This window comes from Emydura macquarii, unplaced genomic scaffold (genome assembly GCF_026122565.2).
Source record: "Emydura macquarii macquarii isolate MOO-44397 ecotype Brisbane River unplaced genomic scaffold, CSIRO-AGI_Emac_v2 contig_1551, whole genome shotgun sequence".
NCBI classification, from domain to species: Eukaryota; Metazoa; Chordata; order Testudines; family Chelidae; genus Emydura; species Emydura macquarii.
This window is the reverse complement of record NW_027131688.1, coordinates 1,216,135-1,288,223: the sequence shown is the minus strand read 5'-3', so window position 1 is coordinate 1,288,223 and position 72,089 is coordinate 1,216,135. Positions and strand designations below refer to the sequence as shown.

At 48.1% G+C, this 72,089-nt stretch overlaps 1 protein-coding gene across 3 annotated transcripts; it reads right to left on the bottom strand.

Annotated features, from left to right (window-relative positions):
• Window positions 1–21,865: 21,865 nt before the first annotated feature.
• LRFN5 (leucine rich repeat and fibronectin type III domain containing 5) lies at window positions 21,866–34,469 on the bottom strand. 3 transcript variants are annotated; one of them, XM_067555125.1, is made up of 4 exons: window positions 33,082–34,469; window positions 31,591–32,300; window positions 24,820–24,873; window positions 21,866–22,285 (listed from the first exon to the last, which is right to left on the bottom strand). In XM_067555125.1, the coding sequence occupies exons 1-3, from the start codon at window positions 34,467–34,469 to the stop codon at window positions 24,860–24,862; spliced, it is 2,112 nt and encodes a 703-aa protein (XP_067411226.1). In that variant the 3' UTR covers window positions 21,866–22,285; window positions 24,820–24,859. The 3 variants fall into 3 exon arrangements, with proteins under 3 accessions (XP_067411226.1, XP_067411225.1, XP_067411224.1); XM_067555124.1 differs by lacking the exon at window positions 24,820–24,873; XM_067555123.1 differs by lacking the exons at window positions 21,866–22,285; window positions 24,820–24,873 and having other exon boundaries at window positions 30,838–32,300.
• Between the last annotated feature and the right edge of the window lie 37,620 nt (window positions 34,470–72,089).

Sequence of the window (72,089 nt, the reverse complement as noted above, 5' to 3'; positions counted from 1 at the left end):
GCTGGTGCATTTGAGAGCAGCAGCGGAGGACAGAAGGATGTGATCTGAGCTCCCCACCCCTTCCCGATCACGAGGGATCTTCTGCAAAGAGCGAAGGTACATTTAAACTGCACAGTGATTTGTGGCTGTGTTGGGGAGGGATCAGTTCTCTGGCTGGGGTAGCTTTCACAAGAAACCAAGCAGCACTGTGCTGGTTTCAGACAGATTCTGCTACCTTGTCCATCGGAATCCTTCCTGGCGCACAGCGCTGTGGGCACAGCTTGCTCATAGACTGTTCAGCCACCTGCTTATCGCTCCCTGTCTTCCCAGACACCCTGGTTTAAGTCTGGCTACTTCTGCTATGGGCCTGTTCGAATATTCTGCCCGAACTCTGCGTTCAGCAGTAATTTCCTGTATGTCAGCACTGGCCATCTCTAGATGGTGAGTCCAGTTCGTCACCTCTGTAGCAATTAAAGGGCCAAAAACATTATGGAATCATAGGACTGGAAGAGACCTCAGTAGGTCATCTAGTCCAGGCCCCTGCACTCCAGGCAGAAGTAAGTATTATCTAGGCCATCCCTGATGGGTGTTTGTCTGACCTATTCCTAAAAACCTCCAATGACAGAGATTCCACAGCCTCCCTAGGCAATTTATTCCAGTGCTTAACCACCCTGACAGTTAGGAAGTTCTTTCCTAATGTCCAGTCTAAATCTCCCTTGCAGCAGTTTAAGCCCATTGATCTTGTCCTATCCTCAGAGGTGAACAGGAGGTTACAAGTCCTTGTGACAACCAGTGATCTGCTGGACTGAGGCCTAAACTACCAGCTGAAATCTGGGCAGCACTACCTATCTACCCACTGGGGGCGGGGGGCTGATCTGATGTGCATTTTCCTAAATAAAATAGTTCCACTTCAGAATTCCAGGTAACCACCTGGTCCAAGTGAACTCGAAAGAGCCTCCTTTGCAGAGAAGGATTAATAGTTCTGCACCGTCAGCAACCTCCATCCATCACTAAGACGCACATTTGACATTTTTAGTGTCCTAAGTTAACTTGCCAACTTCCTCCCCTGCACCCACTCATGGCCAGATCTGGCTCTGTAGTGACCTCACCACATTTTCCTCCCTGGGGCTACCCAGTAATTCCACAAAGAGGTATGTGTCTGCAACTCCCTTGTCTTTTTTCTGGTCTTCAGCCCAAAACATTACTGCTCCAAGTACAGCTGCTGCTTCTACGTGCTCTACGTTGGTATAGAAACATTCCCAGGCAAGCTGGCAGAGTAGCGGAGTGCCCGCAAACAAGTAGTTGCTATTTCAGCACTAGAAGGAGGGCAGGAAGATCTTAACCCTGCTCAGCAGCTGTTGTGAAGCCGATGTGGAAGTTTTCATTAAGGGCATGAGTGTGAAGCTGAAAGCTCTTGGTTGATCGGTAGTGAGTTCCATCAGGGGTTCAAAACTGCCAGCAGCATAGACTACCAGTGAGAGACAGCCCAGACCAGCCTTGCAGGAAGAAGATAAAGCTGCCAGGCGAATCCAGACTGACTGTGGCTTGGATCTCAGTACAGTTGCCTTTAATTGTCCATAGGTCAGTGGAACTGAGACAGGGAAAATACCGTAAAGGAGGAATCGCCAACTGACAGCCAAATGACTTTGTGGGTTATCTTGTATCATTGAACCAAAGATATTGTGTGACAGCTGCAGAAATGGTCAGTTTTCGTAACTGGAGTGGTGCCTGGGCTCAGAATCGTGGGTGCTGAAACAAGTGATTATGTAATACAGGAGTTCTCAGCCAGGGGTATGCCTACACTGAGGGCATGCAGAGGACTTCCGGGGGAACGTCGACGCATGTAGATATTTGCCAAGTTTTACAACAGGCTACATGGAAAGCACCAGCGAAGTCAGTACACGCTGACATTTCATTCAGACAATGACTTGCTATCCTGCTCTCTATACTATACCAGTGTTTCTCAGCCTGGTGGGTCGTGATTTGTTTTATAAATCTAAGGTAAAGATGAGAGAGTCAGCAATTTGTCAGTAATAGTGTGCTGTGGCACTTCTGTAATTTTATGTCTGAGTTTGTAACCTAACAACTTGGGGTATGCAAGACAAATCAGCCTCCTGAAAAGGGTACAGTAGTCCGGAAAGGTTGAGAGCCCCGTTCCTGCTCTGACAACCTTTGTGCTGTCCAGGAGGAGGAAAGACTTGGGGAAGGAGAATATCAAACTGGAGCAGAGGGAAATGAACCCCTCATCGGGATCCTCCTTCCAGATAATGTCATGGCATCCTCCCGCACTGAGGAAACCTCTTCGGGGGAAGGAACTCCAGCTATTGAGAAGAGAGAGGTAATATGGATGATTTGATCATTAGAAACCTAGATAGCTGGGTTTGTGATGATAGAGAGAAGTGCATGGTGCTTGCCTGCCAGGGGCAAAGGTTGTGGACATCTCAAGACATGTAGATAGACTTATGCCTAGTGCTGGGAGCAGCCGGTGGTCGTGGTACATGTAGGTAGGTACCAATGATATAGGCAAGGATAGGAGGGAGGTCCTGGAGGCCAAATTTAGGCTGCTAGGTAAGAAGTCCAGGACCTCCATGGATGCTTCTGAAATGCTTCCAGTTCCACGCGCAGGGCCAGTTAGACAGGCAGAACTGCAGGGTCTCAATGCACGGATGAGATGACGGTGCGGGGAGGAGGGGTTTAGATTTATTAGGACCTGGGGAAGCATTTGGGAAGGGGGAGCATATACAGGAAGGACGGGCTCCACCCAAATGGAACTCAATTGCTGGCACGTAAAATTAAAAAGGTCACGGAAAAGTTTTTAAATGGAGGGTTGGGGGAAAGCCAACCGTTGTGGAGGAGCATGTGGTTTGGACAGAGACATTCCTTAGGAGACGATCTAATAATGGAGATTGTCTATATGCTAGTAAGGATGAGAAAATGATAACATGTGGGTAGGATCTGATGAAAAACATTCAAATGAGAAAGAATTCCATTCAATTACATCAGGTAACGGTAGACAGCTAAAAAGTGACAATTTTTAAGTACTTCTATACAAATGCTAGAAGTCTAAATACTAAGAGGGGTGAACTTGAGGGCCTCATATTAAATGAGGATATTGATACAAAAGGCATCACAGAAACTTGGTGGAATGAGGATAATCAATGGGACACAGTAATACTAGGGTACACAATATACTGGAAGGACAGAATAGGCCGTACTTGTGGGGGAGCGGCACTATGTGTGAAAAAAGCATAGAGTCAAATGAAGTAAAAATCTTAAATGAACCGAACTGTGCCATAGAATCTCTATGGATAGTAATTCCATGCTAGAATAATAATATAACAGTAGATATATGTTCTTGACCAGGATGGTGATAGTGACTGTGAAATACTCAGAGAAGCTATAAAAATAAAAAACTCAATAATAATAATAATAATAATAATAATTAATGAAGGATTTCAACTGTCCCCATATTGACTGGGTACATGCCATCTCAGGATGGAATGCAGAGATAAAGTTTCTTGACACATTAAATGATTGTTTCTTGGAGCAGCAAGTCCTGGAACCCACAAGAGGAGAGGAAATTCTTGATTGAGTCCCGAGTGAGAGAAAGAATCTGGTCCAAGAGGTGAATATAGCTGAACCGTTTGGTAATAATGACCATAGCAGAATAAAATTTAATATCCCTGTGTGGGAGAAAAAAGCAAAGCAGCCCAACATGGTAGCATTTAATTTCAGAACTACACAAAAATGAGGAAGTTAGTTAAACAGAAATTAAAAGGTACAGTGCCAAAAGTGCAATCCCTGCCATCTGCATGGAAACTTTTTAAAGACACCATAATAGAGGCTCAGTTTAAATGTATGCCCCAAATTAAAAAAGAAAAACATAATAAGAGGACCAAAAAATGCCACCATGACTAAACAGTCAAGTAAAAGAAGCAGTTAGAGGCAAAAAGGCATCGTTTGAGAGGTGGAAGTTAAATCCTATTGAGGAAAATAGAAAGGAAATGAAGTGGCAAATGAAGTGTAAAAATATAATTAGGAAGGCGAAAAAAGACTTTGAAGAACAGCTAGCCAAAGACTCAAAAAGCAACATCACCAAAAAATGTAACTACGCCAGAAGCAGGAAGTCTATTAAACAACCAGGGGGGCCACTGGACGATTGAGGTGCTATAGGAGCACTCCAGGAAGATAAGGCTATTGCGGAGAAGCTACATGAATTCTTTGCATCAGTCTTCACAGCTGAGGACGTGAGGGAGATTCCCAAACCTGAGCCATTCTTTTTAGGTGGCAGATCTGAGGAATGTTACTAAGGGTCCTCAACCCAGTAACTTCTAATCTCTTTGAATCGGTATCAGGACAGAAATCAAGATAGGCCCAGTGCCGTCTGTTTGCTCTCTGGATGGCACACACAAATCAAAACCAAGTGCTCTGAACTTAAAGTTGTACTTTGTTGGTCTCCAGCAATTCCCATTAGAATGCTTTTACCTAAGCTCTCCACTCATTAGTCTTAAGCACCTACAAATACACTAGGTTATTAGAGCACCCCACACTGACAGTTACCCCACAAGTCTGAGGCAGACTTCAGGTGATTCAGTCACAGACTTCTGGATTTCCAGTCCTTCCATCGGTGCCTGGAGATATTGCCAATGTGTCCACGAAGCGATCCCCCTGACTGAGACTTGCTACCTCCCTCAGATACCCCCAAAGTTACAGAGACGTGTCAATCAAAAGTATTACACAGCTGATCAAATGAAAACAACTGTCAAGCAAAAGCAAAGGTTACAAGGAATGTCAACAAAGGATGCAGTTATGTGGCTTTGAGTAGTTAGTCTGGCAGATGTGAACATATTCTGTCCGCTTTTCACCTCGACACGCCAAGCAAAGGGCACAGAGAGTCAGATTCACCCCTACTCCTCCCTTCTGGCTTTTGCCTTAGCTGAACTGGGTCACACAAAAGGAAATCTACTAAATGACTATCCTAGAAATAAGCAAATAATCAATAAGCAAAATAATTGATGGTTCATCTCAATAGTTGGCAGTAGTTTAGGCATCTGGTGATTAGCTAAAATGACCCTCTTCAAGGAACAGTCCCAGACTGAGGTGACATTAGAAGAGGTTTTGGAACAAATTGATAAATTAAACAGTAATAAGTCACCAGGACCAGATGGTATCCACCCAAGAGTTCTGAAGGAATTCAAATGGCTCCAAGTCTAGCTGGCATTCGGTCACAAGCGGAGTGCCCCAGGGGTTGGTCCTGGGGCCGGTTTTGTTCAACATCTTCATTAATGATCCGGAAGATGGGGTAGATTGCACCCTCAGCAAGTTTGCGGATGACACTAAGCTGGGGAGAGTGGTAGATACCCTGGAAGGTAGGGATAGAATCATAGAATATTAGAGTTGGAAGGGACCTCAGGAGGTATCTAGTCCAACCCCCTGCTCAAAGCAGGACTAACCTCAGCTATATCATCCCAGCCAGGGCTTTGTCAAGCCTTTTTGTAGTGGGGGGCCCAAAACTGGACACAATACTCTAAATGCAGCCTTACCAATGCCGAATAGAGGGGAATAATCACTTCCCGCGATCTGCTGGCAATGCTCCTACTAATGCAGCCCAATATGCTATTAGCCTTCTTGACAACCAGGGCACACCGCTGACTCATATCCAGCTTTTTATCCACTGTAACCCCCAGGTCCTTTTCTGCAGAACTGCTGCCTAGCTGGTCGGTCTCCAGTCTATAGCTGTGCATGGGATTCTTCCGTCCTAAGTGGAGGACTCTGCACTTTTCTTTGTTGAACCTCATCAGATTTCTTTTGGTCCAATCCTCCAGTTTGTTTAGGTCCTTCTGTATCACAGACAGGCTGGCTAACCTAGTGAGGAGGGATTTAAACTAGGTTTGACGGGGGACAGAGACCTAAGCCCGAAGGTAAGTGGAGAAGAGGGACACCACAAGGAAGCAGAAGGAGGAGGGTAAAAGGAAGTAGACAAGTTGGAGAGAGTACAGCGGAGGGCAACAAAAATGATTAGGGGGCTGGAGCACAGGACTTATGAGGAGAGGCTAAGGAAACTGGGCTTGTTTAGCCTGCAGAAGAGAAGAATGAGGGGGATTTGATAGCAGCCTTTAACTACCTGAAAGGGGGTTCCAGGGAGGATGGGGCTAGGCTGTTCTCGGTGGTGGCAGATGACAGAACAAGGAACAACGGTCTCAAGTTGCAGTTGGGGAGGTCTAGGTTGGACATTAGGAAAAAGCTTTTCCCCTAGGAGGGTGGTGAAGCACTGGAATGGGTTACCTAGAGAGGTGGTGGAATCTCCATCTTTAGAGGTTTTTAAGCTGAGGCTTGACAAAGCCCTGGTTGGGATGATATAGCTGAGGTTAGTCCTGCTTTGAGCAGGGGGTTGGACTAGATGACCTCCTGAGGTCCCTTCCACCTCTAATATTCTATGATTCTATGATTTAAATGTGAAATTGCACAACTATTAACTGTGGTATGTAACCTATCATTTAAATCAGCTTCTGTATCAGATAGCTAATGTGATGCCAATTTATTAAAAAAGGCTCCAGAGGAGATTGTTGAAATTACAGAAAGGTAAGCCTATCTTCAGTACCAGGCACATTGGTTGGAACTATAGTAAAGAGCAGAATTAACAGACATATAGATGAACATGATTTGCTGGGGAGGAGTCAGCATGGGTTTTTTTAAAGGAAAATCATGCCTCACCAATCCACTAGAATTCTTTAAGGGGGGGGTCAACAAGCATGTGGAGAAAGGTGATCCACTTTATATAGTGTACTCAGATTTTCAGGAATCCTTCGATAAGGACCCCCACCAAAGGCTCTTAGGCAAACTAAGTGGTCAAGGCAGAAGAGGGAAGGTCCTCTCCTGGATCAGCACCTGTTAAAAGACAGGAAACAGAGGGTAGGAATAAAAGGTCAGTTTTCAGAATGGAGAGAGGTAAGTAGTGGTGTCCCCCAGGGGCCTGTGCTGGGACCAGTTCTGTTCAACAGATTCATTAATGATCTGGAAAAAGGGGTAAACAGTGAGGTGGCAAAATTTGCAGAATATGCAAAACTACTCAAGATAATTAAGTCCAAGGCTGACTGTGAAGAGTTACAAAGGGATCTCACAAACTCAGGTGACTAAGCAACAAAATGGCAAATGAAATTCAATGTTGATAAATGAAAAGTAATGCACATTGAAAAACATAATCCCAAATATACATATAAAATGATGGGGTCTAAACTAGCTGTTACCACTCAAAAAAGAGATCCTGGAGTCATTGTGGAAAGTTCTCTGAAAACATCCATTCAATGTGCAGCAGCCGCCAAAAAACTACCAGAATGTTGGGAATCATTAGGAAAGGGATAGATAATAAGGCAGAAAATATCATATTGCCTCTTTATAAATCCCTGGTACGCCCACATCTTGAATACTGTATGCAGAGCTGGTCACCCCATCTCAAAAAAAGATATATTGGAATTGGAAAAAGTACAGAAAAGGGCAACAAAAATGATGAGGGGCCTGGAACAGTTTCCTTACGAGGAGACACTAATAAGACTGGCACTTTTCAGCTTGGAAAAGAGACGACTGATGGGGAATATGACCGAGGTCTATAATGTCATGATTGGCGTTGAGACAGGAAATAAGGAAATACCATTTACTCCTTCTCATAACACAAGAATTAGGGGTCACCCAATGAAATTAGTAGGCAGCAGGTTTAAAATGAACAAAAGGAAGTATTCACACAATGCACAGTCAACCTATGGAACTCTTTGCCAGAGGAGGTTGTGAAGGCCAAGACTATATCAGGGTTCAAAAAAGAACTAGATAAGTTCCTGGAGGATAAATCCATCAATGGCTGTAAGTCAGGATGTGCAGGGATGCAAAACCACATTCTGAAATGTCCCTAACCTCTGTTTGCCATGCACCTGGCACTGGCCATTGTCGGAAGACAGGATACTGAGCTAGATGGACCATTGGTCTGACTCAGTATGGCCGTGCTTATGTTCTTATGAACCAGCTATGTAGTAAAAACAACGAGAGTCCCGTAACACTTTAAAGACTAACAAATTTAATTTCTGCAGGCATAAGCTTTCGTGGGCTGTAACCCACTTCGTCAGACGTAAGGAATAGAAATCAAATAGCAGGTATATACATACATATCCAAGATTAAGGACCAAGGGACCTCAAGAATTCACCAAATCCAGCCCCCTGCACTGTGGCAGAACCAAGTAAACCCAGACCATCCCGGACAATGTTTGTTCAGCTTGTTTTTAAATGCTTCCAATGATGGGGACTACAGAGCAATTCCAGAGCTTAACTACCCTGAGAGTTAGAAAGATTTTTTCTTAATATCTAATCTAAATCTCCTTGCTACAGATTAAGGCCATGACTTCTTGTCCTGCCTTCAGTGGACATGGAGAACAATTGATCACCGTCCTCTTTATAACAGCCCTTCACATATTGGAAAGTTGTTATCTGGTTGCCCCTCAATTGCCTTGTCTCAAGATTAAACATGCCCGTTTTTTTAAACTTTTACTCATAGGCCAGGGTTTCTAAACCTTTTATCAATTTTCTTGCTCTCCTATTTAATTTTCCACATCTCTCCTAAATTGTGGTGCCCAGAATTGGACACAATATTTCAGCTAAGGCCTCCTGAGTGTCGATTACCTCTCACAGCTTACATAAACCCTCCTGTTACTACACCCTGGAATCATATTAGCCTTCTTCGCAGCCGCATCACATCGACAACTCATTTTCAGTCTGTGGTCCACTATAACCTCCAGAGTTTTTTCAGCAGTACTTCCACCTAGAGAGTTATTCCCCATTTTGTAGTTATGCATTTGATTTTTCCTTCCTAAATGAAGTATTTTGTAATTGTCTTTACTGAATTTTATCGTCTTGAATTCTAACCAGTTCTCCAATTTGTCAATTTTAAACCTATCCTCCAAAGTTTAAACCTATCCCTCCAGGCTTGGTATCATCTGCAAATTATATAAGCATACTCTCCATGTCAGTATCCAAGTCATTAATGAAAATAATGATTTGTCTCTTGCCAAGAGCTCAGGGAGGGAGCCAAAGGAGCCCAGGGTGCTCTGTTAGGAAAGAAATGCTGTGCCCACCTTGGGAACGTGATGCCAGACACAGCTCGGGGAGAAGCTTGGGACTGGGCAGGAAAAGACTGAATTTTATAATAATAAACTGCCCCCAGGAAGGGCTGGTGCTGCCGGACACGTGGCCCGCAGCGAGGGAGGTGAGCTGATTTACTTCCCCTCGTGTGTTACAGAACTTCTTCATCTGAGCCCAGGGATTCACACAGACGGTGAATTGTGAAGTGTGAGAAACCACAGCTGGGTTTGCTCTAGGAAGCTTCTCACTACTAAAAGTGGAAATTATAACAGGATTCACTTTCCTTCTTTTTTTTTCTTAAAAATCCAGTTCCAGTCTTTGCCATAAGACAGTTCACACATAATTAACAGTTTCGCATTTCTGTTTGCTGAATGGCTCCCTCCCTGCGATCTCCTGAGCAGCCGCTCCCAGGCCTCTCTGCCAGGAGCCTTTCGCAGGCTCACAGAGTCCAAGTGCATCTCCTGGCCCAACCCTTCCACCTGCACGAGGGCTTCCTGCAGGGGCCTCCTGTTCTCCTGCAGCCCTGCCTATAGCTTCTCTATTCCCCCTCAGGGCTCTCCCTGACGTACCTAGGCCTGGACTGGGTTAGTCACAGGCTGCCCTGTGCCTTGGTGCACCTGCCCCGCCTGGGGAGGTGAGCTAGTTTCCCCACAGGTGAAGCTGAAAGCAATCTCCCTTTAAAGGGCCAGCCACTCTCTGATACTCAGCTGCCTTAAAGACTTAATTCCACGGGAGGGAGTTTGTCCCAGTGGTGAAAGTAAGGACTGGGAACAAGCTTTCTGGATTCCCTTCCTGACCCAGCTGCTGACTTGCTTTTCGTCCTTGAGAAAACCCCTTCACTTCTGTGTGCCTCAGTTTTCTCATAAAGCAGGGCAGGCTTAAACCCTGTAAATGCCATGACGCCCTTGTTTCAAAGGCTGTCAGTAAATGCAAGCAATGCATTAATTAATAATTATTATTGTTATTGAAACAATACCTTGCAATGGTCCCACATTCATCTTTTTCCTGAATTTTCTTTTCATGGGAAGTGTTGAAACATTGGTTTTTCGGTCTGATTCAGAACAACAGCAGCCACAACATTGAAATGTCAGAATTTCTGGCAGAATGGAAATGTCATTGTCCGCCCGGCTCCAGTTATTAGCATGAGATCTCTAGGTCACAGGTGAAGGCTGCAGTGTCCAACTTGGCCTAGGGGGACTGTACTGCCCTTGGACTGACAGGAGCTGGGATCAATTCTTGGCTCTGAGACAGGACCCTGGCGCTTGCCGGGGCGAGTCATTTACTGGGTGCAATGGGAACAGCTCTGCCCTGCTTCACCTGGGTCTGTCGTCTCTGACTATGTGCATGTCCCGGCACAATAATGCCCTGATCTCCATTGTGACCGCCAGGCACTGCCGTGGCGTAGGTAACAAGCAGATCCCACTGACGGGTAGACAGATGCTTCTGAAAGCTACTCTCCGGCTTCAAGGCACCCAGACGAATAACACGTTGTTGCGGCATCTTTGCTGACCCCATTGGAAGGACACACTGACATTGCTCGTGCATTGGAGGAGAAAGATGAATATAATCCCCTCCCACTCACACACCTGTCCTTCGAGGAGCTCTGGACCAGCACCATGGACTGTAGGGGAGCTCTGAGTGCTTTTTCATAGGTTCCAAGGCCACAAGGGATATTTGTGATCATCTAGTCTGGTCCTGGTATTCCAAAGGCCATAGGACTGCCCTGAATGAATTGCTGTTTGAACGATAGCTGAGCATTTAGAAAAACATCCAACCTCGATGTAAACATTGTCAGAGATGGAGAGTCCAACACAACCCTTGGTAAGTTGTTTCCATGATTCATTACCCTCCCTGTTAAAAAATTACACCTTATTTACAGGCTAAATCTGTCAAGCTTCAACTTCCAGCTGTTGGATCATGTTATACTTTTGCTTATACAAGTTGCTTTATATATTATACATACATTTTATATACACTGTGTACATTTTGCTTTATACGTGTTATACTTTAGACTGCTAGACTGCTGGCAGCCGGTCACAAGCGGAGTGCCCCCGGGGTCGGTCCTGGGGCCGGTTTTGTTCAACATCTTCATTAATGATCTGGAGGATGGGGTAGATTGCACCCTCAGCAAGTTTGCAGATGACACTAAGCTGCGGGGAGTGGTAGATACCCTGGAAGGTAGGGATAGGATACAGAAGGACCTAAACAAACTGGAGGATTAGGCCAAAAGAAATCTGATGAGGTTCAACAAAGACAAATGCAGAGTCCTGCACTTAGGATGGAAGAATCATAGAATCATAGAATATTAGAGGTGGAAGGGACCTCAGGAGGTCATCTAGTCCAACCCCCTGCTCAAAGCAGGACTAACCTCAGCTATATCATCCCAACCAGGGCTTTGTCAAGCCTCAGCTTAAAAACTTCTAAGGATAGAGACTCCACCACCTCCCTAGGTAACCCATTGTAGTGCTTCACCACCCTCCTAGTAAAAAACGTTTTCCTAATGTCCAACCTAGACCTCCCGCCCTGCAACTTGAGACCATTGCTCCTTGTTCTGTCATCTGCCATCACTGATAACAGCCTCCCTGGAACCCCCTTTCAGGTAGTTGAACTCTGCTATCAAATCCCCCCTCATTCTTCTCTTTTGCAGACTAAACAAGCCCAGTTCCCTCAGCCTCTCCTCATAAGTCCTGTGCTCCAGCCCCCTCATCATTTTTGTTGCCCTCCGCTGGACTCTCTCCAACTTGTCTACATCCTTTTTGTAGTGGGGGGCCCAAAACTGGACACAATACTCCAAATGCGGCCTCACCAATGCCGAATAGAGGGGAATAATCACTTCCCGCGACCTGCTGGCAATGCTCCTACTAATGCAGCCCAATATGCTATTAGCCTTCTTGGCAATAAGGGCACACTGCTGACTCATATCCAGCTTCTTATCCACTGTTACCCCCAGGTCCTTTTCTGCAGAACTGCTGCCTAGCTCGTTGGTCCCCAGTCTATAGCTGTGCATGGGATTCTTCCGTCCTAAGTGCAGGACTCTGCACTTGTCCTTGTTGAACCCCATCAGATTTCTTTTGGCCCAATCCTCCAGTTTGTTTAGGTCCTTCTGTATCCTATCCCTACCTTCCAGGGTATCTACCACTCCCCGCAGCTTAGTGTCATCCACAAACTTGCTGAGGGTGCAATCTACCCCATCCTCCAGATCATTAATGAAGAATGAAGTTTTTCCTAGGAGGGTGGTGAAGCACTGGAATGGGTTACCTAGGGAGGTGGTGGAATCTCCATCCTTAGAGGTTTTTAAGCTGCGGCTTGACAAAGCCCTGGCTGGGATGATATAGCTGAGGTTAGTCCTGCTTTGAGCAGGGGGTTGGACTAGATACCTGCTGAGGTCCCTTCCAACTCTAATATTCTATGATCCGTTCTCATTTCCCCCCAAGGAGTCATGGCTTGTGATCATGTCACTCGTTAACCCTCTCTTGGTTAAGCTCAATACAAGCTTTTCTAATCCTTTCGTCCTTCCTGTGGGTCTCCTCTGAACCCTCTCTAATTTATCGACATCCTTCTTGAACTGTGGGCACCAGACCTGGGCACAGGATTCCAGCAGTGGTCGCCCCAGTGCCAAAGAAAGAGGTAAAATAACCTGTCTGCTCCTACGTGAGCTCTTTATACAGCCTAGGGCCGTGTCTAAGGACAGCCAAACGTGTCTGCTTTCTGTAGGGTGACCCCACTCTCTGGAGACTGCATGCTGAGGACGTTCTGAGCTGTATCTATTAACTCCAATATGTAGGTGATGAGGCAAGTCAAATGGAAGACCCAGTGGCTTGGGGCAGCCCCCCTGTCCAAGCACAGAGCACGACCTGCCTTTCACGTGTGTCTGTCTGTCTGTCTGTCTGTCGAGCGGCCCTCTCTGGCTCCATCCTCGGAGAGGGTCCCAACGCCAGCACTTATAGGAGCACCCTCGGAATCAGAGAATCAGCTACTGGCCCAATCTGCAGCTGGTTGCTCTGCGAGGAAACACATCTCATGCTGGCTGAAATCCGGCTGTGCTCTGCTAGCCAGTGAGGCTCCAGCCGCAGCTGTGCATGACGCTGGCAGGCCTTCTCGGGCAATAAAAACAGCAGGTGCCCAATCCCTATGGCAGTCCAGCAGACAAGACCAGGATTCACACAGGACGGGCTGTTGTCGACCAGTCGTAATTCAATCGCTTCACGTGCCGCTTAGTGCAGTGAGATGCAGCTTGGGCTGAAGTCAGTCCCATACGAACATTGACTCCATTAAGGGACTGAACTAAAGGGGCAGACTGGAGCCAGGACACGGACTGTGGAGTCTGGCGCTGGTTTTCAGCCCTTGTGCCTATGCAGCACAGGGGCAGAGAACAGAGCAGACATAGCAATGGCAAGGGGTTAGTTAAAGAAAGAGAGGCAACGCCAGTGCTGACTGTCCAAGGGGTCGGCTGCAGGAGAATTCTTACAGCTTTGCTGTATTTGTGTTTCTGTTTTAATAGCTGCAAAAAGTCTTGTTTGTTTTGTAAAGACAGAGCTGAAAGGCAAAGGATATAAAACACTGTCTGAGGTTGGCACGGTCACCCCCCGGCACTTACAGACTGAAAGCCTGTCCATCAACTCTCCCAGCTGCACCCCTGTCCCCAAGAAACTTCCCGAGCCCCTGGAGTTATTGGTTAATCAAACACCTAATGAAAAGTAGCTCCCGTTTTCCCTGGTGATGTGAGGAGCAGTTCATCACTGTCACCGCGGAGCTGACACGCTCGTCCCATTATTCAATTGTTATCAGCCAGGGTTGCTGGTTTTTTAAAGGGTGGCAGCAGCACATGCCTGAAAACAGCCACGTTACTAAGACCTAGGATGTCAGGCTAGGCAACAAGCCAGGGGAAAGCCTACTGAACCATGGGGCTCTCTATAATGGTACTATCATGCAAATGCCATCGGCTGCTGCATGGGCGTGAAGGGACCCCATGGCACTGAAATAACAACTTAGCCCCTTTCTGGGGTGCTGCCATGAGCCAGAACCCCGGCTGTGCAGGGAGCAGCCTGTGGCAAGCGCAGTGTGAATGAGGCAGCCCACATGAGCCAGACAGACAGAGAGATGTCAATGCAGCGGTAGGCACCTGGGCCCTGATCCATGAAGATATTTACACTCCTAACAGTCATGGATGACAATGGAATTTAGCAACCTCAGTACCTTTGTGGATCTGGGCCCTGGAGCCTAGATCTCAGTCATGGGTGCACCACACAGACAGACAGACAGACAGACTGACAGGTGGCTATGTTGCTTCCCACTCTGCTGTAGATTTGCTGGGGTCATTGGACCAGCTGCTACATCTCAATCCAGAGGGAGCTGCACGCTGAGGATAGGGGAAGTGGTCCCTTGTATACAGGGGGCCGTATGCAGCCATGGTGGTGCAGGGGAGTGCGAAAGGCACCCTGTGATGTCATTCTGGCCCAGACTTTGGCCCTCAGATAAGGGCGGATGGTGGGTTCCTGGGCACCTTCCCTTAGGGGGAGATGCAGAGACCCCAGCGTTCAGCACTCAGGAGCGCCAGCAGCAGAGGCTGACGAACACCCTGGGCACACGAGCCAGGACCTTCCAAGCCGGCGTCCCCCCGTCTGGGTGCTGCTTTGGCCGCCTGTGGCCCCAGCTTTAGCTGTCCAGGGGCCGTAGTGCCTGCATTGCACTGCAGCCTCCCTCTGACGGACTCTCCATCCTGGGGCTGGGAAGAGCGGTCTGCCCTGTCCGCGGGCAGACGCGATTCTGGAGAGCAGCCTGTGCGGACAGCGAGACGAACACCATGTTTCGCAAGGAGACGCTGCTCCCCCGCAGCTGCCGTGGGCCGTGGGCCAAGGGGAGGCCGTGTGCTGCCAGGGAGGAGCCAGGGCACCTGGGCACAACCCCCGCCCCCCTAGCCACAGGCAGGGGGTTCAGTCCCACCTGCAGAACACGCACATCACGCTGCAACGCTCTTGCCTGGAAATGCACCGAGTGTTCAAAGAGCCGGCAAGGGGCAGCCTGGCCCTCCTCCCTCTGAACCGCGTGCGCTGGTTGAATTTACAGCCCTGCCTCTGGCTGAAATTGGGCCCATTCTGAGGCAGCCAAACACCTCCTGGACCCCGCGGCAGTCAGGGTAGTGGTAGCGGTAGCTCCTTCCCAGGCCCTGAAATCAGCCCATCCCTCCCTGCAGTCCGGGGGTGGAATTGTAAGCAGAGGCTCCTACAAGCCGGCTCGGCACCTGGCTGTTTGCAGGTCCAGAAGCCTGTAGCAGACTGTGATCCGAGCGGCGTAGATCCAGGCAGAAGAAGTGTGAGGGAGCTGGAAGCGGTGAGACGGGGACGCGCATTCCAAGAGATGGCTGCATGGAAAGAGATTTTAAAATGTAAACAAAATCCCACCACCCTGCAAGCAGAGCTGGCGGTCATGTGGCTGTGACACAAATCGACCTGAAGACGAGACTCTGTCCTGACCATGCTCAACGATGCACTTGCAGTCTGTCTCTCAGGGCACATGGCCGGCCTGGCCGGAGAGCAGAACTCGGTGTAGTGTGATGTGCTTGGACCTGTATGGTTTATGGTGGGTGGGTTTAGTCCTAGGGAAGTAAAAGCTCCATTTTGATTCATTCAGGGAAGGAAAACATCCCCCGGTATTCTTGTGACGAGTCCTCTGGCTAATCCTTTGGCTTTCTCAAGAGAACTGTCAGAGGCAACGCCCACAAGCGCTGGCGGGGAGACGCAAGAGAACACATGGTCAAACCTTCCTTCAAGTGCAAGGGTGCAAATCAGGCTGCTGAGTCAGCAGTTACCAGCTGGGCCAGGTTTTGCACATACCTCTGACCTTATGGACAAGTCTTGCAGAATGCGATAAAAGTGACAACCCCGTTATGAAATCCTAGAGGATAGTTTAAAAACCGATAGAAAAGATCTAACCTTGATTGCAGCCTTTAGATTGTCAGAAGAATTTCTATGGAGCCCTATTACATTTCGAACAACCTCTATTGTTCTACATGACCCTATGACATGATACAGGACTTACCCATTAGGGTGCGTATGCCAAACCTACAGCTGTTTCCAAGCTCAGTCATTCTCATGTGCCAATCTCAGTATTTGGGCATGCAAATCTGTGATAATGAAAGTGCAAACACACCCAGAAAAATAAAGACTTGCTGAGAAATTGGCCTTTGGAGCTAAGGTCAATGTGTTCCGCCAGGAGAGTTTGAGACAAACTTCAAAGGAACTTGAACACTCTTAAAATCAGCCTCGTTTTGTTTTCTTTAAATAGGTTTAATATCAATTTGCAGCAGTGCCTGACAAATCCACTGTTCAGCCAGAGCTGGACGCAGCAGCAGCTGCAGCTGCAGCACTTCTCGCTTTCTGACACGCTGCACGAAGACACCCTCGCGTGTCTGACTCCTGGGATGTTAGGAGAGGGATTCCCAGCCTGAGCAGATGGAAGCCCAGCGCCATTACTGTGCAAAAATACATTCATCAGTGGCTCATGAATAATGGAATAAGGCAAAAGTTGTCACTTAAATCAGTTTGGATCTGTCAGGGTAGGCAGCCGGCGCTGCAGATTTCTCCTGCCAGGATTCTTCTTCTTCTTCTGGATGCCTCTGATGCAGCAGCTGTTGTTACCACCGTCCATCTTTGCAGCCATGACAGAGTTGTAAAACTTCCGCTTTCCTGTGGATACCACCGCGTGGGACAATATTTCCAGTGTAAGTGGCTTTCTTTCCTCCTCTCTCTGATTTGCCTGCCATCGTGCTGAAGGTCTGAGAGCTGGAAGTGTGTTGCTCTGTGATCGGCGAGCTATGTGTCCGTAAAGGAAGGTTAGCTGGGTCTCAGAGGCAGCAGCGTCTGCCACGGAGCGTGTCGGCAGGATGTGGAAAGCGGAAGGGCCTTCAGCTAGGAAGGCAGCTACGGTACAGAAGGGAGGCCTGTTGACGAAGCAGTCCCGGACAGTCTGAGGGCAGTGCAAACAAGGTCCAGTGCAGAAGCAGGGGGTGCTGCTGCCCTTATAAAATACCACAAAACCCCAAAGCCAGTGCCAGGCGTGGGGGACGTAGGCCACCACACGAGACGCCTGCAGCTGTCTCTAAGCACCGTGGCAGGCGGTTCTCCTGCCAGAAAGGTTCTGCACAAGCAGGTGACTGTCGCTGGATCAGCGGCTTTGCTCATAGGACAGAGCTGGAGGCCTCGCTGTCAAAGTCTGACCTCTAGTAACTCACCAGCGGCCAGAAAGACGAAGCCGAGATGGGGGCTGGCTGGGGAGCCCGGCTGAAACCTTTCCTGAAGGCACCACGGTCGAGAAATGTTCCCAGGTGGAAGTTTACGTGTAAACGACCCCGCCCAGTGTTCATTACAGCTCGTTTTAGAGCACTAGGCAGGGCACCCAACTGCCCCGCCCCAGAGCGAAGCGCACAGGCCTGCTCCGTGCCCCCCTTGGCAGAGCTGAGCTCAGGCTTGCTGGAGGGACGTGGCCCTGGGTGGAGTTCAGCGGGTTTGTGGGCAGCGCCGTAAAAAGACTCGTCGCACACGTTCTTAGAAGGGTTTTCACACCCTTTCCCCCAGACACACACACGCACACTGCCAGCCCCCCCGCCTTCCCCCAGACACACACACACACACTACTGCCCCCCCGCCTTCCCCCAGACACACACACACACACGCACACTACTGCCTCCCCGCCTTCCCCAGACACACACACACATGCACACTATTCCCCCCCGCCGTCCCTCAGACACACACACACACACACTACTGCCCCCCCACCTTCCCTCAGACACACACACACACACACTACTGCCTCCCCGCCTTCCCTCAGACACACACACACACCGTCAGACACACACACACACACTACTGCCCCCCCGCCTTCCCCCAGACACACACACACACACACACTACTGCGCCCCCGCCTTCCCCAGACACACACACACACACACACACTACTGCCTCCCCGCCTTCCCCAGACACACACACACACACACACACACACACACACACACAAACTACTGCCCCCTGCCTTCCCTCAGACACACACACACACACACACACACACACACACACACTACTGCCCCCCCGCCTTCCCTCAGAGATACACACGCACACAGCCTCCCCACCTTCCCCCAGACACACACACACACTACTGCCCCCCCGCCTTCCGTCAGACACACACATGCACACTACTGCCCCCCCCCGCCTTCCCCCAGACACACACACTGCCTCCCCTCGGGCACATACACGCAGATGTGCATGCATATACATGGACCCCCCCCCACCCACACATGAGCGCATGCATGCACACATGCAGGCATACACACCTATACATGCATATATATGCATGCACACACACACACACATGTACACGTACACATAAACAGGCATGGCCGTTCATAGATGGGTACGCACACATACACACGCGCACACACACACACACACACACACACACACAGCTCATGACAAAGCAGGACGACAGACGCTGGAGCAGCCTATGGCACTGGTGCCGCTAGCGGGATCCCTCGGCCGCAGGGCGTGCGCGCGGTCTCACCCCAGCGTTGGCGCGCCCCTTCCCCGGGCTGTGCGGCTGCCAGCTGAGCCTTTGCCCTCAGCCAAGCCTGCTCCGCCCTCAGAGCCGCTTTGGTTTCGGTTATTCTCGCCTCCGTCGCCCCTCGTCCCATTTCGGGTACCACCTTGTCCAGTGCCCAGCCCCCCCTCGACCCCCAGCTCCTCCCCCCCGCTTCACCTGCTTGCACGCTCACCCCAGCCCGGTGCCAGCCCACACGCGCCTCGTCCCCTTGCAGCGCAGGGTCCCCGGGGGCTCAGGCTGGCCTCGGCTGCTGGGCGCCGCCCCTGGCTGCGCCTGAGCGGCTGGAGATCCCTGCAGTGCAGCGAGCCCAACGCACGACCAATCACGGGGCACCCGGCGCGAGGCAGCGAGTGTGTGGCATGCGGGGCTGCCCCGGTCTGTCACAGAGCGTCCTGCACCGAGCACGCGCTGGTGAGGAGCACTGGTGTGCCCTCTGTCCGGTCGACAGCGCTAGCCCCTTCCTCTCAATGGCCGCAGCTCCTTCCTCTGACCTGTCGCCAACGACCTGCGCGTGTCTTTGCTGGGGGCGGCGCTCAGTCACTTACTCGCCCCGCTGAGCGACCTCGGCCTGGCTGGCACAACAGCCACGTCCACAGGCCGACGCTGCCTTCACCGTGCAACGCAGCCAGGAACCCAGCCACGTGTGGCCATAGCTACACGCACAAAGGGGAGCCCTGCCCTGCCCTGCTCCTCACTGACTCTGCGGCAAAGCGTCCAAGGCTGTGAGATCAGATCTACCGCAAGCTGCTGAATGTTTGCGGCTTGACTCACTGACCAGGGACAGGCGGGGCCCGTCCAGCACGGGTGGTCGACTCAGTCTAGGGAAGGCTTATGCAGCTCCCATTAAATCCAGGGAGCTGTCATTGCTTTTACAGGTCTGAATTTGGTTCTTTGCTTCTCCAAAGGGATGTCATTTTCAAGGGTTGCCACTAAATGTGCCCTGGAATTATTAAAATCCAGACCAGTGAAGTTGTTATTTGCTGATATGAGGGGACGGCCCTGACGTGCCAAACGTGCAGAAGTGCTCTGAGCCCGTTCTGAGCAGCAGTAACTTCCTGTCACCAAGACACCAGCAGAACGGCTCATGGCCATTTGCCATCAGCGCGTGTCCCCCAGAAAAGGGCTTCACTGTTCTCCTTTCATGACGTTTCTCCTGGTTCATGACTCCAGCAAACCCTGCTGCTACAGAAGGTGGATTTTTAACTAATACTGAGCTGACGGGTGGGACTTACCATGACAATTAATTAAACGGCCGTAAAGAGGAATCGGCCGGTGGAAAGACGTGCTGCTATGGGCAGGAAAGCGTGACACTGGAGCTATGGAACAAGGCAGTAACATGATATTCATGTGAACTGACACCCCAAGAGCTGTGCTGGCCTGTGCCCGGAGGTCTTGGCGCTAGTGTTTCGGTGGAGTCGAGCTTTCAGCATCTGCATGCTCTTGACTGTTAGCAGGGAATTTCACAGGGAGGCGATCCATAGCTGAGTCTTTTTCTAGAAAGTGTGGGGGTTTTGGCTGGTGGATTCACATCTTATTTAGCACTGCATTTGTCTTGCAGGCTTGCCTGGCATGCATCGCGTTGGAGAAAGGTCAAGTGCCCCGCTGCTCTTGCAGCAGTGCTGGGAGGTCTCCAGGAAGAGATGCCGTGGTGTGCGGGCCCCAGTTTCTACTTTATACAACCTAAAAACTTTTCCTGACAAAACTAAGGTAATCTTTTCTTCAGATGGCAGAGGCAAGCACACCCAGGCAGTGCGGAGGGAAGCCCAGGGACACTTTCTGGTTGTTCCCAAGGAATGGTAAATACCATGTTAAAATCCATGTAAACCGGCAGGTGGTCCAGGTCACTGAGTGCAAGCATGTTAGAGTTAGTTCCTAACCCAAACTGCCATTACATTTTGCTTTGCTAAATTCCTCTTGACATGTCCATTGAATATGGCACTTTTCTCCCCTTCCTGTCCGGAAGGCCAGCCCTTCCCACTGCTAGCTCTTTGGGGCAGGGCCTGTTATCGATGGTGTGTTTGTACGACAGCCTGCACAATGGGACCCGGAGCTGGGCGAGCCGCTCGTCATCAGCGCACTACAACTCAAACTCATGCTGGTTACCATGGGCTGTTGACTGGGCGCGCTCAAGAGCTGTCTGCTTTTCCGTTACTTGTGTGGGAACTGCCATTACCTAGGCTGTGCAGGCCGTTTGCGAGAAAGGCAGCTCCATACTGAAACCACGATTAGAAAAGCAAACTCCTACTCAAATGGCTCAGTGCATTTGTGTAGCAGCAGCCTGATCTACGGGCCTGGCACATACGGAGTGCAGGAGTTCCTGCGTTCGCGTCCCCACCCCCGCGGACTAGCTGTGTCTGCACGTGGGTTTCTCGATCTGTCTGCATGACAGGGCTAAGATGATGCCAGGGCATTGGAAAGGGTCATTAGTGAAGCATTTGTCTGGCGTTTTCAATGTCTTACGTAAACAGCGTGAGGTCGTGTCTCTGTCAGCGGTGCGGCCGTTTGGCTCAGAGGTAACCCACAGGCCCGACGATGCCAAGTGCAGAGGTTATCCCTGGTGCCCAGGCCACACTGCGATGTGGTGCAGGGCCTGATGATTATTTGGTACATGCTTAGTTGCCTCCTGCCTGTAGTACTGACAGGATGCAAACAGTGCTGTGGATCATTTGCGAAGGAGGCGGGGCGCAGCCGTTGCTGGGAGAACACATGACACCCAGTGCCAGTCAGGGCACCAGACAGCAAAACACACGTGCTCTATGCAGTGTCTTCATGAGCCAAGGAGACAAGTGGCTCCTGGCACAGATGGCGCAGCACTGCGCAGAGCGGGAGGAAAGGATCCCCTTGCTACTGAGCGATTCTACGGGAATGGGTACAGCATCAGTGGCGGACAGATGCTGTAGGGAGAATTCCACGGGAGCTAAGGGAACTCCTCCTAATGCCTCTTTAATGGCAAACGCTGGATACTCTTCTTCTCGCTGCCTTAAACCGTACTGTCGTGTTGCACAAACAACTGCCACACTCCAGCCCCAGAGAGGGAAGCGTATTATTGGGGGTGAGTAGATTAGTGTTGTGAAGTGTGTAGGGATCCTTTGGGAGGGATGGCCTCAAAGCCGTGATGTTCAATTAGCATTTACCAAGCCCTGCCTTTAGAAATGAATCAGCATGCAAACTCTGCCATAGTAAAATGTTTATTTGTTAAGGTGATATAAGTTACTGAGTGTTTTACAGTCTGTGAATTCACCACTGGCAACATTAAACATGAATTAACATGGAAGCTCTTGCCACCATATTTTTATTATTATTTATTTAAAAAATCTTGAAGGCCAGAAAAGATATTTATAACGCATGTAGATGGTGCAGGAAGAGGAATCCATGAGCTGGGAACGAATGTTTATCCAATGTAGCCAGCCTCTGGGGCTTCTTGGTTTAGGCTGTAGATGTCAAGGAAGAGTTTCTGCTGGGGTGAGAATTGGTTCAACAGATTAATCTTCAGTGAGTTGGACTCAGATTGATCTTTGTTGCGTGAAAACATCAATGGAAACCCTTTCTGGAGGTGGCAGAGGGCAGGTGTCCTTCAGATCAATTCTTGCTTCTGTGAAAAGAAACAAACAAAGACAATAAGGAAAGAAAGGGTCTGACTCAGCCAATCATTTAATCACTGTCCTACAGATGCCGGGCCAAAGAAACAGTGGAGAAAAGCTTTTCTGACAGATATAGTCGAAATATCATAGCATAACCAGCCCCACAAACCCTGTGCCCTTGAAAGATAGCTGAAAGGGACGCCCGGGTGTGGAAGCTCATTTCTGAAAAGTCAGATAGAAATGAAACGGCTTGCCTTTAGCCAGGCCTCCACTGTTCCATGACTGGCAGGACGGTGAGGGGTTAAAAAGTAGCCCTCATGCACTATTATGGGCTGGAGGTTTGCAAACACAAACGCCAACACACGGCAAGCAGAGCTGGTTGAATAATGAAGAAAAAAACATGAATGGGATAATGTGTCCCCCCAAATTGCAAAGTTCATTGAATAAATTATTTAACTGAGCCCTTGGATTCAACCAGCTCGAACTGAAAGTCAGTAGCGCCAGAAAGCTGGAGCACGCTGTTGTGCAAACTGACTAGGAGACAACCCCTCGGTCTGGACCCGCTCTTCTTTTGTTTACGATTCTGGGGCTGTTACTTGTCTCATCCAAGTCAATGACACAACAGTCACTCGCGTCTGTGGTGGCCATTTCAAGTTTCAGGTGGTTTTACAAATTTGTACAGCGCCCCCGTCCCCACTGGCCCAACAACAGAACTTCCAATGGCCCCTCCCTGTGTGGGCATCAGGGGAATTAAAACAATCACTTTACAAGCGTGTGCACAGTTAACGCTTACCCAGCACAGCACATGCCTGGCCTTGGCGCTACGCTGAGAGCTGTTTGACATGCCCTGCAGCACACTTGGAAGCTATGCTCTAGCTAACTCATCGAAAGCCCCATTGTATGTGGGCGGGAGGAAGGAATTTTTAGACCACTAGAGAATCACGTCCATGTAACCAAGCCCACTGCATGTGCAGCAGTTAAATAGGGCCTGGGCTGTACGTTTTAAAACTGCTTCCTAGTTTGCTGAGGTGTTCAGAGGCCTTCAGCCTGCCCAGGGAGTCGGCTTCCTAGAGTGAATTATTGCCAGCCCCACTGGCCCTTCTGACGGGCAGAGTCTCAACAGACTGAAGTTACGTTGTGCTGCCCGGGGAACCTGATGGGATACAGTGAACGAATGCCACCGGGCCCGCCTTCCTGATTGCTGCTGGTCCCTCTTGGGCTGGGATTTCCTCTTGTAGGACGGGCTGTGAGGGCCCTATCCAACCTCCTAGGATGCTGAGAACTTGGTGGGATTCCAGGGTGATGCCCATGGAGCCGCTCCAGCTCTGCAGCACCTCCCCCAGCCCCATCCCTTGCCCTCACAGTGGCGATCCAATGGTGCAACGCTGACAAGGGTCTTTCATTTCGTGCTGGCTGGGAACCTGGCCAGGGGAGCAGGGGTGGGAATGTGCAGCCCCTCTGGCCCACCCTCAGTCAGCCTGCTTCCCTGGTGTGCGCCCCTGGGCTGCCAGGTCTGGGGGGACGTTTGCTGAGCCTTCTTCCATGTGGGGAAAGGGGATCTAGGGAGACGGAGTGGGCAAAAGGCGTGGAAGAGGCAGGTGTATCACGTGGCAGGTGACGTTTCCAGGGAGGCATCGTCATTACAGCTACTGTTCAGTTGTGTTGCTGGGGCGCTCAGTGGTGCCAAAGAAGGACAGGGCCCCATTGTGCCAGGCCCCAGCTACACATGGAAGGGAAAGCGGGCCCTGCGACCTCCCCCAAAGAGTTCACTCTCTAGGGCAAGTGACTGTGGCACAGGGGATAACGGGGAGAGTTATACATGCAGGGAAAACACCCTTCCTTCTCCTGTTCTCAGCAACAGGGGGATGCATTTCACCCTTAGCTGCTCTGGGGACTGGCTGTATGCCTGAGCGAGGACGGCTTGATTCAGTGCACCGGAGGGCATGCGAGTGGAAACACAGAACTGAACTGGTGTTTTTACAGGAAGCTGTAGTCTGAAAGCAGAGTGAGTGCCGCAGCCAGCTAGTTGAATTGTCTGGGTCCTAAGCGCTGGCTTTGTCAGAAAACAGCCTGTCCCTAAAGTGCAAAAGGAAAATGGAGAGTTCTTAAAAAACTCCTTATGCAACCTGGCCTGGCTCGCTGCAATACAGAAGGGAGGCGTTCTCTTCATTCCAGACGCACAGGCAATGCGCGTCACTGCACAATAGCTCTGTATTCAGGGCTTGGGTGGTGGTGGATTCTCCAGAAATTGTCAGGGCTCCTCTCTGTCGATTACACCTTCTCCTTTTCCATGACACCATCCTGCGCACCTGACTCTTGTGACTTGGCCAGCTGCAGCACAGCCTCCTGTCAGTAAGGTGAGCAGGATTTGGACTGTGCGAGTATCGCTCAGATGTATTTATTTCCTGACACACACATCCCCATTGAATAGGTCCTCCTGTAACGTAAATGCCCTGCATGCCCCATGTCCGCACTACGAGCAGGAGCATACCCACACTGCAACCGTACGAGGGAGAATATACAGCCGGTACAAATTGTTACTTACAGTGTTGATTTACTCTGACAGTCGAAAGCTAATGGCTAATTTATCTTCCCACCCCTGTACAGAAAAAAGAAAGAACAATGGTATCACTCTTAGATGGTGTCCCGGGCTGATAGGCTTCAGAAAACAAAGCGATGATAGAACGCTGCGAGCACTGGACGTTGTAATTTGTTGCACTCACATGATCTAAAGTGGCACTTACATTGTGAAAGGCTAGCATAAGGATGATAAGAACGCTACAGGAAGGGCTATAGAAGTCATCAATATTTTGTCACTTCAAAGCAGGGCAACGTCAGGCCCGCTGCAGGAAAAACTACTTACCCATGTCATATACCAGCACTGGTTTGGAACTGCAGGCAAGGGCCAGGACACAGGAAGTGCACTGCAGCAGAATGCAGACATGAAATGTAATGCATTGTTTCTTACTGTAATGAACACTCTTCTTACAGGCCCGTCTTAGGGTCTATCTGGCACCAGGGGCCAGTGCCCCCGTGTCCTGGAGACAATTTCCTAAAAAGTCTGTTGATACACAACAAAGCCCAACATAGCTAAGAAAAGCCAACACATTCATTTATTGGAGTACAGGAAAATAGAGGCTGACATAACAGGAAGCTAGTAAAAGAGGTGGCATATGGGGCTGCCTCACTCATTGACAGCTTCGGTAGCAAACTCTGCAGTACAGACAGCGAGAGCTCTGTGGCACTTTAAAGACTAACACGTTTAGTGTTTAAAGTGCCACAGGGACTCTCCTTGTTTTTGCTGTGTACAGACTAACACGGCTACCCCGCTAAAGCTCGTCAGTGTAAATGGTGCTGCTTCCGTCACAGCTAGCCGTATCCTGAAAGGCCTGTAGGCACCTGTTTGCAAATGGGCAGCATTGTCTAGACGGGTGTCGTTAATAAGACACTGCCAACTGGTTGGTTGGTTGGTTTTTTAACCAAAAACCTGTCCTGCCTTAAATTTAGCTGCAAATAGTTACATCTGTTGCTGAATTGCCTGAGGCAGAGGGGTTCAACTAATGTATTTCATGGTCAGCATGGACAGAGTGCAGGAGGAGATTTTGCAACTGAGCCAGTAAATTTTGATACAGGTTTAGTGAGGCTGAAAACTGTGACAATTCTGCTGAGCAGCAACTTCTAGAGTTGATGTTCTCTTTTACTAAATACTAGGCAATGAGAAATAATAATAATGACAAACAATAATAATAGAGTATGAACAGGCGCTGTGTATGAACTCCCCCTCTGCTGCTTGTTGCATTAATTAATTAGAAAAAGACCCACAACTTCTCCCTCCTCTGCATGGTATGTATCGCTGCTACTGTCATCAGTGTTACTGCCGGTGACACAGAAAGGGAATTCAAGGACACAATTCTCATTGCCTTTGCAACACCAGGAACATAGTAAAATGCAGCACCATGTGTGCTACATGCAAAAGCAAGCGTCAGCACAGTGTTATGGGTCAGATACTCAGCAGGCAGAAATGGGAGTAGCTCCACTGACATGCCGATTTACACCATCGGAAGATCTGATTTGTAACATGGCTTCAGTCTTCTGAAAGGTTATTGCCTAAATAACGGACAGGAAAGTAGTCGTCGGTTCTTTTTAACATTCTTTGAGCAATAAGACCAAGTATTCATTGGCAGCAAAGCTCAGCCTTCGTATAACATTGCAAAGACAGAGCACCAGTCTTGGGCGCTCAATGTTCCAACTCTGCCCAGCTGTTTTAGCAACTTGTGACTGCTCTTCTGCTCTGGAAAGACACGTCATGCACCAATCAAAAGACAAGATCCCGATTTCGATGTCAAACCTCACAAACAAATTGCTGATGAGCGGAGCGCTCTGTGAACAGTGCAGCTTGGTGCTCCATTTTCGAACAGCTCTGCTCAGTTTAGAGGGGGTCTGAGGCTCCTTCCTGCCAGCGGTTCACAGTGAGGTATAACGCAGCATCGCAGGATTGCTTTGAATTCACATATCAGCAAAGCTTCTCCCGTTTGGCACACTATATTCATTAGAAACACTATCATGTCATGCATGGGCATTGTTCCGTTTCCGGGGAAAATGCTTTGATCTAGACTTAGCTAATTTTTAAGAGTAGACGTTAATTAAAGAGGTTTGCAATCACACCTATCAGCGACAAAGAATGTGGTGTGAGTGCTCGTCTACTAGGCACATTGGAAAGATGGATTTCTACCTAAAAGTGTGGGTGGCGCTCAGGATGCACCCAGACACTGCAACAGAAGTGGGTCAAATGGTTTCCAAACTGCTCACCTGGGTCTTGTGGACAGACTTGTCCACACTAGGAAGCAAAACAACCAAGGAGCAGAATCTTCCCTGTGCTGAATGAGGCTGGCTGATTTAGGAACAGAACTTGAGAATGGGCTGCCCAGACGAACCCTCGAGGGGCTGAATCCTTTCCAGCACACCTGAAAACCAGGAGCATCAACCCCCTTCTTCCCCAGCTGCACAATTCGCCATGTGCACCATGCGTCACTGTGGGCCCGTCTCACTTTTCCGCATTCACTGAAAGGTGAGGCAGAAAGCCAGAATTTGGGCTACTGGCCAGTCTGGAGCTGAATGGAAGCGCGGCATTCGGAAAGCTGGGACTCCATCTCTTCCCAGAGGGGTGAGGTTGGGCCGTGCTGTTCTGACCCTTAGTTGCTCTTTTGTCTTGGTGCAGGAGGGAAAAGGAGCATTTTTCAAGCAACCATAACCACAATGGCACAAGTACGGCTACCCCTGCACCTGGGACGGGAATGTCCCATATTCAGCACAGAGCAGGGAACATGCGCAAAGCCCAGACAGAAAGCACAGCCAGCACAGACAGCAGCTACCACAGCAAACACACTCTGCAGCCAGCACCCGGCTTTTCCACCCAGCCTAGTATTTATAGCAAACCCCGTGCGTTTTCTTTCAGTGGAACCGTGAGTTTCAAAAGGGTGGGAGAGAGAAAACCCGTGCCAACAATGTTTAGAACCCCACCATCTCCCCCCACGGGCGATGATAAGAGAAGATCCTATCTCCCTGCGAAGAGCTTAGACCAGTAATCCATGTCGCATTGCCCCAGCGGAAGAGGGGCTGGATTCTACAGGCCACATGCACGGCATGCCACTTTGTGCTCAGTGGATGACTTTCCGCACTATCACTCGGCCCAGTGCGGCCACCTTATGAGCGAGGGGCCACTAAGTTCCGCATATTCTCCGTGGACTTAGTGGTATCTAGTTCTTATGGTGGCCGCCCTGCGAAGGGGGTGGCTCTCACCTGCCCTTGCTCACCATGTCTCTTCTCTTCTGAAGGGTGGGAACATTTCCAATATTTCACACTGAATACATGTGAGAAAGTTTTGTTCTCCCGAGTAATGAATGCCTCTCTCCCAGCTTACGCCATCCCCAACCAATTGGCAGAGCTGGCTTTGCAGAACAGGAAGAATCCAGCATCTCCTCTGTCCTAGGGCGTTCCACACTCAGGAGGAGTCAAGCCCATAGAAAGTCTGACTAAAATGAAATGTCCTGTTGCACATTCATTATCGTGGCATGGCATGCATTTTATGCCCAATGTATATACACTGTGTATTTTTCTGATGAAGGGAGAAAGATCCATGTGACTAATCTTCTCTGATATCCGATCTAAGTATTCCTGTAATATCATCACAGAGTTAAATCAAACGGTGCCATATGGTCCCCTTAAATAAATGCACTGTGGATGGAGTCTGTAGCTTTAGCATTTACCAAACTGACTCTAGTGTAAAAAAGAAAAACTCAAGAAGCTATTAATATTTGAGCACTTGCACCACACATTAGACACACATTAGTTCCAATTTCAGACAACATACAGAGCATTGTAGTTTGTTACTATTAACCTGCACATGATTTAAACTAACAGTTCAGCAGAAAACCCCGTAAAGCTACCTTCTTACTTAAGCATAGGTTCAATACTCTGGCTCCATAGTTTTTTCTTTCCTCAGGACAGACCACATGGTTCTTTCTCTTACCCATGTCTGACAACACCTTTGCTTTAAGACTACTGGAATTAGAATAAATGGGTGGGGATCCTTTCCGACACATTATTTTAGCAGCTATAGGTGTGTGCCCCCACCAAAAAGGGACATGCAATGCATGGCGTGCAGGGAAACCCAGAGGTATTTATTTTGCCCATCAGGATTGAATATTGTCATTTGGGGCTTAGATCTTCATGTGGATCTCTGTGGTTGCCTGGGGAAAAATGGGCTTTTAAATTTTTTTTTCTCCTTCCAGCACAGGTTGAAAAATGACTCCCCTATTGCAGGGGTCAACTAACACTTTCTAGTACACGCTGACGGGTCCCTTTCTGAGCCCAACCTTGCAGTGCCTTCACAGATGCAATGCCCAGTGGTGGAAACAGGAACACCGCAGCCTGAAGAGAAACTGAACTGATGCAGAACAGGGCTGTCTTGTAACAAACCACTGGGATTTAGTTGGGTTCAAGCACCAAACTACTGGATATAAAATAACATTTTTGACCAGAGAGCAAAATCTCTCATTCAATTACTGTAATCCTCAAAAATCTAATACAACTAAGGAAAAAGGCCTGCGAACATAACAACAGTTTCGGTATGATTATAGCAAAAGTGAAGCTAAAACTATTGATTTGCATTCAGTAGCATATTACAAATGTCACACCTTTGACCTGGCTCTGATTTAGCCATGGAGACCAAATGAGTTGAGGTAACATGAAGTCTATAACATTGGGGGAGGGTTAGACACAAGCGCCCAATAGAAACACTTGTTTTCCTCGCAAAAGTGAATGGTCCAATGTTATGTATCTACTTCTTCACATGCACCTATTTCTGAAACAGACTGGAATGGCTGCATCAGCAGATCTAGCCCAACTCTCAATTCCTGCATGGTTCTTCTCTGCTTGTTTCTAATTGTATCACTTACATGACAAGGTGAGTTTATGGCTGGGATTGCCTTGCCTTCCCCTCATCTTGCCCAGGCAGTGGAGACATCTCCAAACAGCACGAGAACGTACAGAAATGACAATGAGAAGAAGCACCAGGGCTGGGAAAGGATTGCATTATTATTATGTGCCCATCTAGTCCTGCTCTGCAACTTCAGAGATTTATCTTATCTTAGCATGAAACAGAAAACGCTGTCCTTTCAGCCACCGCTAATATTCATGCTGGGCACTCAGAGCTACGCTGTGACACCCGGCCTATGCTGGCGACTGTGTCACGGCAGAGCTACTAGTACATGCACAAGAAGCAGTAGGTTTGTCAAGATGCACGGTAAGGCCTGCCCATAACCCCCGATTAGGAAGGACTCCAGCCCCCGTGCCCAGCGCCACTCATTGCAGGTGGCTAAACTGAGAGCTGGTGCTCCATGGCTCCGCAGCGTTGGGCTGAGGCACTATGTCAAGGCTGCCCTCAGGACAGGCCCTTCCTAAAGTGGGGATGAAGCGTGGGCCGGTTCCCTGCTAGCAAGGGTGGCTGCAAGTTTCCGAGCCCACTGCTCCTGCCCTTGCACTCAGAACTCCCCCCCCACGCCCCACACTCACACACACTGCAATGACTGGGCGTCTTTCCTGATCGGAGATGGGCCCTGGGCCCTGGATTATTATTTTTCTTCATCTATTCTGAAGTTAACAAACCAGGCCTCACACTCTCCCATCTCATGAGACCCAGCTGTGCTCCTAGTAGAGACCCTCATGCTCTGACCCGTTGCTGCTCCCGCCACAACATACATCAAAGCCTGAATGCAGAGATGCACGCGTTTGGGATTCGGTCCTCTGTGGGGCCAGGCATAGTCACTGGATGCGGTGGGGCGACACCCATCTCCATCAGCTGAAGAGTCTTCATTCCTGCACCCTAACGCACAGCTGTTACTCGCACCAGAATGCGAAGTGCATTGGCGTCTCTCTCTCCTTTCCCCTCTCCTCCCAGCGCTAGCTGGAAGCTGGCTGGATAATGCCAATGTCAATGAACCCCTAAGGCACCCAGACCAAAAACGCTGCTGAAAAGGGTACTTCCTGTAACGCTGGCTGGGTATACGTATTGAATATTTTATTTTACACAACATAACAACACAGAGTTGTCGTTTCTGTACAGCATTTGCCTAAAAACAAAGGCAACACCATTGTCACTGGAAAGAAACATACAGTCTGATCATTAAAAAAAAGCATTTTACTGATTGATCCGTGAATTGTCTTAGCTTGGAGGAAATAGCATTTCCTTTAGAAAAGGCTTTTTCTGTGAAACTCTTTTGATTTCTGCTACTGCAGAACCAGGAAGCCAGTCCTAGAGTAGGGGAAGGCACTGGTGCTGTTTCATGCTTTAATCATTTTACCTTTGAATGTTGCCGTCTGTTGTTATATTAAATAAAATAAAATAAACATAAAAAACCTGTGTGCCCTGGGCAGCTCATACACAACCCTGCATGGACAAGCCAGAACTCAGAGAGACAGGAGTGGAATTCCAAATCCCCATGGCCCAGCAGAGCGCTCTGAGACAATGTTTGCCGTTTTGTTTTGTTTCTCATTACCATAAAATAGAATACATTTTAAAAAGCAGGTCACACAGTGCTTTCCAATATCCACTCAGAACTCGAGAAAGTTGCTTTTCCGCTATCCACATCAGAATTGTCTGACTGAATTAGCATCCCATTCATAGACATGCTCCTTTTAGACCATAATCCACCTGTGTTCTGGGAGTTAACATAACAATGATATTCCATTAATTCTCCATTCAGGGAGTACCTGCGCTTTGCTCTGGATGTGTCAGCTGGCAAAGTGAGAAACTTACTTGGCTTCGCTTGTGCTCTTTTGTACGTGGGGGGCCCTTTGACAGAGGCGGGGGGCCGGCTAGCACACTGCAGTGCAGTAGAGTTATTTCTGTTAGTGTTCTGGGATTCGATATTTTTGACAGCTTCACTCTGTGGCTCGTTGCTTGGCTTTGGCCCAGGCTTTCTCTTCTGCTTCTGGGAGGCAGACGTGCTGGAAGTCCACGTGTGAGGCAGAGCGGAGGTAGCGGTAGTGGAGTCCTGGCTCGAGCAAGAGTCCGACTGAGCCACGTTGTCGTTGGGACCTCTGGAGCACTGGACGCTCTCCTCGTGCCCGACAGCCTGTTTGGACATAGACTGGGGCATCGCACCACTGCAGCCTTGTATCTGAGCCCCATTGGTCTGCGAATAAACGTTGCTGACCTTGGTCACCTTGTGCTGCCCGTTGCTGTTGCACACCTTGTAGCGGATCATTAGGATGATGATGAAAACGAGCACGGAGGCCACGATAATCCCACCAATGATGATAATCATGGTGCCGCCCAAGAACTGGGACTGCATGAAATGGCACCGGATGTAATCCTGCTCCGTAGCGAACTGTATGCACCCAACGACCCTTGTGGCCGTGAGAGACGTGATGCCATCATCGTAGATTGCCAAGACACACAGGTCATAGACGGTCCCAGCGGCCAGGTTGTTGACCAGGAAGGTTTTGCTCGTGGGAGGTATCATTCTGGGTGGCGACAGAACTGGTGTTAGTAAACAAGACTCTCACAATCATCGCCCATCCCCATGCTCCCCAGTCACCAGCCACAGTGCTCTAAGACCTTTAGCTCTGACTCGCTGCGCCTGTGCACTCGAAAGTCACACAGATCCAATTAAAATGGCTTCGAGCCAGTGGTAGATGCAGCCCTGCTAATGCAGCGTCCATTGCCAAGCCCACTAATTGCATGGCTTGGCAGTGCAGAGCTCCCGAGAAGAGCCACTGCTAAATAAAAAAAAATCATTTATGACAAATTGGGTTTGAAAGGTGTGACTGTTACAGTCGCTGACTGCAAAATAAATCCACTTAGCACATCAAACACCTCTGCAGAAACTGTTCCGGGCCAAGTGGCAGAACCACCCAGGACTGCACTAAAGGGGGCTTAGCAGAAATACATCTCTGGATATCCTTCACCCATGTTTTCAAACACGGAGGGTGTTAAGATCCATTTAACTCATCTAATTTTACAACCCTTCTGCTAATCAGATTACCTCAGGGGATAAAGGTCAGCTTCGATCTTCCAAAAATAACACCATTCAGACTAATTTTACTATTTGTTAGTTGAAAATTGCATTAGTCTTTTGCAAGCCCTGCACCATATGCTTCTGAGGGCAGTATTCTGATCAGACTAAGTGGTATTGTAACCACACCTCAGTAATGGAGTACAATGAACCAGTGCATTAATAAATCAATAGGAAACAACGTGATGGAGAGCTAAGTGCAGATACATATACGGTTGGATCTATCTTACCTGTAAACAAGTGAGTCATCATAAGTCCCATTGTACTGGATTTGGAACATACGTATTCCAGGTATATTTCTTTGAAAATTAAATTTGAGTAGCGCAGTGGAGGATGTTGCTTCTGCGACTACAACTTTCTTATCTTGGCTGATTTTAGTGTCCCCGTTATTACTACTCGCGTTTGACCCTGACTTGGTGGACGTTGAGATGTCCGAGGAGCCAGGGTCAGGCTCATGAATGTGGTTTGTACTGTTTAGCAAATGAGGAAGTTTGATTATGTGGAGATCCACCGTTTGAGTGGCTTCTCCTGCAGGGTTTGATGCTATGCAGGTGAAGGAACCTGTGTCTTTCACAGTTGTTATAAGGATGTCCAGGGTTCCATTGTCGTACACCAGGGACCTGGTTGCATTTGAAATAAGTTTGTTTTCTGGTGAAATCCAATGAATGGCTGGCTCCGGATCCCCCCGGGCCTTACATCGCAGAGTTGCCCGTTGACCCTCCAGCACTCTCAGTTCATGGGTATGTCTAGTAATCAGAGGAGGCTCACACAGGAACTCTTCCTCTGGGATTGACCAAAAATACCGACCAGATAACAGTGAAGGAGAAGCACAAGTCTCTAGGTCGTCTTCTCTGGAAAGACGCCTCAGCCACAAGAGTTCACAATTGCAATGCAAAGGGTTTCCACCAAAGCTTAATGCAAAAGTAGAGGGGCTGATGATTCCTGAGGTTGCTAATACCTGAGCTCGTTGAAAGAGAGGATCAGGCGGCAGCTTCTGCAATTTATTTGATGTGACATCTAACCTGGTCATCTTGTGGAGGTGGGAGAAAGTCCCCTTAGGAATGTGGTCAATCATATTGTGGTCTAAACTGAGTGTGTGCAAGCTAATCATCTTCTCCACGGCATCCCAAGGGATAGTTTCTAGATTGTTATAGGACAAATCCAGTTCTTCAAGAGCTAAAACATCATCAAATGCTGTGGAAGAAATTAAAGTCAGCTGATTGTTGTTAAGTATCAAATGGTGCAGGTTGGAAAGCCCACTGAACATGTCATTGGTGATCTTAGTCAATCTGTTGCTGTTCAAATGCAAAGCTCGCAAATTGCGCAAATCAGCAAATGCATGGGGTGTAATAAAACTTATTGTATTCCTGGATAGCGTCAGGTCCACAAGGCTGGTCATATTGGCAAAATCTTTCCTTTTGATATTTGTAACAAAATTGTCTGCCAGTCGCAGTTCCACAGTCCTTCTGTCAATGTTTGGTGGAACAAATAAAAGCCCTTTCTTGGCACAAAGGGTTGCAAGGTTTGGAGACAAAATCTGACAAACACAGCGCTTTGGGCAGATCTGGGCTCTCACTGCTACGCCAATGAACAGCAGATACAGAAGCAGTTTTTCCATTGTAGATCAGGTTTCAGAGCCTGCAAGAGAGTGCAAAGTACATGGTTAATATCCCCAAGCTGAATGAACATAATGTGGAACACAACGCCGACACCAGAGCTGCAAAGAGAGGAAGGATGTTCTTGTGGTTAAGGCACTGGATTGTGATTCAAGAGATCTGGATGCTGTTCTTGTCTATCTAGATTGTGAGCTCTGAGGGGCAGTGGCTGTCTCTCATTACGTCTGTACACTGACACGCACAGCCAGGGCCTAGTCTCAGCTGGCACCTCTAGGTGCTACCATGGTACAAATGAAAACACCAACATTAGGCTGGAAAAAAATGCAATGACTGCATTATAATAGTGATGGGAGTTCAGAAACCAGGGATTTACTTTCTAATGGTGACATGAGAAAGTAAATTATCGTCCGTTCTCACCCAGCAGCTCAAGGCAGAGTTCTTCAATGGTTTATGTGCTATTGTTAGTTCTCATGGAAATAGCAGTTTGACAATACAGGCACAGAATTGTATGTATTATGAGCCGCTCATGCATGAATGCAACTCCTTCCTGGACCTGCTCCACCCATTTATTCCACTTCTTGGTCTCTCATAAGTCGATACTGTCAACCCCGTCATTTCTGAGGTGGCTTTGTGATACTGCTAAGTAATCATTGGGGCTCAGAAGGCATCTTCCATCTTTCAGCTGTGCATCCAGTCTCCCTAAAAATGACACGCCGAGGGGAAGCACATAGGTCTACCCAACACCCAGGTCCTTAATAGTATTTGCAGAGTTTGTTGTCTACCATTCATAAAGTGTACATCATTCTCTTGGTGGAGGGCTAGATAAACAGGGAACCCCTCCCCCGCCGAAAATTCTGCCAGTACAATTACAGTCTTAGTCTTATCTTGCAAGTGGCCGGAGATGCAAAGAGGAAGATAACAATGATGCCTGCACCAGTGAGATGAATTCACTAGTAGTGACCTGCCTGAAAACTCCAACAGCCTTGTGCTGCCAATTTCTAAACCTAGAGCACTTGAAAAAAAGCCAGAGCTACAGAGCAGCAGCCTCAGACTGGTGAACAAACAGCAGCAAATCTCGGTGTATGCATCTCCTCCTAGCAGCAAGTGACAGGGAAGAAGCATGAGTGGATTACGAGTGGATTACACGAGTGGATTACGGTCCTTCGAAGACATAGACACACATTTGGGGCTGTAATCCTGCAAAGTGCTAAACTGGTGATGTCAGTGGGAGCTCCTGGAGCTCACGCTCTTCTGGAACTGGGCGCTGACACAACCACACACACCAGAATTACACAACCACATTGCCAGCCCCATAAATACACTAACATAAGGCCAGCATATTTTAAATGGCCATAAGCAAAAATAGACAAGATAGGTGAGGTCATATCTTTTCTTGGACCAACTTCTGTTGGCGAGAGAGACAGTCACCCAGCTTGTCTCTAATATCCTGGGACTGACATGGCTACAGTGACACTGCAAACACAAACACACAAGTCTTTTCACAGCTGTCCCAGTCTCTAAGCTTGTGAGAGCTTTTAGGCAAGCACTGGAAACTTAGAACTGGGAATAACAATCAGTGCTGAGATCTTCCAGTCTGTTCATGAACTAGGAAACAAAATGAAATGAGTTTAAAAGATACAAAGAAAATCCCTGACAGTATGAAGCCCCTAAACGTTGTTCTTCAGAAGCACTGAGCACTTACAGCCCTGCTGAAGGTAAGCAAGCTGGCGCTGTTAGAAACTCGGAATCAGACGCTGAGTCCCTGAGACAAGATGATGTCTCTTGGCAAATTAAAGTTTAAAAACTTAGCATGGCATTGAGGGTGAGGCTGATAATTATTAGTGTTGATAACTATCTCAGACACATGATGAACTCCAGCAAATAAACTCCAGTTAGTTTATTTCCAACAAACAGTTCATACACCGAGTTATCTGTTTATGATTTTGAATTAGAGGATTCTTACTCAACACAAACCATTGCTACATCGTTTGTTAGCAAGGCAGTATTTGCACTTCTATGTAGGTGCAGAGGTTTTCCCCTCTAGCAAATTCCTTTTAGGCAGGTTGTATTTTTAAACGGAGAAGAGTGTATCACCTGGGGACTAGAAAATGGTGAATCAATCTCTCAGCCAATGGCTTTCCCATAATATACGCTCAAGAGAATCAGTATTTATCTGACAACTGGAAAAGGATATAAAAACAAATTTATTTTTTACAACCAGCAGAGAGGGTAATTTTTTTCTCTATAGAATCCAATGTTACACCAATTTATAGTGGGCTCCTTCAGAGACAACTGGCCATTCTTGGACTATAAATGCACCAATTAAATTAGTTCCCTTTCCTGTTAGCCTGAAATTCACAGGAAGCAGGTTGTTCCTGTCAGAAATTGTAAAATTTTAGAATAAAACCTTTTGTAGCTCTACGGAGAATCATTTTTGCATTAATTTTGACAGTAAGCAAACTTCAAGGGTGGTGTTTAAATACATTCTGAGGATTAAGTTTCAGGCCTTTTATGTCAGTATTATATGTTGGAAAGACTGTACTACTGTAAATGGAATCAACAAACAGTTCAAATTCCCATCCTGAACAGGTACCAAATGAACACCACAAAAATAACCTTTAGATAACAACTTACAAGTTTAATTCATGCGGATCCTTGTTTGCACCTGTTTAGTACATTTCATGTTTCCTTTGCAGCATGGTTTATTGTCCATAAATCTTGTTCAGAGTTTTCCGCTGACCTTGCTATGTGCAGGCCAATAGACATTAGAGCTTCCAATTAACGTGCATCCTACTGTATAACTGCATATATACAACAGTTAAACCAGTTGGTCTCTGTGCTGCTTCTGGGCTAATGGCTGTAGCCCAGGGCCGGTTTTTGTTTAGGGCTTCTATCACCTTATTCGGCCAGGTAAACTAAAGTAAACTCAAGTGATCCTCTGCACCCAGCATGGCTTTCTTGGTTGTGTTTCTTTGTGCTAAATGTCACTGGGATAAGATTTGCTGATAACTCCAAAATCTGGGTGGGTAGCAAGTTCATGGGATGGCAAAACCAAACAACAAAGAGCTTGGAGCAAGGAATCAGCCAGATAAGAACGGGGAAGGAGGTCCAGCCGACGTAAAGTCCATCACACAGGGAGAGGAATAGAAAGCAAAAATCCAGCAGGGGAGATAGAGCTGACCAGCTGCAAGCACTGGGTTAAAGCCTTTTTGTTTTCATTCTTTTTTCCTAAATATTCCACTAATTGTTCACGTCTGAGCACTCCGTTATTGATCTAATATAGTGATACCTAGAATGTGCTGGGCATGCACAAATACCTGGGCACACTGAGGAGACACCCAGCAAGGGCACAGACACACCCAGTTCACACTGCAGAGACACACCCAGGGCACACCATCCATGCTCCAAATACCCAGCACTAAAGTAGATCTCAAGAGGAGGAGAAATGTACTGGTGTTGGTGGCTGCCATTTCTGGTCTCAGCACAATGTGGTGATCATAGAATCACAGAATATTAGAGTTGGAAGGGACCTCAGGAGGTATCTAGTCCAACCCCCTGCTCAAAGCAGGACTAACCTCAACTAAGTCATCCCAGGAAGGGCTTTGTCAAACCGCAGCTTAAAAACCTCTAAAGATGGAGATTCCACCACCTCCCTAGGTAATCTATTCCAGTGCTTCACCACCCTCCTAGTGAAAAACTTTTTCCTAATATCCAACCTAGACCTCCCGCCCTGCAACTTGAGACCGTTGCTCCTTGTTCTGTCATCTGCCACTACCGAGAACAGCCCCATCCTCCCTGGAACCCCCTTTCAGGTAGTTAAAGGCTGCTATCAATTCCCCCCTCATTCTTCTCTTCTGCAGACTAAACAAGCCTAGTTCCCTCAGCCTCTCCTCATAAGTCCTGTGCTCCAGCCCCCTAATAATTTTTGTTGCCCTCTGCTGGACTCTCTCCAAAGTGTCCTCATCCTTTCTGTAGTGGGGGGCCCAAAACTGGACACAATACTCCAAATGTGGCCTCACCAATGCCGAATAGAGGGGAATACTCACTTCCCGCGTCCTGCTGGCAATGCCCCTCCTAATGCAGCCCAATATGCTATTAGTCTTCTTGACAACCAGGGCACACTGCTGACTCATAGCCAACTTCTTATCCACTGTTACCCCCAGGTCCTTTTCTGCAGAACTGCTGCCCAGCTCGTCGGTCCCCAGTCTATAGCTGTGCATGGGATTCTTCCTTCCTAAGTGGAGGACTCTGCACTTGTCCTTGTTGAACCTCATCAGATTTCTTTTGGCACAATCCTCCAATTTGTGTAGGTCACTCTGTATCCTATCCCTGCCTTCCAGCGTATCTACCACTTCCCCCAGCTTAGTGTCATCTGCAAACTTGCTGAGGGTGCAATCTACCCCATCCTCCAGATCATTAATGAGGATGTTGAACAGAACCGGCCCCAGGACCGACCCCTGGGGCACTCCGCTTGTGACCGGCTGCCAGCTAGACATGGAGCCATTGATCACTACTCATTGAGCCCTATTCCTTCAGCACTGAGGGGTGCTCACCTCCTCCCCATTCTGTGCCGCCCAGTGCAGCAGTCTGGGATGGAGGGTTGCACTGACAGGAAGCAGCAGAGGGTGGCGAATGGGAGAGAATTGTCTCTGGATGGAGTTATGGCCCCCGGCACAGCTCGAAGCACATATGCAGTGCAGTGAGGGGCTCCTCACTAAACACCCAATGTCTGGAGCTACCACCAGCGCTGGTCACACATCCCCTGACAGGATTGCTCTTTGAAAATGCTGATGTGACAGCTGATATGTACATGTTATTGATTAAGATGTGAAGTGGCATAGGGCCGGGAACCAGTCCTTGTGGGATCTCATTGGTAGCACACCTGCTTTATAACGATTCCTCACCTACAATTGCATATTGAAACCTATCAGTTAGGTTTATATAGCTCTATCTTTTTGAGCAAAATGTCATGAGGAACCAAGTTAAATGCCTTGCAGAAGTCTAAGTGATTTACATCAGCACTATTACCTTTGTCAACCAAAGTTGTAATCTCATAAAAAAAAAAACAAGTTACTTTACCAGGATCTATTTTCCATAACTCCTTTTTTGATTTGCATAATTACAATATCCTTCTTCAGTTCACTATTAAATGAGTCCTGTATCAGCTGCTCTCTTATCTTGTCCACGATCAATGTCAGGCTTGACAGGCAGGCCTATAATTATCAGAGTCATCACATTTACCCCTTTTAAATATTAGCACAACATTAGCTTCCTTCCAGTCTTCTGGAACTTCCCCAGTGCTCCAACACTTATTGAAAATCAACATTAACAGTCTAGCAAGCTCATCAGCCAGCTCTTTTAAAACTCTTGGATGCAAGGTATCTGGGCCTGATGATTTAAAAATGTCTGACTTTAGTAGATGCTGTTTAACATGCTCCTGAGATACTAGTGGAATGGAAAGAATGTTATCATCCCCATATGATGAAACTGCATCATCTTTTTTCCCCTCAAAATACAGAACAGAAATATTTATTGCACACATTTGCGTTTCCTGCATTATTATTGATAATCCTACCATTTCTGTCTTGTAACGTTCCAGTACCAACATCAGGATTCCTTTTGTTTCTAATACATTTTTTTTTAATTTCTTCTTATTGGCCTTAACTCTGCTGGCCATAGATTTCTTCTTGTGTCCCTTTGCTTCCCTCATCAATTTTCTACAATTCCTAACTTCTGATTTACATTCATTATCATCAGCTTTCCCTTTCTGCCATTTGTCATATATTATTAATATATATATATATATAGCTACCTCCACTTCCCCTCTAAACCCAGTTTTTAACCAGCACAGCTTCTTCCTCGATTGTGGCTTTTTGAGTATCTAGTAAGGTCTTCTTAAATGATTCCTAATTATCATTCACATTTTTCTGATTAAATTCTTCGTCCCTGCTGATGCGGATCATAATTGTTTTCAGCTTTGTGAAATTGCCCTATTAAAGCATAAGGTATATGTATCACTGGTCTGGACTTTATTCTTTTTGCACATTATAAATGTGACCAAGTCATGATAATTTGTACCTAAGTTGCCATGAATATTCAGTTCTGTGATTAGTTCCTCTTTACCTGTTAAGACAAGGTCTAATATAGAATTCCCCCATGTCGGGCGCAACACTTTTGGAGTTAGGAAATTGTCATCTGTAATGTTCAGAAATCCCAAGGATGTTTTAGTCCTGGCAGCATGACATCTGCAGCATATGTCATTGAATTGAAGTCCCTCATGGTCACACAGGAGTTTTCCCCTACACATTGCAGAGAGGTACATAAGGCGGCGGTCATCCTGTTCCCTACTGTGATTATGTGGTCTGCAGTGCACACCAACTAATACCCTGTCTTGTGTTTTACCTGTTAGGACCGTGATCCGTAAGTATTCAAGATCATTTCGTCCGACTTACTAGTGACTCCGAAAGTGGGACTGCCATGGTCCAGGCTCTGGCCCGAGTGCCTAGTCAGAGGGCGCCGCTGCAGGCACAACAGGCAAAGGCCTCCTCGCACCGCCTATGAACATGGCATGAGGACAGGAGTCACCTGAATGAACGGCTTTGAGGTCCCACTGCCACATGCCAGGCTGCCCGTCATGGCGCTGTGAGTCCAGTCGCTGACCCCACGAATGGAGAGCGGACCGGGACCATCCTAGGGCCTGGGCACTCGTAGGACCCTGGGAGGTGTTGAGGGAACCCAGATACCAGCCTGGATTATAGACCGGTCTGCAAACTAGGGCTGATGCCTGTACATGTCCAGCACCCATGCCTCGCCTGAGTAGGGAAGGGACCGGGGCTCAGTGTGGCCGGTGCACATACTCCTCACCAAGTCAGTCACGTGAGCCTCAAGGAGGAGACGAGCTGCATGCAGAGACCAGAGAGCTGCCCGTGTCAGCTGGGGCTGGGACAGGCGAGATGCAGCCACCGCTGGGAACAAGCGAGGGGAGGCGACGGTGGCTCAGGTCCGCATGCTCGGGAGCAAAGGGTTGACAGGCAGCCGTGGAGCTGCTCAGATGAGTTCGGCGGAAGGAGAGAAAGAGGCCGGGTGTTTCATAGATCTATGGAGTTCATGGCCAGAGCGGACCATGAGGTCGTCTAGTCTGACCTCCTGTATATCACAGACCCTTACATCTCGCCCAGTCACCCCTGTACAGAGTCCAGCAGCTCGTGTTTGGCTAAAGCATTGCTGAGGTGACAGAATGGATCCCATCTGCAGCAGGGGTGGGAAGTTTAGGGTCCCAGGAACCTTGCAAACCCCAATGGCACCCAAGGGTGTTTAAACAGCAGTGGGGGGGGGGGGCGTTGTGGTTAGCTTTATTGTAAAGCTCTCCTGCTCTGCTCTGCTCTGCTCTGCTCTGGCAGGCTGCTGCTGGCAGATCTCCTGCATCGCCCTGTTTTCTTCCATCTCTATCTTTTCTCTTCCCTCCCCTTTCTCTGCTGTCTCTCCTCTGCCTCCTGCTGCCCTAGCCAGAGAGGCTCTGCCATTGCTCACGGAACAAAATCCTGCAATGGCGTTTCACTCACTCTGATGCAGAAGCAACGTAGGTGTTTCCTAACTCCCCGTGGACACTACAAAGCTTATTGTATTAAAAGCCAAGCTGCATCAGAGCAGGGCCCAGGCTGCGGAGAGAGACTCTCCTCATGTCTCCAGATTGCAGCCAGCCCGATGTGATGTGACCATTTCCTCTTTAACCTTCTCTGAACCTGGGAGCTACTTTGTGCTTCTGAATTCACAGCGCGCTCATGGGAGGAGCGGAGAAGGAACACCAGGGCAGGCCAGTGGCGAATGCCGGACTCTGCCTCCCGCCAGATATATGGGAGCATGTCGCCCCCCCGCCCCTGCCTGGTCTGCTGTGCGGAGACCCATGCTGGCAGACCTGCTGATCTCACTCAGCTTTTACACTCTCGCTTGGGATTCGCTGGCGCGGAGCAGGCTGGGGAGGTAGAATGTTCTCGGTACCCTTTGTAACTCGCTTCGCTCCAGGGCGCACACAGGGTCCATCGTGCGCCCGGGCTGGCTAAACACCTGCGAGGAATCATTTAAAAACCCCTGGTGCGGAAGACAAGTCTGCGGGGTGAGACTTTCAAACGTGCTCAGCACAGGTCTGAATCTGTTCCGTTATAGCACCGATTTGCATGGGAGCAGAGCTAACAGACTCAGAGATATTAAGGCAGGCAGGGAACGCTGTGATCATCAACTCTGCCCTACCACATATCACAGGCCAGAGACTGGTGTCATCTGGTGACTCCTGCACCAAGCCCAGAGCGCCTGGTAAAGCTGTGGCATCTCTTTTAAAAATCATCCATGATTGACTGCAAGACTCCAAGTGGTGGCGAATCCAGCACAACCCTTGGGAAGCTGCTCCAGTGGCTAATTACCCTGACTGTTAAAACGTGGGCCTTGTGTCTCGCTTCATCTTCCAGGCCCTGGACCTTGGTGTGCCTTTGTTTGCTAGACTGAAGGACGCAGTGGGTCTGTCTGCACTGCAAATAGACACCAATGGCGGGCCCGGGACAGCTGCCTCGGGAAGCAGTCTGATCTCTGGGTTCCTCCACTTTGCAGGGTCCTCGAGCCCAGGCTCCAGGCCGAGCCGAATGTCAGACCACAGTTAAACAAGTCCTTTGCCTGAGCCCCGCGAGCCCAAATCAGCCGGCACAGCGCCGCTGCAGTGTAGACAGACCCAGTGTGGCAGACCCGGCATATGTCTGCATCGAGTTGTGCGCTCCATCTCCTTGTGTGAACACCATTTCTTTCCAGGGGCTCCCTGCCGAGCTGTGACTGTCATCTTGGAATGGGACCGTCCTGTCGAAATGCTGCTCCTCTGTGGATCAGAGCACACACTTTGTAGTAGGGGCTTGACACATCGTGGAACACCTGCCGGAGAAGCTAGCACAGGTCACGCACGGGCCATCATCTCCGACTCTCTCAGCGACTGTCCATCCACAAGAACGATGAGATTTCTACCCAGGAGCCTGGATGTGGCAGGGCAGGAGTTCCTCGGCCTGGATACATTCCCAACGTGGTCAGAGCCTATATCTAAGGAGGAATGCTCTCTGTGAGGGGGAGCCATTCACCCCACAGCCAGGCAAACCAGGCTAAGGAAGCGTTGCCTAGGGCCTGGGTGCTGACCAGGATTCACAGGACGGGTGAGATCAGACGCAGTGGGATTGTGTTCAGGGCTGTGTGTGGTTTTCCAAAGATCGGTAACTCTCTAGAGATTTCAAGAGTCAAGTGCCTGCAGTTAAGAAATCCCTTTGCTAAGCTTATGTTCCTTGCTCGCCCGTCACATTGTCCCTGTGAATCGAGAAACTCAGAGACCTCGCAGCCAGGTGAGGGAGTGTGTATATGTAACGGGGGGATTAGGAGACGTGGGACTGGTTTTGGGGTCTAGCCAGCCAGCCTGTGGGTCCCACTGCCCAAGGGCAGCAGGACCAGGGGCTGGACTTGGAAGTGTGCCTGAGAGACCCAGAGCTGGGGACAATGCCCAGTCACTAACCAGACCCCAGGGGCTTCGAGGCACCAAGGATGCAGTGGTTGGGACCACTCCTAACAGAGCGGGCGTCTGTGCAGCAAGGGCTGTGCCACCCTCGACTACCAGAAATCTCCTCCCCCCATAGGTACTTACAGCCTTACTGCCCCGACTCTTCTCTTGGATTAACTAAACAGACTGAGCTTCTTCATTGTCGCTCTGCAAGGCAGGTTTTCCAGCCCTCAGCTCATTCTTGTAGCTCTTCTCTGGACACGGTCCAGTTGGCTGCAGCCTTTCTGACGGCTGCGCATCAGAGCTGGACAGAGCTCGCTGGTGCGAAGCTCTTTCGACGATCCCACAAGTACAGAGCAAATACTTCCTTGCAGAGCTCTGACAGGGCTGGCCGTCTAGGAAGCAGGAAGGGCGCTGTGCCTGGGGCTGCCCCCAGCTGACATCACCTTTATTTGGGGGAACTCCCAGCATGGCAGAAGGTGGGGGAGGTGCACACTGCCCCCTCTCCTAAATACCCGTCCAGTGGTTTTTTGTAACAGAGATGGGATGTCAGGAGCTCTGCTGCTGGCAAACCAACATGCAGCGGCACTGTCTTCTGCCCTGCACAGGTGTGCAGAGAGTGCATCAACTGCATGGTCCTGGCTCTCCCTGAGTCCAAGGACTGCCGCTGTGCAGTGATAGCCGGACCAGACTCCTCCTGTGGGCACCACGAGCCAGGCGTAGAGCGCAGCACGCTGGCTGGGCATGCAGCACGAAAAGCAGGGCAGTAACGCACCCCCTTCCCTACCAAGGAGGAATTGTGGCTCTGCTCCTCGCATGGGCCAGCTCTGCACTGCCCCGTCCTCCAGGCGCTGCAGAGCAGCAGGATCGACCCCCATTGATCTCCCCAGGAGTGACCATTGGGAACCCCTGTGAAAGGCATTTGTTTGCAAGGACTGAAGACAAACAGCACCTGTGCTATAGCCCCTCCCTGAGCCAGCGACTCCCACGCTGAAAGCAGCAGCCCGGCTCTGTAGCTGGGGCTATGACAGACTCACGTCTTCTCCGAGAGGGAGGCGCATAACATGCACCAACCAGTGGCCTGCACTTCACTGGTCTGTCACAGCAGCAGAGTCTGAAGCCAGGCTGTCTGGGCTCCGACACTGGAGTCTGGCTGCAGCCTGGGACGTCTGCTGCGAAGCTGGGGGTGCCTGTGGCCGTGTCACTGCTGCTCTGCGCTCAGCGAACTACTGCCTCTGTGGTACTGCCCTGGAGGAGTCACAGGGAGGGTTTTAAAAAAATACCACATACATTGTAATATAAATGCAAGCCAGGCTTGAAACGATACCCTGTCCTGACACAAGTCCAGGCCTGTGCTTTGCAATCCGTAGGCCTGGCAAAGATTTACTGACGTGTGCTGATGAATAATACAAAATACTGTAATGAACAGAAACATCAAAGCTATTTATAACTAGAGAGCGTTTGCTCTGTTCAGCTGAAACGTATCGCTCTGCTGGGCAGCCATCACAGCCAGCAGCCGGTGACTGGCTTGCTCTGGTCCTGGGGTCAGGCCTTGGCTGCAGGAATGGAAGCAGAACCCTGCCGCGTGCTGGAAGCAAGCCGAGGATCGTCTAATCGGCGTTTCCTAGTAGTGATGAAGAAGGGGGGCATTTAGAACTGTCTGAAGTAACCGCTCAGGTGACAATGGGGGAGTGAAAACGCGATCACGATTCAGAGCCAAACCTTCTCTACCAAAAACTGAACATGCCTGGCCCAGCGCCCCAGCTGAGGCAGCTGTAAACTCTGATACACACGCTCCTCTTCGCTTCATCTCGGCTTCACTTCCGATCCTCCTCTTCCCCCTTGTTGTCACACATAACTCACAGATACAGCATCGCTGCAAGAGCACAGGAACCGTTTCAGAAAACAGCTCCTCGGGCCAAGCAAATCAGAGCGTTCCTGTTGCTATCCACTTTGTAAAAAATACGTTTAAAAAAACCCAACCTTTCTTGTGCCCTAAGTAAAGGAGACACATTGCTTTCATTTACAGTCACACTGGCAGCTGTGTAAAAGGGCTGTCTCTCCAATGCCTGAACTGACAGGTGTAATTCCAATAAAGAGGCCATGCAAATTAAATTGATTTTATTCAAATCAGCTTCAATGTGACATCAGATACGTAAGCCATTCACTCTGTCTATTAACAGCTGAACTTCGGCCATGTTTACACCGCTTTGTACAACAGCCCTCCTCGGGAGAAGCGTGATAAAATGAAACAACAGGCACAGGTTTGCCGTTTAATTAGCTGCATGTAAGCGTTTCAATTAGCCAAGCAATGACAGTGAGGGATGTGCTGTCTTCTGCCAAGTTTGCAGAACATATATAAGGGGTTTTATAAGATTGCTGAAGTTGCAAAATCCAGCACTCAGAAATCAGGAAATGCCAGAATTACAGTGGTCTGCTCAACCTTAATTCAGCCCCCTTGTGCGCATGCATTATGATTCAGTCCATAATTACTCGGACTCTTTTTTCCACAGGACACTGCCTTCGATAGTGCACAAAATGGACAGTGTTCACCAAATGGGTAGTAATATAATGGTTCAATATATTTTAATCCTCCATTGTCAGTGTGGGGGCCCAGGCCTTATTTACTGTACCTCAGCCAAAGCCTGGACACAGTGCGGCCAGTAATCTCTAGTGTCGCCATAAAACAACATGTGTGCTGGAGCGCCATGGCCAGTCAGTGGGGGCAGAATTTACGGGAAGCCTTGTGACTCTGTCACGACCAAAGGAAGGGCTATGCTGCACCGTCCTATCATCCAGACTTTGAGAGCCAGCTCCAGGAGGGCTGAGCACCATGCAGTATTCTGCATGAGTTTGCCTGACTCAAGGTGGATTGGAAATCCTTTGGTTCCCAGGCCAGAGGGGACCATTGTGACCATCTGGTCTGCCCTCCTGCATGACACAGGCCAGAGACCTGCCCCAAATCATTCCAACAGCATAGAGTCATAGACATGTCGGCTGGAAGGGACCTCGAGAAAACATCAAGTCCAGCCCCTGCGCTGAGGCAGGACCAACTAAATCTAGACCATCCCTGACAGGTGTTTTCCCAGCTTGTTTTTAAACCCTTCCAGTGATAGAGACTCCACGACCTCCCTTGGAAGCCTAGTCCTGAGCCTAATTATCCTTCAAGTTTTTCCTAATATCTACCCTTGCTGCAGACCAAGTCCATTATTATATTGTTGCAACTTCAGTGTACCTGGAAGAATTGGTCACTGTCCTCTTTACAAACAACCCTGCATATATTTCAAGGCTGTTATCCTTTTTCAAGACTAAACATGCCCAGGGTTTTTCACCTTTCCTCAAAAGTCAGTTTTCTCAACCTTTGATCATTTTTGTTGCTCTCCTCTGGAATCTCTCTAATTTAGCCACAATTTTCCTAAAGTGAGGTGCCCTCCCCTGGACACAGTACTCCATCTGAGGCCTCACCAAAGCAGAGTAAGGTGCAACAATCACCTCCCTGGTCTCACATCCCAGAATGATATGAGTATTTTTTGCAACTGCACCATGTCGTTGATTTATATTCCATTTGTGATCCACTAGAACCTCCAGATCCTTTTCAGTTGTACCACCCACCTAGACCATTATAACCTATGTTGCAGTTTTGCATTTGATTATTCCTTCCTAAGCACAGTACTTTGGACTTGTCTTTATTGAATTTCATCTTGATTTAGACCAAATCTCTATTTTTTAAGGTTGTTTTGAATTCTAATCCTGTCCTCCAAAGGACTTGCCACAAATTTTATAAGCATACTTTCCACTTCATTATCTAAGCCATTATTGAAAACTGAAGAATAGTATTGGACCACAGACTGACTGACCACTCTGGGACCCTGTGAGATGTCTTCCCAGTTGACAGTGAACCATTACTAACTCTGTGTGTACCGGCTTTCAATCAGTTGTGCACCCCCTTATAATAATTTCATCTACACCACATTTCCGTTGCTTACTCATGAGAATGTCATGTGGGACTGTATCAAAAGCCTTACTAAAATTAAGATATCTCCCTTTACTGCTTCCCTCCTAGGCACTAGGCCAATAACCCTGTCAAAGAAGGAAATTATGTTGGTTCGGCATTTGTTCTCGACAAATCCATGCTGGCTATTCCGTACATCCCTCTTATACTGTAGGTGCTTACAAATCAATTGTTTAATAATTTATTCCAGTAGCCTTCCAGGTATTGAATTTAGGCTGACTGGTCTTTAATCCCCTTTGTTCCCCTTTTTACAGATGTTGCTCTACTCCAGTCCTCTGGGACCTGACCCATCTGCCATGTGTTCTTGAAAATAATTGCTAACGATTCCGATATTGCTTCATCTACTTCCTTAAGTACCCTAGGATGAATTTCAGCAGGTCCTGCTGAATTGAGTACATATAATTTATCTAAATATTTTTAACCCGTTATTTTACTATTTGAGGTTGTGTTCCTTTCCCTTTCTTGTTAATATTAATTGTGTTGAGTATCTGGTCTTCATTACACTTTGTAGTAAAGACTGAAGCAAATAATAGGCATTAAACACCTCAGCTTTCCTGATGTCATCTGTTATTAGCTCTCCTTCCCCACTAAGTAGAGGACCTACACTTTCCTTCATCTTTCTCATGCTCGTATTGTAATCAAGAACCTCTTGTTACTGCCTTTATGTCCCTTGTTCGGTGTAAATCATTTTGTGCCTTAGCCTTTCTCAGCTTGTCCCTACATGCCTGTGCTATTGTTTTGTACTCCTCTTTAGAATTCATCCATATTGTCACTTTGTACAGGATTCCTGTTTGATTGTCAGGTCATTAAAGAGCTCCTCATGAAGCCATATGACCTCTTACTAGTATTCCTTGCTTTCCTTCACATTGGAATAGTGCTATTGTGCCTTTAATATCTTTTAGAAAAATATCAAATCTTGATTTAATACTTTTATGTGATGAAGAATCCAGCCTGACTCTTGGTAAATTCTTCTAATGGCTAATTACCCCCATTTCAAAAATTGCATTATTTCCAGTCTGAGTTTTTCTAGCTTCAACTTCTAGCCATTGGATAGTGCAATAGTTTCTCTGCTAAATTGAAGGGCCCATCATCAAATATTTGTTTCACATGTAGGTACCTATAGACTGTAATCAAGTCACCTCTTAAATTTCTCTTTGTTAAGCTAAATAGATGGGATTCCTTGAACTATCATTACAAGCCATGTTTTCCTCATCCTTTAATCATTCTTGTGGTGCTTTTCTAAACCTGTTTCAATTTATTAACATCCTTGAACTGTGAACATCAGAACTGGACACAGTATTCCAGAAGTGGTCACACCAGTGCCAAATAGAGAGGTAAAAAAAGCTCTTTACTCCTATTCAAGATTCCCCTGTTTATGCTACAAGGATCGCATAAACCCTTTCGGCTCCACTGTCACACAAGGAGCTATAAGAACATTAGAATGGCCATACTGGGTCAGACCAATGGTTCATGAAGCCCAATATACTGTCTTCTGATAATGGCCTATACCAGGTGGTTCAGAGCGAATGCACAGAACAGGGCAATTTATAGAATCATAGAATATTAGAGTTGGAAGGGACCTCAGGAGGTCATCTAGTCCAACCCCTGCTCAAAGCAGGACTAACCTCAGCTATATCATCCCAGCCAGGGCTTTGTCAAGCCTCAGCTTAAAAACCTCTAAAGATGGAGATTCCACCACCTCCCTAGGTAACCCATTCCAGTGTTTCATCACCCTCCTAGGGAAAATTTTTTTCCTAATGTCCAACCTAGACCTCCCCCACTGCAACTTGAGACCGTTGCTCCTTGTTCTGTCCTCTGCCACCACCGAGAACAGCCTAGCCCCATCCTCCCTGGAACCCCCTTTCAGGTAGTTAAAGGCTGCTATCAAATCCCCCCTCATTCTTCTCTTCCGCAGACCAAACAAGCCTAGTTTCCTTAGCCTCTCCTCACAAGTCCTGTGCTCCAGCCCCCCAATCATTTTTGTTGCCCTCCGCTGTACTCTCTCCAACTTGTCTACATCCTTTTTGTAGTGGGGGGCCCAAAACTGGACATAATACTCCAAATGCGGCCTTACCAATGCCGAATAGAGGCATTGAGTGATGCATCCCCTGGCATCCAAGCTTTCAGCAGTCAGGGGCTTAGGGTCTCCCAGATCCTGAGGTTGCATCTTTGACCATCTTGGCTAATAGCCATAGATGGACCTATCCGCCATGAACTTCTGTGATTCTTTTTTGAACCCAGTTATACTTTTGGCCTTCACAACACCACCTGGCAACGAGTTTCAAAGCTTGATTGAGCATTGTGTGAAGAAGTAGTGCCTTATGTTTGTTTTAAACCTGCTGCCTATTAATTTCATTGGGTGACCCCTGGTTCTTGTGTTATGTGAAGGGCTAAATAACACGTCCAGACCATTCATGATTTTATAGACCTCTATCATATCCTGTGTTAGTTATCTCTTTTCTAAAATGAAGAGGCTCAGTCTTTTTACTATCCTGTCCTACTGAAGCTGTTCCATATCTCTAATCATTTTTGTTGATCTTCTCTGCATTTATACCTTTTTGTGGATGGGGTAACCAGGACTGCATGCACTATTCAAGGGGTGGGTGTACCATGGAATTACATGATGGCATTATGATTGTTACTTCCCTATCATCTATGCCTTTCCGAATGGTTCCTAAAATTCTTTTAGCTTTTTTGACTGCCGCTGCACATTGAGTAGATTATTTTCAGAGAAATATCCATGATGACTCCATCTTTTTTTTGAGAAGTAACAACTACTTTATGTCCCATCATTTTATATGTAGAGTTGGGATTATATTTTCCAATGTGCATTACTTTGCACTTATAAACATTGATTTTCATCTGCCATTTTGTTGCCCAGTCACTGAGTTTTGCAGGATCCCTTTGAAAGTCTTCGCAGTCAGCTTTGGATTTAGGTGTCTTGAGAAATTTTGCACAGTCGGAAAACTTTGCCACCTTAATCTTTATCTCCTTTTCCGGATCATTTATGAACACCAGATCCTTGGGGGACCCCATTATTTACCTCTCTACACTGTGAAAACTGACCACTTTGCCAGTCTTTTGTTTCCTATATTTTAATCAGCTACTGATCCCGCAGACGACCTTCCCTCTGATCCCATGACTGCTTACTTTGCTTAAGCGTCTTTGGTGCGGGATCCTGTGAAAGGCTTTCTGAAAGTCCGAGTACATTATATCCACTGGATCACCTTTGTCCAAATGTTTTTTGACACACTGAAAGAATTCTAATAGATTGGTAAGGCGTTATTTCCTTTTGCAAAAGCTTTGTTGACTCTTCCCCAACATATTGTGTTTATAGAATCATCATAGAGTCATAGAAGATGAGGTTGGAAGGGACCTCAGGAAGTCATCTAGTCCAACCTCCTGCTCAAAGCAGGACCAACCCCAACTCAATCATCCCAGCCAGGGCTTTGTCAAGCCTCAGCTTAAAAACCTGTAAGGATGGAGATTCCACCACCTCCCTAGGTAACCCATTCCAGTGCTTCATCACCCTCCTAATAAAAAACTTTTTCCTAATGTCCAACCTACACTGCCTCCACTGCAACTTGAGACCATTGCTCCTTGTTCTGTCATCTGCCACCACTGAGAACAGCCTAGCTCCATCCTCCCTGGAACCCCCTTTCAGGTAGTTAAAGGTTGCTACCAAATCCCCCCTCATTCTTCTCTTCTGCAGACTAAACAAGCCTAGTTCCCTCAGCCTCTAATCATAAGTCTTGTGCTCCAGCCTCCTCCTCATTTTTATTTCCTTTTTCTGGACTCTCTCCTAATTGCCCATATCCTTTTTGTAGCGTGGGGCCCAAAACTGGACACAGTACTCCAAACATGGCCTCAACAGCGCCGAATACAGGGGAATAATCACTTCCATTCATCTGCTGGAATGCTCTTACTAATGCAGCCCAATATGCCATTAGCCTTCTTGGCAACCAGGGCACACTGCTGACTCATATCCAGCTTTTTGTCCACTGTAACCTCTAGTTCCTTTTCTGCTAAACTGCTACCTCACCAGTTGGTCCCCAGTCTGTAGCATGCATGTGATTTTTCCATCCTAAGTGCAGGACTCTGCACGTCTTCTTGTTGAATCTCATCAGTTTTCTTTTGGCCCAATCCTCTAATTTGTCTAGGTCACTCCCTGCCCTTCAGGGTATCTACCACTCCCCCTATCTTAGTGTCATCTGCAAATTTGCTGATCCACACGATCCTCCACCCCATCCTCCACGTCATTAATGAAGATGTTGAACAAAACCAGCCCCAGCACCTACTCCTGGGGCACTCCGCTTGTTACCGGCTGTCAACTTGACATCGAACCACATTGATCACTACCTGTTGAGCCCGATGGTCTAGCCATCTTTCTAGCCACCTTATAGTCCATTTATCCAACCCATACTTCTGTAAAATCAGCTTACACTGTCAAGAATGCTGTGGGAGACCATATCAAAAGCTTTGCTAAAGTCAAGGTATATCACATCCACCGCTTTCCTCACATCCACAGGCCAGTCATCTCATCATAGAAGGCAATCAGGTTGGTCAGATATGACTTGCCCTTGCTGAATCCATGTTGACTGTTCCTGATCATTTTCCTCTTTTCCAAGTGCTTCAAAATGGATTTCTTGAGGACCTGCTCCATGATTTTTCCAGAGATCGAGGTGAGGCTGATCAATCTATGGTTCCCCAGATCCTCCTTCCATTTTTTTATCTTCCTTTTTGATCATCTATGGGTCTGATAATTCTGTTCTTTACTATAGTTTCAATCAATTTGCCTGGTACTGAAATTATGGCCTGTAATTGCCAGGATCACGTACGGAGCCTTTGTTAAAAGTTAGCATTACATTAGCTATCCTCCAGTCATCTGGTACAGGGGCTGATTTAAGCAATAGGTAACATACCACATTTAGTCTTCTGCAATTTCATATTTGAGTTCCTTCAGAACTCTTGGTGAATACCCTCTCTACCTGGTGACATATTACTTTTAATTTATTTCTTCCAAAACCTCTTCTATCAACACCTCAATCTGGGACAATTCCCCAGGTTTGTCACCTAAAAAGAATGGCTCGGGTGTGGGAATCTCCCTCACATCCTCTGCAGTGAAGACCCATGCAAGGAATTCATTGAACTTCTCCTCAATGTCCTTGTCTTCCTTGAGTGCTCTGTTAGCACCTCAATCGTCAGTGGCCCCACTGATTTTTTGCCACGCTTCCTACTTCTGATATACTTAAACATTTTTTCGCTGTTAGTTTTTGTGTCTTTTGCTAGCTGCTCTTTAAATTCTTTTTTTGCCTGCCTAATTATACTTTTATACTTGACTTTCCAGAGTTTATGTTCCTTTTTTTCCCCTCATATTCAGCTGATTATCCACCATGACCCCCAAATCTTTCTGAGTCATTGCTTCCCAGAGGAGAGTCTCTCATCCTGTAAGTATGGCCTACGTTCTTTTTACTATATATACATATTTACATCTGCCCATATTAAAAGGTATGTCGTTTGCTGTGCCACACTTACCAAACAATCCAGATTGCTTTGTAACAGTGACCTGTCCTCTTTATTATTTACCAATCCCTCCGTTTTTGTGTCTACTGCCATTTTATCAGTGACAATGTAATGTTTTCTTTCAGGTCATTGATGAAAACGATAAACAGTATAAGACAAAGAACCTATCCTTGCAGGAACCCTCTATAAACACATTTGCTCCCTGATGATTCCTCATTTACAGTTACATTTTGAGACTGATCAGTTAGCCAGTTTTCAATCCATTTAATGTGTGCCATTATAATTTTATTCATTCTTCTTTTTAAATCAAAATGCCATGCAGTACAAAGTCTAATCCTTTACAGATGTCTAAGTCTGTTATATCAACACTATTACCTTTATCATCTAAACCTGCAATCTCATCAGAAAGAGATATCAAGTTAGTTTAACCGGATCCATTTTTCCTAAACCCATATTGATTGGTATTGTTTATATTACCCTCCTTTCATTTTTTATTAATTGAGTTCTGGATCAGCCTCTCCATAATCTTGGTTGGGGTAGATGTCAGGCTGACAGGCCTATAACTACTTGAGACATCCCATTTGCCCTTTTTAAATAGTGGCACAACATTAGCTTTCCTCCGGTCTTCTGGAACTACCCCAATAGTCCCCAGCCTTCTCTTTTAAAACTCTTGGATGCAAGTTATCTGGGCCTGCTGATGGAAAAAAAGGCATCAGGATACATCACTATAGGAAGCAGCTCCAAGTCTGATGAAGGAACTCTCTACTCTGCGAGACAACATTTATCATTCAAGTATAACATGTCACAATATCCAGATTCTTAAGTGATGAACAGGTCAGCATACTCTTTCCTCTTAGTGTTTATTGAAGGTGCTTGCTTCACCAGTGGGAAATGGAGTTCTCCGACCCTTATCTACCTGGCCCCATACCATAAACAACAGGCTCCAACAATTCTCTGTACTCATGCCAACACTTTTAAATATTTACAGCAATGACATGCCTTCAACTAAATCATGAAAATTTGGCTTTACAGATGAACTTGCTAGGACAATCCAAGTATCAAACGTCCATGACATCGAGGAAGCATTAACTGAGGACCTGCAAATTACAGAATGATACTTCCGGAGATGGAGGCTCAAACCAAACCCTGGAAAAACAACGGTAAGTGCATTCCTCCTTGACAACAGGAGTGCCAACTATACATTGAAAGTCGCTTTCATTACATCCCATCATATCTCGGAGTGAAACTCCACCTTACCCTCACCTCCCATGACCACCTTGAGAAGGTACTTGTAAGGATAAAAATGAGAGCCAACATAATTCGGAAACTAGCAGGTACAACCTGGGGTGCATCAGCATCAGTGTTGTGAACATCTGCCATGGCACCTGTATATTTGGTAACTGAATATTGTGCACTGGTATGGAGCAGATACAGCCACACGTGACTTCTTGACACCCAGCTGAATATAGTGATGCAATGCATCACTGGAACCCTTAAGTCGACTCCAACACTATCGCTGCCTGTTCTGTTTAACATAGTTCCCCTGCCAATATGCCGAACTGTTGTGACACTCCACGAAGTTCAGCTAATCCAGGAAAACAGATGTCTTCCTATCCACCAAGACCTCGACAATGCCACACAACCCAATGCCTTAAGTCCCACAAGCCTCCCCAGGAATATTCGCTTAGCCTCATGCAACCAGGCTATAATCAGACGGAGGGTTGGAAAGCAGATTGGGCTAAACAAGATTAAAAAATAAGCACTGTGTGCCGGATCCCACGCAGAAAGTCCCTAGGTTCAACCCCCATGGACATCTTGGTCAACTCTGAACCGAATCTGAGCCAACCATGGCAGATGCAGACATTTAATGAACAAATGGAAAATCAAGGACTCCCCGGTGTGCGAGTGTGGCTCCCCATGAGACACCATCAAACATATCACCACCTACTGCCACCACCAGCAATTTATACATTTAAAGGAGGCATCACTGCAATAAATTCTGCCACTCCTGATGTAGCCATTTGGCTCAATTGACTTCAGGTGAAATTGTAGTTGCTGCTCTATGCCAGCCATAAGCAAGAAGACTGGCTAGCAAAGAGGAGGGATCACCTGAAGTCACTGCTGGCCCAGGTCGCACTGGACTCTCTGGCATATAGAAGAAAGTAGAGTTGTTTGAAAAACGTCACCCACAATCCCCCAGCAAATTAAAATATATATGCTATATACACGTATGTAACTTGTATAAAATACACATCTGTACATAAATATATATATATGCTATATACACGTATGTAACATGTATAAAATACACATCTGTACATACATATATATATGAGGAGTTTTTAAATTTCAAAATGGAAATGTTTCAGTTTTACACAGAAAGAATGAAAGTGCAAACTGGTTTTCTTTTCAGAATTCTGTTACTGAAAAAGAGGAAAAGGGGGGAACTGAAAACCTGAACATTTTAAAATGAAATGGAAATTTTAATTTCAATCAAAAAGGCAATTTCAGCTGGATAAACCTTCTGACAGAGGTCCTTTCACAGCTCTTTCCCCATCCTATTTACTATTATAGCTCTACATATTCCTGTAATCCATACAAATGACCTTGTTTTAAACCTGCGAAGGTCTTGGCCTCAACAATGTCTTGTGGCAGTGAGTTCCACAGGCTGACATCCGGCCTGGCTTATCCAGTTGAACTGCAGGGGGAAATTTGGGGAAGTAGAATATAATTACCCAAGATGGAATTTTGCCAGGACATCAAGATTAGCAGCCTACTTTTGTGAGAAATGCTATAGAGTTTCCAATGGCTTGGAGTGATCCAGTGCTTGGCTTCACATCTTAGCTGAAGGGCAGCATCTCCAGCTGCACAGCAGCGCTATGCTGGCACACTGGTTTGGAGGGCACGAAAACAGACGAGCGCTGCTCCGGAAGAGTTTACATGGTCCGTAGAGCCCTCCTGTTCTGGCGTTGGCTCTGTGTCACCAGTCTTAGCTGACCACGCACAAAGAATCTGGTTTGTAGCACATCTGCTTGCAGTAAGAAAGTCTGCTATTTAAACACACAATATTATCTTGCCTGAAAAAATCCCCTTGGCCATTTCTGTTGCTTTGTTTTTATGTGTTGTGTTTCGTTTTTAGTGTTAAATGCCACTTTCGCTTTACCTTTTGTAACCATAAAAAGAATAATAAAGGTGTTGGACAAGGGGTGCCCATGGTTAGCTGGGCTCACTCTGTCTGACACATACACGTAGCAGGGCAGGGCTGTGCACATGCCCACATTCACAGGGCAGTCTGGGAACAGGGAAACTGTTGCGTTTTTGTACTGTTAATATGCAAATTGATGCCAAATTCACCCTAAAACCTAACGATGGCTGAGAAAGAGTCAATGGGGCCAGATGGCTTTGGCGCTGAGGAGGGTAAGCCGCGACTCCATCTCAGCACAGATCAAAAGCCTCCCTATAAGCAGCGTGCTATGAAAATGAATGACTATTGCCCTAATAACAAACTGAGGTCATGTGCAGAGATAATGAAATTGAAATTACAGTCTGGAATTAATTCAGCACGCAGCGGAATGGAATATCACACATCACAGAGAAGGAATGCTCTTTTTCACTGTGCTGCTTACCTCCAGTATTGCTTGTTTCCTCCCCCTCACCCCATCTTTTACCAGAACAAATCCATGCCATGGCACTGGATGCAGCAGTAGCTGAGGGGTCTCTGTGTTCAGGAGTTTAAAACATCACAACAAAGGGGATCAGTGGGCTCTGGAAGGAAGTCATTAGTCAGAAGACAATCTCGGAAGTTATCCAAAAACTTCTTGACAGTGAACATGGCAGGTAGTTCCTGGGATACCCTAGCACAGGCAGCGTCTCCATCCATTGCAGACACACTGCAGAACCAAGCGTTCGGTAGGAATGCAGCACAGCACACTGCTAGTAACCTGGTGTCGGCTCTGATAGCGCATCTGATTCAAATACAGTCTGTGAGCGCGAAGGTCAAGGCAGAAATCTATTGGCCACATTCATGCCCCTCCAGTCCTTGAGAGCAGTCATCATTCTCAAGCTCTTCTCATGTAGGCAGAAGAGAATAAAAGAAAGGCCGGGTCATGCCCTCCACGAAGAGGGGAGGGCAGGAGAGGGAAGAGAATTTTGTGGGCTTCCCCAGGGGACTCTTCCTCAGATTCTTGTAGCAGAATTCCGCTCCCCTCAAGAGACTCAGCAGGGCATCCAGCCTGCAGAACCAGTAATCGACCGTCTGCTGCAGGCCAGTGCCGTCATGTGCCAGCCGTGCACCTCTGCACTGGCCCTGGGGGCTCTGGCATCCATTCCTGATTCCCTGGAGGCATGGCGATAATGAATCTGCACTTCCAGGGGCTCCCACACTAGTAGCTGTCCCAGGGATTCCCCTAAGAGAGAAACCCCATGGCATGAAGGAGGACTGTGACGAGCTAATTCAGTCTGAGGGCTGGATGGTGCATGTTTCACTTAGGCCCATCCCCACTCCTGGATGCCTGGCCCCACACAGGGAAGGGAAGGGGAAAGGCCTGGTGCCCTAGAGTCAGAGAACCCTCCCTTCCATGCCGCAGTGAGATCAGCGTGTAGGAGCATTCCTGGGGGCAGGATGTAGCCTGAGGGGCCACATTCACTGGTGTGTTCTGCATACTTCATGCCGCCCCAGTGATGCAAAGCAGCTGCACATGTTGCAAGAATGCAGCTGGGGAGTCACAGATCTGTGCCCTCTGTAACAGCAGGGACAGAGCTTGGGTAAGTTGCTCCAGACGCACAGGTGGCTGCTAATGGACATTGACTTGTAGGTGGTGCAGTATGGGATCTCTTGCAGGCAGCTCCGCAGCTCTGATCCCGTCTGAGCCAGCAGAACCCCAGAACACAATAGGATGGGAAATGCTGATGAGAGCCTGCTATTTTTAAGTTACTTTACGGCTACACTATAGCTGCTTTCCACAGAAACTAAGTTGGTTTTTACTGTTGTGCAGAAAGCTACTGCAACACCAACAGTGACTGCTACCCTGCTAACACACCTGTCAGAAAGTCATCTGCTACTGAAGGGCAGCAAGCGCAAAGGTTGTCTGCTGCACCCAACAAGGTGTCGAGTCTACTGAGCAGGAAGGGGTAACTCCAAAGCCTGCTTGGACCATGCAATGATGATGATGATGACGATAGCCCTCACGCTTCTATAGCACTGAGAAGAAGACGATTTGGAAGCGATGCTGCTGCACAAATTTAATTAACTCTCATCGCATACCCAGGAGAGTGCTCCAGGTAGACTATTATCGCCATGTGACAGGTGTGCAACTGAGACAAAGAGCTTAAGTGACTAGCCCCAGGTCACCAGGATCCCAGCAGAGCTAGGAACAGAATGCAGGTCTCTTGACTGCTGGTCCTGTGCTCTATTTTCTAGCCCAAGTTCTCGCCCCTGTCTTCTTTCTCAGACTGCCCTGACCAGGAAAAGCATCCTCAAACCATGTTAAAATGGGTTCAGCTAAACAAAGGTCTTTTTGTAATGGAAATGGGGCCTTTAATGCTACCATTATTTAAGATGCAATCCAAGGCCTCAGTCCAGCAAAGCACTTAAACACATGATTACATTTAATTGAGGTCTAGGGTACTTAAGCACATGGTTAAGTGCTTTGCTGAATCAGAGCCTAAGAAACAAATCAGAGCTGTAGCTAAACCACTTCTAACATAGGTTTTTGTGCTCTGCCAAGGCTTCTTTGTGCTGGGGGAGGAACCATGGCTTGGACCATTTCCAAATAGCAACAAGAGGAGTAACATTCAGCAGGTAAAATTCGAACCAAGGGCCCACATCCACAACTGGCAGAAGCTGACAGAGCTTCATTGCTGTCTGCTGCATACACTGGGTCGCACCATATCAGAATCTGGCCGACGATGTACTGTCGGATTTGAGACACACAACTAGAGGTTTCAAATCAAGATCAGGTCCTCAACATGGAAACTATGGGAGATATCTCTCAAGATTCAGCAGGTCCAAGGGAATGGAGAGGTGTACCGGACACATGTGTGGCTGGCAGCTTGGCCCAACCAATAGTAAAACCAAGTTTATCCACAAAGAGTTTTCAACCATCCAAAGAAGACAGATGATTCTTCCAGGAGATTCAATACTTAGAGGAATCGAAAGACAAGTCTCCCAGGGACAGGCAGACAACAAGACAGTGGGCTGACTTTCCAGAGGCAAGATATGAAACATGACTACTGTAAGATTCGATAGGCTTCTGAAGTCTATGGGCAAGGATAAACTGGTGACGGCTCACGTCATCACTAATGACACTGCATTATGGGGCATTGCGCAGAAAGCAGATGACTGCAGGGAGTTCAGAAGTGTGCTGAAGAAGAAGAATGCCCAGGCAATCTTCTCTGAGACCTTCCTTTAGCCGAGCAAATGAAAGCCAAAGGCAGAAGCTTCTCGAAGTGAACTGCTGGCTAGGAAAGTGCAACAGGGTGGAGAGCTGTGTTTCTGTGGAGCACTGATCCACCTTCCGTAGGAAGAGGGAGCTGCATAGTTTGGATAGCCTCCATCTCAGGAGAAAAAGGAGAGGCTGAGTACAGTAGTCAGGAACGAGTTAAACTAATAGCAAAAGGGGCCGGTACAAAGAGGGAAAATATGATCACTCAGCACAAAATCAAGATGTTGAGAAAAAACTAATCAAGGAATAAAAGGAGACGAAGAAAAGAAACTCTGGAATTGCCTATGCACGAAGGGTAGGATTCTGGGGGCAAAACCGGAGGAACTAGCATTGCTCATTAATGAAGATAAATTCAATCTAGTGAATATTATTGGAACCTGATGGGATGATTCACACTATGGGGATGTTAAAATCAATGGTTATAACCAATTTAGGAAGGGTCAGGTGGGCAAAAGAGACGGGGATGGGCAGTCTATGTCCAAATGCTATTCCTGTTTCTGAGTCACTGATAATTCAGAAGAAAATGATCCTGAATGTTTATGGCTCAGTGTTTATCTAAGAGACAAAGCACAGGATGGGGCATTAGTTGGTGTCTGCTACAGAGCCCCCACATCACGCTAGGGAACAGTATGATGGCCTCATTATGCGCCTTCAATTGGAGTGACATATGCTGAGGTCTTATGCTGCCAGTACTATAACATACTTGGGATTTCTGAACATTACAGATGATGATTTCCTAACTCAAAAACTGTTGAAGACACAACAGGGACATTCTATATTAGATTTGGTTCTACCAGATGAAGAGGAATTGGTCACAGAACTAAAAGTTAACATTAGCTTAAGTACAAGTGATCATGCCTTGGTCACATTTATGATGTGCAAGCAGAATAAAGGCCATAGGCCAGACCGGTAGTTTATACCCTAGTGTTTTAATAGGGGCAGTTTCACAAAGATGAAAACAATTATGAGCCAGATTAGCAGGGAGGAAGAATTTAATCAGAGAAATGTGAAGAGTCATTGGGAGTCATTTAAGAACACCTGACTAGATGCCCAAAAAAGCCACAACCCCACAACCAAGGAAGAAGGCTGTTCTGGTTAAAAAAAAACCCAGCCTAGTTTAGACGGGAAGTGAAGACAGCCCCGGGAAATAAATTAATATATATAACAAATGGAAGAACGGGGAAGTTGATGGTGGTGAATATAAATCAGAAGTTAGGAACTATAGAAAATAGACAAGGGAAACCAAGGGACACAAGGAGAAATCTATGGCCAGACGAGTTAAGGACAATAAGAAGTAGGGCTGTTTTAAAATATATTATGAAAAAAAAAGAATCCCGACAATAATATTGGTCCATTACAAGGTGGAAATGGTAGAATTAACAATAATGCAGAAAAGGCAGAATCATTCAATACATATTTCTGTTCTGTAATTGGGTAAAACAGATGATGAAGTCTCGTCATATGGTGATGATAACACAATTTCCATTCCACTAGTATCTCTGGAGGATGTTTACTAAAGTCAGACATTTTTAAATCAGCAGGTTCAGATAATTCACATCCAAGAGTTTTAAAAGATCTGGCTCAGGAACTTGCTGGACCATTGATGTTGATTTTCAATAAGTTTTAAAACACTGAGATTTCCAGAAGCCTGGAAAAAGCGAATGTTGTGCCAATATTTTAAAAAGGTAAACAGGATGATGTGAGTAATTACAGGCTGTCAGCCTGACATCAATCCTGGGCACGATAAAGGAGCGACTGATACAAGACTCAATTAATAATGAACTAAAGGTGATCATGTAATTAATGCAAATCAATATGGGTTTATGGAAAATAGATCCTGTCAAACTAACGTGATAGCTCTTTTTTATGACATTCAAGTTTGGCTGGTAAAGGTAACAGCACTGATATAATATACTTAGACTTCTGTAAGGCATTTGACCTGGTGCTGCACATTTTTGTTAAGAAACTGGAATAATATAGAATTACCATGGCATACATTAAATGGATTTAAAACTGGCTAACTGATAGGTCTCAAAATGTAATTGTAAACAAGTACACATCATTGAACAGGTCTGTTTCGGGGGAGGGGGGGATAATCACAGGGTTCGGTTCTTGGCCCTACACTATTTCACGTTTTTATCAATGACTGGAAGAACACATTAAATCATCAGTGATAAAATTTACATATGACAAAAAATATTGAGGGCATGGTATATAATAAAAAGGACAGGTCTCCAATACAAAACGATCTGGATCTCTTGGTAAACTGGATGTAAGCAAACAATATGTGTTTTAGTATGACCAAACGTAACCTAGGAACAAAGTATGTACACAATTCTTAGAGAACGCAAGACTCTATCTGCGGACGCAATGACTGAAAAAGATTTGGGGCTGTGGTGGATCCTCAGCTGAACATGAGCTCCCAGTGTGACTCTGTGACCCAAAGAACTGATGTGATCCTGGGATGCATGAACAGGGGAATCTTGAGTAGGAGCAAAGAGGCTATTTTACCTCTCAATTTGGCACTGGTGCAACCACTGCTAGAATACTGTGGCCAGTGCTGGTGTCCACAATTCAAGAAAGATGTTGATAAACTGGAAAGAGTTCAGCAAAGAGCCATGAGCGTGGTTAAGGATTAGAAAAAAACATGCTTTGTAAGACTAAAGGAGAACAATCTGTCTTAACAAAGAGAAGGTTAAAGGCTGACTTGATCACACTATGTAATTACCTACGTGGGGAACAAATATTTAATAATGGGCTCTTCAATCTAGCAGAGGAAGGCATGAAGTTGAAGCTAGTCAAATTCAAACTGGAAATAAGGCAAATAGTTTTAATGGTGAGAGTAATTAATCATTGGAACAATTTATCAAGGCTTGTGGTTGATTGTCCAGCACTGTCAATTTTGTATCCAGATTGGACGTTTTTCTGAAAGCTCTGCTCCAGGAATTATTTTGGGGCAGTTCTATGGCCTTTGTTATACAGGAGGTCAAACTAGATGATCACAATGGTCCCTCTGGCCTTAGAATCTAGGAGACATAAGTGATTCTCATATTTTATTAGTAATTACGCATATTAATAGGCTCCACTGGGTGGCTACATGAAACTTTAGTGCCGTCATTTGAAAAACTCTAACGTTACTTTTTAATCTCATCTTCATAGACATTTTGTGCTATCAGGATTGTCCATCGCATTTGTAGTACACACCTTTTGTAGAGTACAGGTGTCTTGACATTTGATAACTGCTTCTGAACTCCCTGCAGCCCACTCAGTATTATGATCATGAATACTAGCATAGTAAACACTCACACTTCGTACTGCAGATTCGGAGGAAAAGGCCGAAGTTTCAGGAGTTTCTCATTCAAATTACGTTAGGTATAATTATTTCTCATTCAGAGAAAAAGATGTTAGTATGCTCTGTAGTGTACTGGGCTCAAAGAGTCAGGATATACATGAGAATTGGTGTTCAGTTGTAATGAGGGAGCTTGGTTTTTAAAATCCATTCAGAATACACCAGGTGCTTTCATCACTACAACGTATTTTATTGAGGCCAACTGTTTAACAAGATTTTTTAACACAGGGCTATAAATAGCCAACCTTAATGGAATTAAAAAGTTACAAGAGCTGTAATTCCGCATGCTGCAGGGCATCCCTCTTTGTGTGTGCCCCTGTCACAGCTGCAGCGTGCACAGTTGATCAGGTGCATTGTGGGGGGTTAGATCCTGTGGTAAATAATGAAGTAGAAGCCATTGCTGGATGCAGGATAACGAGGCAGTCTGTCTAATGATCTGTTCCAATGTAGCAGGTCTCATGTTACTACAATCTTAGTGCCACGAAGGAGACACATTCAAAACAGAACAGAACAGAACAGAAAAGTGCATTGTAAAGCAGCCTTGAGACAGACACTTCTCCCGGTATCGAGCTCTAACCTAGCAAGAGTGAAACGAATAATAACAATGCATTGAAACGACAGCTAGACACAGGACCAACAGCCCAGTGGACACCTCACACTGGAAGAAAGTGTGCATGCTGCTGCAGCTCGCCCAGGGGTTGTTGTTCACTTTGCAACGCCCAGCAACGTGCTATGACGCACAAAGACACGAGACGACGACGCACGCGCCTGTCCCAGACTGCTCACTGTCAGCGACAGCCACGGATCTAAAGGCCATGCAGAGTGAGGACAGCGCTGCAGTGCTTACCTCTCCGCTTACAGCGGGGCTGGATATTAAAGACTGGAAAACGGAGGCTGCTGAAGCCCATGTGTGCAAAGCACTTGGGCACCTTCGGAAGGTCAAGCAGGAGCATCCGTCCCATTGAAGGGAACGGGGTTTTGCCACGTGCTGAAGTGCTTTGCTGAACTGGGCAGTTACTCCTGCACCGAGCCCCAGGCAGAGCCCAGGCGCCAGCTGGGGCAGCAGCGGTGCGGAGAGCGCCTGCTCCCGCGTGTCTGACTCACATTTCCCCAGCAGGGAACCCCCACATGCCCGAGCAGGCACATCCCTTGGACTCTGCAGGCACTACCAGCCGTGGAGCACGCCGGCGCCACGTGGGCCGGGGCCGTGACACGGCCCCAGAGCAAAGCCCTGCTTCACTCCACACAGCCAGATACCGGCTCCGTTAGCTGGTCTGTGTCCGGTGTCGGAAACTTGGTTTTCAGGGCGAGTGTGCACCGAGGTTCTACAGAGGTGTGTGGGACACCGGAGGGCGTGAGGGCCTACCTCCCCCTTGTCACGTGGGCCACTGACTGCGGCTCCCGGGCTCAGGGAAGCAGAGACTGCCCCATCTCTCTCTGCCGAGGTGTGTGTAAGGTCCCCGTGATGCCCAATGGCCTTCCCTGTTCCCCAGGGGTGTGCAGCACTCACAGGCTGGGGAGGAGGCAGAGCCTGTTCTCCCCACACCCACACAGCCCCACACCCACGCACAGGGATGGAGGCAGAGCCTGTTATATCACACACACACACACACACACACACACACACACACACACACACAGGCCGGCAGAGCTGCTCCCCAGGGGAGGGAGGAGGGCTGCTCTGGCCCAAAGCAGGGCCCGGCTGTGGCCTAGGAGGTGCCTATCAAGGTCTGACCCCGGCACGGCGCCTGACCCACACTCCCCCCGCCAGCGGGGAGCAGGGAGAGCAGGCCCAGGTTTCTACCTGTCCCCGCTGCTCCTTCCAGTGGATCCTCCCCAGGACAGCCTGACACCATGAGCCTGGCGTGCTACATGGGCCCAGGGTCGTGAGGGCTAGGGCTTGGCTGGAGGGGAGAAGTGGCAGGACAGACAAAGCCGCAAAGTGATGAGGGACAGGAAAACAAGCCCTTCCTGCAGGTGCACGTTTGAGCCAGAGCTCTCGGGGCCAGGCCCCCGGCAGCAGGGTTGAAAGGCGCCCGTCTCCGGCCGTCTGTGTGTGAAGGGTGCTGGTGGCACAGAGGGTGGGCGAGGGGCCAGCGTGAGGCACCAGCTGAGGACAGAATTTGCAAAGCAACGTCGTCGTCAAGCTCTGCTGAACTGCAGCCTCTGCTGAATATCCGCCGCGCGCGGAGGAGGATCTGCTACGCAGCCACCTAGCCCCACAGGCAGATGCAGCGAGAAAGCTGCCCTGCCCACACTGCTCCTCCAGCTGACCCATCTGATTCACTCCCAGCCCGCTGCTAACGGGCAGCCTGGGAGGAAGTGGGGTGGCTGACTGGAGCCACAGCGGCTCACCGTGAATAATGTATGAAAGGAATAATCTGGAGGGCCAGCACGGAGAATAGGGACCCCGCCGTGCAGCCAGGGAGGCTCTGTAAAGAGCAGGCGACTGCACCGTACGGGGCATTGAGCTCCCGGGAACACAGCTCCCAGCACCGCGCGTGCACAGCCAGAGGATCTCTGAAAACAAAGGCCATGTTTTAAGAGCAGCTTCCCTGCTTCTCTCTCCCTCCCTCCCTCCCACAGCACCCCCCAAAGCAGCCAATTAACTGGCGTTTGCAGGGAAGGAAGAAGTAAAAACACCAGACGGGGATGAAAAGCTTCCCCATAACCAGAGCCGGGTACAGTCAACGAGGACATCCACAGTGGACCAGGAATACCAGCAATGGGAGGAGGCGGCGCGCTAAGGGCAGTACAGATGAGCCCTACATGACAGTTAAAGTTAATGAGGCGGCTGGACTCATAAAGGGTTGATTTCAGCTTCAGTGGTAGCCGCGTCAGCACCTGTCCAGCCACCTAGCCCGGCTCTGCATCAGGCTGGCCAGCCCGGTGTCAATGGAGGCGGGAGCGGGGGGCATGAGACGCTCTCCCCGCCCCTCGCCTGGAGCAGCGGAGCTGCAGGAAGAGAAGCCTGGGGCGGATGGACTTCCCACCCACCTCCGCAGCCCGGGAAGGACCCAGGCCCTTTTTCTCATGCGCTCACCCCACTTGTGTGCAGCTGCCATGGGAGGAGAGCAAATGCGATTGGCCCAGGCCCCTTATAAAGCAAAACTTGGGAAGGGACTTGGCACCCGCCTGGGGCACTTAGTGAGAGGGCTGGGTTATTTTCCGATGGGCCCCAGCTCCTCTCCTGCCCATCCGCTCGCTTTCAAGTGTCATGAACAAAGATCAGTCCTGCTCCAGCCCCTGGACTCTGGCCTGACCCCAGCAGGTCTATGGTGCAGGCACCAGGGAATCCTTACACTCTTCACTGAGAAGCCAGGTGCAGAAATACAGACGGGGAGGGGTGCAGACTGGGAAGGCCTCCTCAGGCAGACCCATTGCTCAGCTTGCTGCAGGTCTAATGGAATGCAATTTATTTCTGCACACCGGGACTCAAGACGCTAGAAACCTCCAGCAGGAGTTGGGAAGGTGATGCATACACGAGCACCATCTCTGGCAGATTTATTTTATTTAACTCTCTTTTGATTTAGTTTGTTCTGTCTCGTCAGCCCTCGTTGGGGCAGGTAACTCAGACGCATGTCAGAAGGGGAGGTGGGAACTGAGTAGAGAGTGGGTGCGTGTTCCGGGCACTGGGTGTGATGAGAAGTGCTCTGGATAGTAGACACGGAAACCAGTCGTTAGCATAAACATCTCGCTCCTGGATTCAAACACAGGAATGGGGTCTCCGGTCCTATTGCCACACACTGGATGGAGTCGGCAGGGGGCATAGTCCCCACTCACTGTGCAGGTCTCTGCTCTGCAGCTCCTATTAATGCCACCGGGAGTGGCATATTGGAACTCTGTTTCTCAGAAGATGGTAATTAATTACTCCAGGCAAATGGCAGTAACAGCACTAACTATAAATGATCGAACAGCTCTGATTCTAAAGGGAGCTCTAATAAGTCAGTGGCATCTCAGATATCCAATCCTCATCTCTCGGTGCTATCCTACGCCCACCCCTTCTCTTGCAGGCCACTTTGGTATAGCATCTGTTTCAGGCTCGGGTTGTATCAGACAGATGGCTGGAGTGAAACACAGAAGGACAAAATGCCAAGCCTGTCAGGATATAAGCCCAAGATGACCCAGTCGCATTCATGTGGAGTGCTAGGGAAGATACTGAAAAGCTCACATGCTCTCCGACTAGTTTCTCTGGCTGGGGTCTTACTGAGAACTTGTTCTTGGCTCGATGGTGGAGGGGTTTCCCACCTCTCGCTAACCTGTATCTGATCTCTTCCTGTCTTATCTTCAGCCTCTGCAGGTTCTGCTTGCATGGTGCAGATTCTGGAGCTGTCACTGACCACACTTTTTTTCTCTTCATAATGAGATCCTTCCCGTGAGAAACTGTCCCACGAGATAAAAACCCAGCAATGGATCTGGTGGGAAAATGGAAACTTTTGTAACAGTTCCTGCAACTCATTCCTGCCTTTTCCAAACTTCCCCACCCGCTCCAGAGATCGGAACGAATACCTGCTTTTGGAGAGTTATTTTTCCTTCGTGTTTCCTCTTATGATTTCTTGCTACATGTCATTTCTCAGTGGTCTCTCTCTCTCAGCCATGAACAGACCCCCCAGTGCTAATCTGTACTCCAGGGGATCTCTCACAGGTTAGAGGCCAACTGCTCCGTTCTGCTATTTGCACCGGTGCTCGCTCTGGCTGGAGAACAGAGTCTCCAGATGGCTTTAGGCAGTATCTCCACATTTCGCCTCCATCCTAGCCCTGCTGCCATTTCTTGCCTCAGATCAGTTTCTTACCTTCCTTGTACCAAGAGCCTCATGAATGTTCTTTTCTCTCTGCGAACAGGTGACGCACACAGGACCTGCTGTGTTCCCAGACACAAGTCCTCAAGGTGAGGAACTGGCAGCCAGTGGCTGCTGCTGTGCTAACCCACAGAAAAACCCACACTACTCCTGTCCTAGGCTTAGCTACATGGCACCACAACCTGCAGCGCTCTGATGTGTTGCATGCTAACTGCCTCGTCTAGACCCTGCTGGCACCCTCTGAAAGGGACCTCGGGCCGGCTGCTGCAGCCCCACTACGGCAATGCGCACAAGGCAGGTGTTAGAACCGGACAGCTGGGTAGAGCACCACTCCTTCCAGCGCACTGCAAGCGTCATCTCTCCAGTGCGCACCACGGCACCATGCAGGCAAGAATCCCCATGCAGGACGACTTGTGTTGCAGGCTGGGAAACAATGTCTTAGAGCCTTCACCTGCATTTCCCATCCCCATCCCACCCACCTGGCCATCACGCATCTTCTCTGCCTCTGGTTCTTGTCTTTGTTAGCCTGGAAGCTCTTTGGGGCAGGGGCTTTGTTTCGTAAAGTGCCGCGCCCCGCCACGGTGCTACTTAGCTAGGAGTTATTAACAGGAATGAAAATGTGACATGGCCTGAATATGCAGCATGCACTGTGCCTGAAATTGAAAGTCACATGTTTACATAAGATACATAGTCTTTGCTATGACTTTCTGGAGAAACTTTTTCATAATGGCGTAGAGAATTATATTCAGATCATTTTAAATCACACGTTTACCTTAAAATAAAAAGCTGGAACCACAAGGCGGGGTCAATGCTTTGATTCCCAATTATAGCGCATTATAGTCAAATCCTTTTATTCTTATCATCACCAGCAGGCTTTCCCTGCAGGACACTGTGATTATGCAGGGATTCTCTTTCGTGGGGGCTTTTCTAAGAGACGCTTTGCAATGTACGCTCAGTTTTTAAAAAGGGTTGTCTGTACATAATTTAAAAAACGGCTGTCCTGACTTGCCAAAGCCATTGTGATGGGTTATTAGTATTGGACTTGTTACACAGTTGGCAACACTGTGATGAGACTACTTTGGGATAGTTTGTCTGGCAGATCTGAATTACAATTCAGAAAGGAATGGGCATTTACAAGGGAACAGGAACATCCAGATCAGAACAGTAAATCTTAAAGAAACAAAGGAGCATTTGCAAGGGTTGCCAACCCTCCTGCTCCAGGCCATGAGCGGTCGGTCCCCTGGCTACTGGAGGCCAGCTGGGAACATCCCGTGGGGCAGTTTAATCCAGAACTGCAGCTGGGGGGTTTCTTGCACCTTGCGCTGCAGTGTTTGATATCGGTCACTATCAGAAGCAGGATCCTGGACCAGATGGACCCCAGCTCTGAGCCAGTCTGGCTGTTCGTATGTTTCTATGAACAGCAACCGCATTCTAACAGACCCCAGAGATGGCCCCATAGTGCTCAACTGAGCAACAGAAATCCCACAGGTAAGGCAACAGGCATTCTTATTACAGCTCTTAAATATCAGCCCAGCACATGTGAACACCCGGCATAGTCCCATGGCACTAGACAACGGCTTTCACCGCCTGCCTCATCTCTGCTGAAATTGATCATCTACGTTATTGATTTATAAGACACGGAAGCTGGCCTACAATTTTCCTTTTAACTTGCTGTAACTCCGTGATTGGACTAAATTTCCCTCTCTTGTGTTGTGGCTGGCTATACTCTCCCAGTGACAGAAACCACTTATGCATTCAAGTACAGCCGTACATTCAGCTTCAATTCAGAGGCATTGTAACAACAAGGGGAGCAATTAGTGATAACTTAATTAGTGATGTAAATAGCTGCTTTACAGACCAACATATTTTATTTTATTCTTTCAAGTCTCCTCATTAAACGAGATACATGGATTCAGATGGTTGCTAGCACATTTCAGGCCACGTACGCACATCACACATTTTTTTACACGGAGCTGCTCAAGTGTTGCATACGTTTTCTTTTGCAAATGCGCACACGGTGGTACAATTATGCACTTGCTCTCACAAAATGAGCCTTTCAATTTATTTTCTTATTATTTTTAATGGAACAGTAAGTTTTGCTCACTCTGTAGGGTTTATTGTTTCAACTCATCTAGCCCATCTAAAACTAATTGAGATGTTTCACTTAAACGTTAGTGTTCTCCACGTTTCAAGGCAATCGTAAGGAAATGACTTATGAGTGTACATGATCATGGAAACAGCCATTTCACTGCACAGAGATAAAGCTGCACGAGGAAAATGAAGCTACACACAGGACTGGGGGGATAACGTCGAAATACACATCCTGCCACCCGCGTCTAGCCACTCCTGGTCCTCCTGGACTCTGATCTGCCCACAGCGATCCACGCAGCCACAGCCATTAGCCACGGGGCCTTCAATGCCTACCCCCGGGAAGGAAGCCTGGTGTCCTGAGGAGGGCATCAGTTCCCTGTTCACCACCCCCGTTCACCATGTCAGCTCCCCGTTCACCACTCCCTGTTCACCGCGTCAGCTCCCCGTTCACCACTCCCCGTTCACCATGTCAGCTCCCCGTTCACCAGCCCCGTTCACCACTCCCCGTTCACCGCGTCAGCTCCCCGTTCACCACTCCCCGTTCACCACGTCAGCTCCCTGTTCACCACCCCCGTTCACCACATCAGCTCCCTGTTCACCACTCCCCGTTCACCCCATCAGCTCCCTGTTCACCCCATCAGCTCCCTGTTCACCACCCCCGTTCACCACATCAGCTCCCCATTCACCGCGTCAGCTCCCTGTTCACCACTCCCCGTTCACCATGTCAGCTCCCTGTTCACCACTCCCCGTTCACCATGTCAGCTCCCCGTTCACCACTCCCCGTTCACCATGTCAGCTCCCCGTTCACCAGCCCCGTTCACCACTCCCCGTTCACCGCGTCAGCTCCCTGTTCACCCCATCAGCTCCCTGTTCACCACCCCCGTTCACCACATGAGCTCCCCAATAAGCGCGTCAGCTCCCGGTTCTCCACGGCCCGTTCACCAGGTCAGCTCCCTGTTCACCACTCCCCGTTCACCACATCAGCTCCCCGTTCACCACTCCCCGTTCACCCCATCAGCTCCCTGTTCACCCCATCAGCTCCCTGTTCACCACCCCCGTTCACCACATCAGCTCCCCATTCACCGCGTCAGCTCCCTGTTCACCACTCCCCGTTCACCATGTCAGCTCCCCGTTCACCACTCCCCGTTCACCATGTCAGCTCCCCGTTCACCAGCCCCGTTCACCACTCCCCGTTCACCGCGTCAGCTCCCTGTTCACCCCATCAGCTCCCTGTTCACCACTCCCCGTTCACCACATCAGCTCCCTGTTCACCCCATCAGCTCCCTGTTCACCACTCCCCGTTCGCCACGTCAGCTCCCTGTTCACCACCCCCGTTCACCACATCAGCTCCCTGTTCACCACCCCCGTTCACCACATCAGCTCCCTGTTCACCACTCCCCGTTCACCACATCAGCTCCCTGTTCACCCCATCAGCTCCCTGTTCACCACCCCCGTTCACCACATCAGCTCCCCATTCACCGCGTCAGCTCCCTGTTCACCACTCCCCGTTCACCATGTCAGCTCCCTGTTCACCACTCCCCGTTCACCGCGTCAGCTCCCCGTTCACCACTCCCCATTCACCATGTCAGCTCCCTGTTCACCGCGTCAGCTCCCTGTTCACCACTCCCCGTTCACCACATCAGCTCCCCGTTCACCACTCCCCGTTCACTGCGTCAGCTCCCCGTTCACCACATCAGCTCCCTGTTCACCACCCATTCATGCACTGGCTGAACACAGAGTCCACTTCAAGGTTGCAGCCCTGATTTTCAAAGCCCCGTGTGGTATTGGCTGCAGATACGCCTCTCCTTCCTTAACAATGACCCCATCCAACAGCTTCCTCCCACAGCAGCAACAGGCGAAGAGACGTCTCTATGAGACACAGACG

What these genes read in the sequence shown, in the direction of transcription:
- LRFN5 (XM_067555123.1), bottom strand. Translation starts at nt 34,469, where the DNA reads ATGGAAAAACTGCTTCTGTATCTGCTGTTCATTGGCGTAGCAGTGAGA. An exon ending in GATGACTCACTTGTTTACAG is followed by an intron (nt 32,301 to 33,081) that starts GTAAGATAGATC and finishes GTCGCCACCCAG; the next exon opens with AATGATACCTCCCACGAGCA.